Raw genomic sequence first — 72089 nt, 5'->3', positions numbered from 1 at the left:
AAAAACAAATATTTTTGAAACGTGACATACTGATCAATGTGTAAAGTAAAACAATGTGAATAAATCACAAATAGAAATGGGCAACAGGAATTAGCAGTAGGATATCATTCTCTGTGACTTTATTTGAGTTTTATTCACATTGTTTTGCTTTATTTATACACAGCATTAAATATACCCAGTTCTTATTTCAACAGCATAGTAAAGTTTAATAGAAGAAAGCTTTTAGAATAAAAAAAAAGGTTTTTTCTTTACACATGCAGAAATAGCTTTGAAACATGTGATTATTATCCTAGTGTCCCTGACAAATCTTTTCTAACCTTAAATTTGAGTTAAAATAATAACACAATGCTTTTAAATGTGGAATCTCTAAAAGTTTGGAATGAGTCTTGATCACTAAATTTTTACAATTCTTTAATAAAGAGCATTTTTTTTAAAAACTTTACAGTGTTAAAGGCCACCCATGCCAGAATGAAACACTGTATTGCTGATAAAGCATTTTATCATATTTGTTGAGAACAAAGGTAACAGTTTTAATTGAAAAATATTTTGGAGAGAAGAACATAAAATATTTCCATTTCATCTTTGCAGTGAAGAAATATTAAATGATACAATACAATCTTACTGATAAGTATTGTAAGCATTGTTCATATAACTTTATAAGGAACTGAAAAAACCCAAAATATGATCACATTAACCACATATCTATCATAAATAAATCTGCATTAATGAGATATCATTCTAACAGGCTGTTCAAGAAGTATGAAAATGGTCAATTAACTAAAAAAAATGCATATCAGTTTAAAATTTAAAAATATAACTAGGTGTATTTTCAAATTATGCATTCAATGATATCAAATAGGAATGCATCCCTCTATCCAAGACCACTTTTTCGAGGTGGTGCTGAATTTAGGGAAGGGAGTTGAATTTCATATTATTAGATAATGATTTGAAAATATCAAATACACCTACTTTTATTATGGATCTGATGTTTATTTCATGAGATATATTTATCAATTGACATCAAATTAGACAATTTGTATGCAGAATTTTTATGCAATTACTTTGTCATCAAATATTCAAAAACTAGTCATCCAAATTTAAATACCTTTTTCTCGAAAATCCAAATCTGTAATAAAAAAATTGGGGTTAGGATCTTGAAGTTATCACAGGGATATTAATGAATTAAGAATTTTATCAATGAATTCCATGCTGAAGATTACAAATTATAAGCCAATAAATTAGCCAAATGTCAAAAACGTTTGACAATCTTCGAAAGTCTTCACCAAATGTAAATCTTAAAAATTTTTTATAATAATATTTTTTTTTTTTACAATAGAGAACTATTTTGGGGTAGTTTGTTTCAAATTAAAACTTTTTGCACCCAATTATAACTGGTTATGAGGCGCATTTACCAAAAATTACTGCAATCGAATAAAAGTAAAGGATTTGTATGCAGATTTGTTTAGAAAAACTCATTTTGAGGACAGAGTTAAATATTTTTCTTTCCAGTAGAAAAAATCATTTGCCAATACTTTCACCAAAACAGAGTTTTATTTGCCAAATTTACAATTTTATTGCATTTGGCTAGGTGGCGTATGCTTAGTGCGGGACCTGCACAAGTGTAATTCTTAAAGACTTTTGATACAATATGTATTATTTTTACCATTTTCATACTTTTTGGACATGTATAGATACAGACAAATACAACACATATGGCAATACAAGAATATATTAACTTATTCTGTTGTTTATTCAAATAGAATATTAATATCATAAAAGATAATTAAAAAAAAGATTATAATAAACATAATTAATTATTACCCAATTAAATAAAATTATTAAAATGTTAACAAAAACAAAGCTTACGTTTTTCAGTCATTTCTTTCAGTTGCTTATTTAAATTGCCACCTATCTTTCTTAAACCAGCATAAGTCATGTCACATTCCTTATTCAATTCAGTAAGAAGCTTATAGTCATCTTGGGCAACTGAAAAAGTTACAGCAATAAAAACAAATCAAGTCTTATACTTAAATAAATGTTATTATATATTATAGTAATAGATTTCAAAACACAACAAAAAGGACTAAATATTTATTATTCCAAGAAAACCTTTATCTACACTATATTTAATTTTGTGTGCATTCAAATTTAAACATATATTTAGTCTCACTACATAACTATTTACTTGATGTAAATATTTTAAACTTATTAGAATATAAATCAGACAAATGTAAACTAATATGGATCTGATTGATATTATATCTTAAATATTCAAGCTCAGGGATAGGAGCAAATAAATACAAAGTGAGAAAGATAGTAGTTCAAAAAAATCAAGGCAACTAAAAAGAGTCGAATGCATACAATTAGTTTAGAAACATCACTTTAATTAACCATAATAACAATTTAAAAACTTGATTGTAAACTTTCGAAAAAAAATTCTAATGAAAAATAAATTTTCATATTTATACAAATCCACACTTTTAATACAATTTTTCAAACGATTTACCAGCTAATTCCGCTTCAATATATTCTGCACTTTTTTGAAACATATCAACAGCTAACTCATTTAAATTTTGCTCAACACCTGTAGGTGATTCTGTACTTTCCATTTCAGAGGTTTTTATACCTAGTTTATTTACAGATTTTATTTCTGTAAACAATAACAATAAACTTTCAGAAGGATATAGATTTTTTTTTTTTACTACAAAAGAGTTTTGAAAATATCGAATGTATTAGTTTCAGTTCACAGGATAAATCATCTGAAAACGCTACAAGGGTGTTGTCTTATGGCACATTGTATTAAATTCCTTTTTAACGCTTAACCTAACTTTCTATCATGGAATATGAAAACTTTTTTAACTTTAATTGTAATTGTTTCATTAAAATACCGCGAAATTTTTGTTTATAGTTAGCGAAATTTCTGTATTGAAAACAATTTTTTTTTGTGTTATGAAACAAAATAAAGTATGGAACGTATGCATCGAATTTATTGCTATCATTTTCGTTTAGTTAGCGAAATTGTTTGAACACGATTTTTTTATCTTATGAAGGAAATTAAAGTATGGAATGTAAACATCGAATTTATTGCTATCATTCAGTTGTTTCTCTGTTATGAATTTTCTGATACTTTTTTCATTTCTATTGAAGAAGATCTTTAGATTTCGATCATTAAAATTAAATAGTAGATACTGATGTGATCACCTTAAAGCTAGAAACAAAACATTAATGTGTGTTCATGTTTTAGTTTGAAATCTATTGTACATATTGTAATTTTATTTAACAGACATTAGAAAGTGCTTATAAAAGTAATGTGGATCCTACACATGAATGAGCACTACTAAAAAATTTTCTGCTCTTCTATGGAATTATATCCCTTTAAATTATACCATTAGAAAAATAACTTATTTTATGAAAAATATAAGTGGGCTTATCATTTTTGTTTAAGATGAATCCGGAAATAAACTACTAATGTTTTGTTTATTTTAAGAGCATGTATCGTAAACAGCTCCTACCTTGCTTTTTTAATTCCAAAATTTATATTAAAATTAACTACTTAATTTAATTTTCTAGTATTTGATAATTTGTTTCGCTTTTGATTTGATAAATTCAGCTTTAAATGTCAGAATGACATACAACTTTTTTTTCCCCTTGACAATGAGTAGGAAATATATATTTCTCTTAGAAATTATCTCTTCTGAAAATATATGTATCAATGTGATTTTTGTTTTTGCATTAATGTATGTTTTTTTTTAACTAATTGATTTAAAGAATGTATCTACAAAATTTTAGAATCTCCCCAGATGCAAAAATATTTACTTAATTATATTTACTAAAATATTAACTAAATTTGCTAGAAATATTTACTAAAATATCAGATTAAAATGATGTTTTCATTTTACAATATTGGGAGAATTGGAGGAGGTATAGGGAGACATTGTGTGCCTAACTAGTTTTTCAAATAAGTCTCACTTTTTGTCTGTTTTAACTCATTGTAAGTTACTTTTTTTTATTGCAAAATTTATTTCTGAGATTTTTTTCACACACTTGAAAATCTTTTGTTAGTTTAAAGGTGGTCTCTTGTTTGTTTTGTGTTTGGCATTATTTCTTTCTGTTGTTGACTTATTTGCCATGATATACTTAAGCCCCCTATTATGAATCTACATTAAAATTTATTTTGTTTCCATTTCACTGAATATTTTTATTTAATTAATCATAATTTCACTTGAATTATTGCAATAATTTTACTAATGATTTTCATTGAAATTGAAATACCTTACTTCAAAGTGGTTATAATTTAGTGAATCTTATGTATCTATAACACTTCTATATTCAAGATAAAATATTGAATATAAATAAAAAAACATTGCATTTCCCCGCTGAAATATTTTCCAGTACAAAACTGGTTATTGTATAATTTAATACTGATATAAATGATATATAAAATTTGTGCAATAAATATATTTAGATAATCTGTTTTCTAGCTATTTTTTGTTGATGCATTTCATATTAAGTAATAATTTTTTTATGAAAAAAGGTTTACTAACAGTCATATTTTTTATTATAACATTGAAAAATTAAACATTTCTTATCTTCAGTTTTTGTTTTCAGGAATTAAAAATGTGATATTTTAATTTTTTTTTTATGTAGATATTATACACTATCTACCAATAAATATTTGGACACCCTATGCAAATGACTATATCTGCGGTCCTGAGATACGTCACGTCTTCTGCTGGTATATATTTTGTAGGAAACAACATCGGCATTAGTCCCATGCTAGATGCCTACTGCACAATTTTGGATGACAATGTGCTAAGTTGTGGCAGTTTTACGCGGTGGACCCCTGTTACTTCCAGGATGACAATGCCAGCTGTCATGTTGCGAGAGTCACCAAGACTTGGTGTCATTTCAATTGAAATGGACTGGCCTGCCCAGACCTGAACCCTATCGAGAACCTCTGGGACGATTTGGATCGCCGAATTAAGGGGTGTACTACCCGTCCAAAATCGGTGAAGGAACTTACATGTCTTCTCCAAGCCGAGTGGAACAAAATACCACTAGCTGTCACACTAGGACTTGTGGAAAGTATGCCCCTGAGGGTTTACGCTGTACTTGCCTCTCGTGGAGGCTCTACCAACCATTGATCATGAATAAAGTTTGTTTTTCTTTTCAATCACACATGTCCAATTACTTATTGGTAGATAGTGTAGTGAACTTACTATTTATTTATTTATTATTATAATTTTTCAGCATGGAGGACAGTCTTTCTCTCAGCCCTCCTTTATCAGATGAATCCGATTGTGAGGAAGAAATATTATCTTTAAAAGATGTGCCATATTTTTCTTGCCAGGAATCGTCTTATTTAAAAAGTAAATTGTTCGGCCAGTTTATAACTTTAAGCTTAGACGAGCACGAGGAACGCGTTATTCTTCTATTTGGAAAATGTTATTCTTCTACTTCAGTTCTGTGGCATAACATACATTTGTTGTTTGATGACATTGTGAAAAATTGTTTCTACATTCGAGCTTTGACCGTAGAAAATGTAGATTGTCTGCAGTCTGGAGATTCTTTGTCTTTGATTCAAAATCTTAGAAAAGATATTTGTGGTGCATTTTCATTTTTATTTAAATCCCTACAAATAGTTTATTATGAATCAACATCATTTGATTCTAGTATCCTTCAACATTCCGAGGAACTTGCCAAAAAAGTAGAGTCTCTGACCACACTTATTTCGCAAGTAAAATCTCTGCTATTATCTGTTGGGCGAATTACCGGTGTACCTTTTATAATACAAGTGAAAGACTTTCACGAGAAGAATAAAATTGCTCTTTATCAGTATCATTATTTTCATATGATCCTGGATGTATGGTGGAGTTCAAGTGCTATTCTTTATTTAGTGTCTCTTTTACCTTTTGAGATAAATAAAAAGGAAATATTTTGCTGCAGCTTAGCTCAACTGGAACCATATTTACAAGTAATTTCATTGATTATTTCCGATTTAGTTTGTTTGGCTTTAAAACAGCATGAGAATATCAATTCTTTTTCTGATTACTCACCATTTAAATGCAGGTGCATTCAGGAACTTTGGATTATGTGTATTATGATGTTAGATGAAAAATCCAGTTCCACGAATGATTCATTTTGGAGTAATTATAACAGAATTATTCAAGATTTCTGTAAACGTTCTGGTGAACGAGAAGTGGTTCAAGAGTCAATTTATTCATTTCCTTTATTTGATATTGCAACAGAGCACCAAGATGTCATAATTCTATGTCTGTGGCTCACTTCGCATGTATCGAATCTTTATAAATATGATAAGTGGGGAAATCACAGCGATTCCGTTGTTCCCAAGAGTGGATATGTTGTTGTAAAAAATTTGATACATTTAATTATAACATCAAGTGAAAAAGAAAAAACTCTTAAAGAGGCTTTATTTTATTGTATTCAAATGGTTTCAAGTTGGGAACCAAGTTCTGATGTTATATTACCTCTTACTGATTATTTTATTAAGAAAATTAATGAAACTTTTCTTCCGAAGTCTGATATAAATTATCTTAGCTTTTTGCATAGTAGTTCTTTGGATTGGTATAAGAAAATACTTATGTACGCTGCATCAGATATTTCGTCAAATGAGTTAAGCAGCTATGATTTATTTTTGAAAATGTTATTTATCTTGTTGAGTAAAAGCTCAGATGGAAATATTTGGCGCTCTCTTAAAGGTAGAATATATAGTAAATTTATGTCTAAAAAGGTTAAAGAACTGACTGAAGTGGCCCTCCAAAATAGTTGCACTTTATTTTTAACGATTGTTAATGTCGGTAAAGAAGACATTATGAAGGATGTTACAAGCAAAATATGTGAAATAGTTTCAATAACAGAGGCAGTTGGTAATGATAAGAAACAAATTATTTCTTGGCGAGCCGTTTTTGTGTTGATGCAAGTTTATCAGGATAAAAGGCACTCTCTTAGCTTAATCATCAGTAAAATTTCCAAATATTTTATTGATGCCTGCTTAAGTTATCAAAACATTCATAACGACACAATGAAGAAAAATTCAATAATGAAATTATTAATGGTTTATATTGATAGCATGTCTGATATTTTTGAAAATTGTCAGAATTTAAGCTTGAATGAATCTGAACTTCTAAGTGTAGATTTTTCAACGTTATTGTTATCTTGTGGGGTAGCTGAGCTTAACTATATCCTTAATGCATTTTATAACATCTTAAAAAAAGTTCAGACTTCTGTGCCTATTGGTTTAGATAATAGCATTAAAATACAATATGTTAACTTCTTGAAATATTTTTTGGCTAATGTTAACCCCAGCATTGAAAAACTTTTAACAAGTAATACTCCTCCTCTGATAATAGCTGAAATATCAGCATTGCTTGCTCATTTAGGTTATAAATTTTCTACTTCTCTTGATTCATCGATACATGATTATAGTTCTATGATTGTAAATTTTTTGGAGAGAGATAATGCCAATGGTGAGATGGTTTGTCGTTTCTTATGTTTTATACTTGATGACGAACAACTTGTGAGTGCTTTAAAATCAAGTTATGATTTCAGTACAGTTGCTTTCCAGTCTTGGCTGAAATGTGTTTTATATGTAACACCACCATGTAATCAAATGGATTTACTAACACTAAAGGTTCTTTTGCAAAGAGAAATATTAGAATTGTTGCCCGATACAGAATGTTTGAATTTTGAAGATGGCAATTACGTTTATTTATGTATTGCATTTTTTCATGTAATGGGAAATCATTTTGATAATCTTAAAACTCTTCAAGATAAAAATACACTGAAACTAAAAATACAACAATATTTTAAATTGTTTGTCCCATCTGTTGTTAATAGAATTAAAAAACAGCATGATCTGTCAACACTTACCCATTTGTATAAAATAATATCCCATCTAGTAGAACACTGTTCTCAATTGTTACATTTAAGATTTAACTCTTCCAGCTTTTTGCCTCAACTTCTCGATCAAACTGTTTTTCCGCACTTGGTGTTTCCAAAAGATAAGACTGCACAGTCAATAATGTCTTGTTCTATTAAGGATTATCTGCCGAACTTTTTGAGGGGACTTTTCAAACTAAACTATGCAGATGACAAGTGTATTGAAAGAGAAATTAAAAATATCATTGTGACGTATGTAGGGTCATACTTGCTTCCGAATAATCCGATCGCAAACTTTTATCTAGATTATTGCATTAAAAGACCGGAGACGTTACCTTTTCTTTTAGATGTTTTGAAAATGAATATTTTAAATAAGCCTGGAACAAAAAATGGATTTTTAATCTGTATTGAAATGATTAAAATTGCACCTCTAAAGCAGAAAAAAGGAATTTCTGAGGTTCTATTAAAATGTTCTTTTGAAATATATATGAATCACACAGGCCCTTTCTCGGATTTTTTGTTCAAATTGAGTCGAGAAGTATTTGTTTATTTGAAAAATGAATTGACTGATAGTGAGACTAGAACTTTTTTGATGCCAGTATTAGAATGGTTCATTCAAGAAAAACTTCAATGGTCTGTGGTTAGGGGCTTTAGTATTCTGAATGATGTAATTTCTAACATTCCAGATTTGTTTGCTGAATTAGTGCCTTGTTTAACCAAAACTATCATCGAGCTTGAAAAAGCTAGGGGCTCAGGTACAGATATTTTGCTGCGTGAAAGTTTACAGAATTTTGTTAATAAGCGTAGTTTATAGTTTTTAAAATATTTTTTAAATATATATTACTAATTATTGTATAATGCATGCAACAAATTTGAAAATTTACAGAATTTTAGTAATAAGTGTATTTTGTAGTTTTTAAAATATTTTTTTAAATATATATTACCTCTCTATTAAATATATATTAATAAGTGATATTACTAATTATGATATGATGTATGCAACAATTTTTTTTTTTTTTTTAAATAAACTATTTAGCAAACTGGTGTGTGGGATAATGTATTTCCTCTAACCATAAGCAAAAAGCACATTTCTTTTTTTAAGCCATTAGTAGCTGACACTTTTCTTAACACAATTTACATATTTACTACATGTTCCATTTCCATTTTTTTTTTCTTAATTAGGTTTGGAACCAACTAGTTTCTACAGTCAAATAGGGCTACTGACTTATTTTTCTGATTTTTTTAGTAAAAGTAAATGAAGGTGTTAAAAAAAAACTTGTTAAAAACAAAAATAGGAACACAAAGCATGATAAGCCAATCAGGAGTAATTGGGAGACAACGTGAAAAACCCTGGAAATTTTATGTGTAAAAAATAGATATCACAAAACCAATTTATAAATGATACATATTTTATATTTAACATAATTTTTTGAACTAACATTATTAATTAAATTATTTACTAATGAAGAATATCACACTTTTATAGTAACTAATTCCAGGAAGAACTTACTTCTTACTAGAAGCACAATATTGAATTTTTAAATTGTGTAAGTATGAATCACAATGCATAATCTTTAGATTGTGTGAATATGAATAACATTAATCACATAAAAATACGAATATTGATGTTTGATTTTGCAACTGAATGAATTTGTATCGCAATATGTGAATGGAAATCGTGATGTACGATTTTTAAATATGGTGAATTTGAATCGCAACGCGTAACGATTAAATTAGGTAAATACAGAAGTTGATGGTTAATATTACAATTTAGTCGATGAGAACCTCGATATTAGTAGATTCCAAATGTATTCAAAATGGCGAAAATCTGCCAAACCAAAAGAATCAAATTGGGGGAGAATAGGTATGTAACGTCTTGTTAACGGGATTTAGCATAAGTTTTAATTTCGTCAAATTAGGAGTTTTTGATTTGTGAACCAATAATGTTGAGGTACTCGGAATTCTGCGATATTCACTAAAAAATCTCATACCTTGCATGTAGTTATTAGACCAGCCCTGGGTTGAAAAAAATAAATATAAGGACGGAAAAGGCATTAGAATATAGAAAAATTAGAACATTTTGACCTGAATTTGTAAGGTATCTGCTCACCTGGAAAGTCGTGAATTTCGGTATTGAACAGAATTTGTCATGAAATGTCATTTTAACTATTTTTTAAAAAAATCATGAAAAGTCATGGATTTAGGTCGCCAAAAAATCTTAATTTTTAAAATTAGAATTTACCCCCTCCCCCCAATTTCACAGTGTTCCGAATATCTGAATTTGTAAACAAATCCTCACTCACAGTCATATTTTATTAAAATATAAAATCAGGGTGCATTTTTAAAAAGTACTTATTTTTGTTTTTTAAAAGCCATTAAAGGTGCTTTGTTCATTGGGTGCTTTTAAAAAGTGCGACATTTTACCTTTTTTAAAATTAGTTTTTTTCTTTATGTTGATTTTCGCTTCGAATTATGTAAAAAGACACAGTTCACCTTGTTCTATTCAACGTTTTCATAATTAATTCAGCACCAATCTATTTTGGTGTATAGTCAGTCCGTAGCGTATGAAAACGCCATTCGTTTTACAAGATTCAAAATTTCAGGATTTTTGACAATTGTCAAAAACCATGTCATAAGTTTTTTTTTGACACAATGTTTAAAACAAGATAAAACCTTCGATTGTCAAAAACTTTCCAACCCTGTTTAATTGTGATAATTTTTTAAAGTGCTTAAAACTATTTTTTGAGCGCTTATTTTTTGTTGGTAATTTGGCTATGCACCCTGAAATTTTTTTTATTGTGTTCTTTCAAAAAATTTAAAAAAAAAAAACATTTCTAGAGCGATTATCTTTCAAACTTCTGTGATTTTAGAATTTTTGTTATTAATTTTTTTTATTTTATCAATTTAAAATTTAAGCTGAAGCAAGCCAGTCATTGGCGAATTTTTTTATTCCAAAATGAGAACAGAAAAATTAGGAGTAATTATTTTCTTTCTGATGAAAAAGAAAAGTATCTTTAGAATTCTGCAGGAAAAAAAAATTGTTGCTTATGTATTTTTTTCAGCTATTTTATTGCTTCAACTCTTTCTTTACTCTGTTTTTTAAATTTAATGCAGAGTATAAAATTTTACTAGAGTATATATAGTGAAGATGCAGAGTATAACAGTTTTGGCTATACCTATCATTTCAATGAATGTCATTATAATGCTTTTTTAAATTTATAGTTTTTTTCTCAGAGAAAATAGTAACTTTGTTAAGTCATGAAAAATTCTTGGAATTTGTCATGGAATTGAAAATCTAAAATGTAGATTGGAACAAGATTTAAGAAAATTGATAGCTTTTCTAGATTGTCTTATGAAGAATCTCAATGCAATTGTGATATAAATGCAATAAATTTTTTAGAAACCCTAGTTTAATTAAACAGGAAATTGTGTACAGAAAAAAAGTGCAATAATTGTTTTTTTGTTAAACATTCAATCAATTTTCTAGAGTGTTAGTATTAACAATATTTGTATCACAAAATGGCAGTAATTTACAAACACAATCTCTGTATTTTAAATTTTTCTCTCCAAAAATTAATAGAAGAGTGAAATTTCTTTAAAAAAACTCTTTTTGATAACACTGCTTTCAATTGCATAAAATTCTGGAAAGTTTCAAGAGATTTTCTTTTAAACATATTTCAATCCTAAATAATTTAAAATATGCTTTTCAAGCAAATTATGGGCTACTTATAAAAGTTGGTTTCTTTAATTAAACATTGAAACAGTATATATAAGAAGCATATAAATAAAGGAAAAACTTTCAATACAGATTACCTTCCTAAAATAAGTGATTATGCTATGATGCACAGTAAAGCTAAAAATTAGTCTGTTTTCAAATCATCATGATTTTAAACTGATAATCCATTATTTTGATTGAGTCATTAATAACTACCAATAGGAATTAAGCTATAAGAATGACATCAGGATATGCAAGTTAAGTTAAGAAAAGTTAATTTTGTAGTGTGAACTAGATTATATCAAAATATGAGAAGTTTGTTTTGATTTATATGGTTAAAGGCAAAATTCTTTTTAAGTAAGGAGCCACAGCATAAAATTTACACATTCTTTCTACTATTAAGAGAAATCCAGATGGAAATATTCCTAAATGAATTATGTACAATTTAGCTTTAAGAAAAAGAAAATTATTGAAGATAAGGAATAACAAGAATGATTTCTTTAATTAAAAACATCGCTACTGCATCATCATAAGTGGATTATTAACAACCCAGGGTGGGTTCTGGCCTTCTCCATGAGCTATTACTATCTACACCTACCTGATCTTGGCAGATTAGCCTTAAAGTTCACATCCACACAATCAATCTATCTTATCTCAAACTTTTTTTCTTTCAATTGTTTGTCCGAATGTTAGTGTTCGTAGTTTTACAAACTTTAAAATGTTTCTTTAACAAAACATTTTTAACATAGGTCCAAGAAAATAAATTTTCTGTCTTGATTAACTATGTGCAGGGATGAGATTAGCCAAAAGGTAAAAAAGCTGAATTTCCACGATAGTAAATTTTACGCAAGCGCAACCCTTTAACAACAAATTCCAGACAGTTTAAGGTAATAAATAATGTGTTGATATACAATTGTGTACTAATCTATTAGTATATAAATGATTACATTGATACTCAACATTTAGTGAAAATAAAAATTACCAATTGAAAAGCTGGAAATTATATTTTTCCTCAGTTCACATAAGAGACAATTTTTACTTGAAAAACTACCTGGTTTAGCAAATTAAAACTACTAAGAATATACATTAATATTTCATTTCTTTTAATAAATACTGTTATATGATTTATAGCAAATTTATATTGGAGAAAAAAACTTTAACAATGGACTGAATCATTATGTTCATATTATAGTCTAATCTAACTAGAGCCCTTTGAAACATATCAATAACAGTGAAGTAGAAATATATAGTAACTCCTTAACATACAAAAATTCCTATTTTAGTTTGAAAAATTACATGACAATCAGCAACTGTTTAGATAATTGTTTTTTACTTGATAAGAATTTTGCACTTTATAGCATAAATAACAGCAATTATAAATAAAATTTTGATGCTGAGTTAATTAACTCTTTTTCCAAAAAAAAAATTAAATCCCTTTTTAAGTGATTGCTTTTGTTTACTATATCTAGTCGTTAGTCCATCATCAAACATCTTGTGACAAATCCTATTTTCTCTTCTTTGCAAGCACAGAATGTAAGTTTTGAATATATTCCCTTCCAGTTTCTCTGATGTTGTAACACCTACATATACTAATAATTGTCGGTAGAAAAACAGTCACCTTTATAGTAACTAATTTTTAAAAAAAATTTACTTCTTACAAGAATCGCGATAGTTGATCTTAAAATTGCGTGAATATGAATAACAATTATGGATTTTGAAATCACATGAAAATGAAACTAGACATACGATTTTGAAAATGAGAAAATACAAACTAGGATATAGAATTTTTAAAATGCATAAATACAAATCACGATTCATAATTTTTAGATAGCGTTAATACGAATCATGATGTATAATTTTTAGAATGCATGAATGCGAATCCCAATGCCTTATTATAAAATCACGTATAAATACGAAAATCAATGTTTGATATTATAAACCACATGAGCAAATCAAGACATTGAATTTTAAACTTGCGTGAATATGAATCGCTACATAGGTTTTTAAAAAGGTGTAAATACGAATCACAATATTGGATTTTTAAATCTCGTAAATAAGAATCGCAATGTACAATACTCAAATCGTGGAATAAGAATCGCAACATACAATATTCAAATCGTGTGAATAAGAATCGCAACACGCAAATATGAAAAGCTATGTTTGATATTAAAATCGTGTGAATAAGAATCGAGATATTAGCAGATTCCAGGCTTGGGACCCCTAAAAGGCTTGTCAGAAGCAGCGTCGTTTGAACTACAAAACTTGGATCTATCTGGAGGGCGGGTAAAAAATTCAGAAAATCTTATCAGCTGCGAGTAAAAGGGGAGAAAATAGCTAAAATGAGAAAGGATTGGTAGCTATGTAGTTTGAATTTTCTGTTTCTCTTTGAAAATCGGTGAATTTTCTGAAAAAGCGGAATACTTAGAAAAATCTGAATTTTTGATAAAAAAGCTGAATTTAAGAGATAAAAGTGAAAAAAGCGGAAATTCGCTAAAAAGCGGAAAAATCTCATCCCTGTATGTGTGTATACATAAGAATACCTGCTTAATATTACAGAACTTGCGAATTTCACAAACTAAAACTCATGTAAAGAAGTCGCTATTATAAACAATATTTTTTTAGATTGTAGTGGTTGGAAAGAATCAGAAATATTAAGAGGCTAAGGCATTTGGAAAAAAAAGAACATTATCAAAACAAAAAATTAATTATTTCAAATGAATGTTTTTTTTTGTGAAGTAAATACATGTTATACCTATTTTAAATGTCAGAGTCTCAGTCCCAGCTTATTCCTATCTTTTTTTATCTACAACTTTTCTTGCACTAAAAAACTGGTTTCTCCCAAGTTATTCAATGGGAGAGAAGAGGGTAGCAGGAGAATTTCTCTCTAATTTTATTCAGCAACTCAACGCTTGGAGCGTTAAAATGCCATAACAATTATTGACTTGTTATAAAACATTCGTTTAGAATTTTTGATATTATGAAATTATTTGAAATTCTGAGTTCGATTATCACTCACAGAGTGATTATAAATATTAGAAAACCCCTAAATAATTCATTCTTTTAATAAGTAAATTCTATTAGGTACTACTGGCACATAATGTTAAATTGCAAATAACCACAAGAAATATGGAACAAATAGTTAAAACTTTATTATAAAATATGTTTCATATAAAGTATATAGAAATCACTGGTATACATTTAGCACACTAAGAAGTTCAAGAAAAATAATTTAAGTCTGATTAATTAAAATCAGCAGGCTCATGGCACAGCACTTTCTGGCATAGTTTTACATATAGCATAATGACAAATGAATTTTTAAAAGTAAAATATATAATACTTATTTTTAACAATAAATAAATCTATTCAGCAATAAAAATGAACAAGATTCAGGCTGTGCTTATTCTCAGTGATCTTTTGTTTAAAAGCAAAGAAGTTCCTTTTGAGACAACTTTTAATTTCCCACCAAAGCAACCAAGATTCTCTTGTAATCTCCTGAGGTATCACCCTGCAAAAATAAGAATCTATTCAGTAAAACCGATACAACTTGAGAAAAAATTTCATATTGCCACTTATATTAGAAATAAAATTTATAAGACTCATTAACAGAAGATATTTTAAGCAATTAGTTAAATTATTAATACAATGGCCAGTTTATTACACCAGTAAAATATTTAATTTTGTTAAAATTAGTAATTGCCGGGAGCGATAAAGCATCTGTGTGGTTTAGGAAATCTTTTAAAAAATCTCTTACAAGTAATCTTTATATATATATATATGAAATGTAGAGGAAACATGGAAAAAATTACCGAACAATGAAAAAGGGAAAAACAAAAATAATAAGAATCTGGAAAAAAATTAATAAAAATCTGAAAATTAAAAGATATAATCTTTTCATCAGCTCACAGATCTGCAAAAAGGAGTGCTTTCTAATATTGTATCAATATAGCCAAAGCAAAATATATTAATACAATAGTGTGAGGAGCACTAAAAAAAAAAAAAATTTTTTTTTACAACAAACAAAATAGAAAACATTAAGTAAAAATATCAAGCAAAAAAAAATAAAATGTAAAGAAAAAACAGAATAAAACATGAAACGAAATCTATAAAGCGAGTAGCGAATTCAAATGAACTTACATGTACGGGAAATTTTTCAAGAATGATTTAAAATATTTTCATAACAAGATTGCCAAATTGCAAAATAAATTGTTTTTCTTAATTTTCGTGATTTTTTTCTTTTTGTATTTAATTATTATGCTATATATACAGGGGTGATTGTGAGCCCAACTCAAAATCCTGAAACTTTCTAGAATAAAATCATTAATGACGCATTTCAAAAAATGAATGTCTTTATAAATTTAAATCATTGATATTTTCAAAACATGAAATTTGAAATAAATTACATGGAGCATAATTTAAATGAATAATTACGTATAAGTTGACTTGTATATCTAATCACATCTATACAAAGAATTTTTATACCTAAATGTGATTGATGATTCCTTGAAACTTCCGGATAGCAATTAGAGAAAAATCTGGAAATCCAGATTTTTTCCGGAGCTTATTTAACTCTGTATATATATTCCAATTTGGATTTTTGTGAACAATTTTGTTTTGTGACATGTGAATTGCCAATAGAAAAGTTTCACTGAGAAGAGATGACTCTTAAAGTAAAAAACTATTTATCTACTACAAAAACTATTTTTTTTATTTTTGAAATAAATTTCTAAATCTCAGGGGTGATTGTGAGCCCAAGTCAAAATTCCGGAAAATTTCTTGAGTTACAAAAAAAAATTTTAAATTCAAAAATTAGAAAAAAATTTAAACCAGGTTTTTTTTTAATTTTCTCAATATTTCTTAGTTTATTTAAAACATATTTAAAATTTTACACATACCTATACCATTCACACATACCTATGATAACCTGGAGAAGTAATTAAAATTTACAAATAGGTCTTTCTTTCTCGAGTTTATGATTAGAACAACTACTTACTGATAAAAAATGAATATTAATCATAAATGTAAGCTTATAAAGTATCTCTCTGTCTCTCCCTTACAAACAAATAAAATAAACTGTGTTTTTAAGTTCTACTTTTGAAAATTTGATTTCCGGAAACTTCTGTGATCAATGATTTTTTGAAACGTTTGAACCTTCGATCTCCGGAAACTTCCGGATCACTATTAGCGAAAAATCCGAAATCCGGAATTTTTACGGAGCACAATCAGCCCTGAAATCTACAATGAGTTGTTTTTAAATCAATTTTTCTTGGATATCAAAAATAAAAAATTTTATTTTAGTAACAACACAACTTATCACAACTAAAAAGCATAAATGAATATTTTATGTGTCACATAAAAGTGATTTAATGACATAATTAAAAATGATAAAATTTGTTTTTAATGAAAATACAATTAATTTCGTAGAGGCATTTGAAAGATACAAGATATTATAATGAAATCATGTTACACCCATCAATGAAGATATGAAAACTATACTTTTAAAAATTAATTGTGATTCTCATATATTCATTGTGGATAACAATTTTCAAGTACTGAAAGTTAAGCTAAGTTAAAAAACACAAAATATTTTATTGTCTTAATTATTTTCAGCAGATTTTCGCTAGTCAGCTGCAATTTTGTAAATCAAAATACAAATTAATAAAAAAAAAAAAAAAATTTACAATATGTATTTTTTAATCTTTGGGATGGTGGTCATATTAATCATTGAAAACAAACAAAAAAGTTTTCGAAAATGTATGCACTTCATTTTAAATATTTAACGCAAGTTTCTAAAAGTAAAATTTTTCCAATCAACAAGTTTTACTAAAAAAAAAAGTGTGCTTACAGTTATGGCATCAACCAAGGGTTTTCCATAATTTCTTTCATACTCTGCTTTGATTTGAACCATATCGATTTCACATCGAGAAACTACAACCCGAATCAGAGTGTCATCATCGGTACCCAAGCCCTAAATATGAAAGAAAAAACACTTAAAGTTTTGTTATCAATATATGATGGCAGCAAATGCAATGCAAAGAGATACGTACTACCTTCATTGCTTTGTAAAGTTTCTCAGCAAAGTAAAAAGGTCTGTTTTCAACACATTTGGCTAAAATGAAAAATAAAGTAATTACGACCGTATCATATAGTTTTACAAAATATAGATAACTTTTAATATAAAAAAATTAAGGATTCTATCTCTGCATGGTACAGCAACTTTACCCATACATATTAGTATGAAGACAGAGCACACACTTGTTTTATCCTTAAATTTTTTATAATTGAAATGTTATTTTTCGCTAAAAATTACTCAATTTAAGCCAACTTCCACAAAACTACGCAGCAACACAAAATTTCAAATCTATTTAGGGAACTATAAAAGCTCAGTTAAAAAAGAAAAAAAAATTTTTTTTTTTTATTATATATATAAAAAATATTCTTGTATTTCATAGAGCCAACTAATTAAGAAATAGAAAATGTTACCATTTCTTATTATTTTGAAATTTAAAATACTTTATTATTTTGTATTTTATAATGATTAAATTTTAAAAAAAGTGGATTTGAGAGGTATTCTATATAATTTTCATGTATAAGGATGCACTTTTCTCAACAAACCTATTCCAGTCTTTGGGTCTAGAGAAAAAGGTTAAATACTAAAAATAAAAAATAATGGGTGCTCGTTATGATTACTTAGGTACTGTGGTCAATGAAAAAATTCAATTACTTAACACGTTAAGTGCCACATCAATCATTGATGACTGAGATGCAGCCCAAACTTTCTGTTAAGGCTGTGTCGGTCACTGAAGACTTTTATTTATTACTAATAATTTATTTAAATCTGTTTGTAGTACGTAATTCACATTTCTATACCACAATAAGCAGCCCAAGAGACATGATGTGGATTTCTTTAAAAACACATGTGACGCTCATCACCTTAACATATTACATATAAAAAGTCCTGAAACAAAAATAGTCGAATGCAATTTTTTAAAGAATTGTGACAACATCAATTTCATTACTTATGAAAAATCAGATACGAAAGCAGTTGATTACAATTTTAGAAAAAATTGAGACTTAAAACGATTGATCATCTAAATTATAAACATATCTTTTTCGTAAAAAAAAAAAAAAAAAAAAAAAAAAAGTTTTTAGAATCATTGTTTGATTTGCTTCATAAAGTACTCTGTCATCAGTTTTATTTTTTAAGTTTGCTCTCTAGATCGATAAGCAGGTTTTTTGAGCCTCTGATGCTTACAAGCAAAATAATACCTCCTGTTACTTTGAAAAATGATAATTTGATAGAAACAGAAGAAATTTTAAAATTAAATATTTTGATGAGAATAATCATTTGCACACCAAAGAGATGTTTGATCTTGCTTGTAATAAAGAAATACTAAGCTGAACACTGAATGATTTTACTAAAAATATAACCATAACTTCTTATTGTTATTTAACTATCATTCACCATTATTTATCATTATTCCATTCAATTTTTTCTCCTTTCAAAATTCTGACAAATTTATTACAAAACATTGTGTCCACTGCTTTTATTGTAAAACCAAAATTTATTCTGATTCCTTTTTTTTATATAAAAGGATTGTCAGTATTTAATTGTTTTAAAGTAGAATAAATAAAATACTTTTGCTCGCGAAAATAACTTAATGAAATAAAATGCAAATAAATTTACAAAAGAAAATATAATTTAATAACTACCAAAGAAATTTAAACAAAATATAGAAAGGGCAGGAATATAATTAGACAGATAGAAAGAAAGACATTACTTCATGTTAAATACTAAAACTTAATAAGTAAAATTCTACACCCTTTATTTATTTTTTGAAGAAAAAAAATGACATCAATAAGTAGATATAAAAAATAAAAATATGATTATACATACCAATTGCTAACATTCCTTCTTTGACATCTCCAGACATTTCACCTTTAATGGCTTCAGTGACGGTGGTTCCTGTCAATTTTTGGTATTCATAAAAAGTATATGCCAATTGCTGGAAACTTTCAGATACAAGGATAGCATTGAAAACTGATTCATCTGTTCCCCACTGCAAAGCTCCAGCCTCATACAAAGCCTACAATCATTATTTTTAAATGGTTGTTACTATATCATAAATAATGAAAAAAATCAAACATAATACAAATAATTAACTGCATTTACAGAATCTATAAGGAACCAATGAATATAATTTTTAATTCAATTAAATAATATTACGAAAGAAAAAAAATGTAATGAGAAGAATTTGAAAAATAATAATTAAAATCTATTTTCTTACTTGAGCTGTTTGTTTAGCTCTTTCACCATCAGCAGGAGATTCAGATCTTGCACCCTAAATGAAATTTAAAAAAAATGAATCAAGAGAAAAAATTGTAGAGCTAAATTTAAAAATGTTAATATAGATTCAAATATTAACAAGTATGTCTGAAGAAATACTATAAAGCGACAAAGTTTAACAATGAATATACTCATAAGCATGTTGCATAAGGTATACTAGAAGTTAAACGCAAATCTATGGTATTACGAAATTGAAAGGAGTATATGCAAAAGTTTTCTATTAAATTGAAAAACAGATTTTAACTGTTGGGAGAATTAAAGCAAAACAGTATACAGCGGTTAATAAATGTTATAAATTATAATGCAGAAAAACATGGGGTTATTTCGAAAAGGTATACAATGAAATAGCAAATGAAGCATTGAATAAATAGAGAAGCAAAAACAATAATTGAAAACAGAATAAAATACAAATGGAAGTTGCAAAATCTGAAACCATATTTAATCTATATGGAAAGCATTGTTATACTGAGAGAAGAATTAAACCAAAACAGTGTACAGCAATTAAATGTTGTGAATTATAATGTAGAAAAAAATACAAGATTATTTCGATAAGATATATAATGAAATAATAAATAAAATGAAATAAACATAGCAATAAAAGAAGTAAACGCTAGTTAATAAGAGAAACAAAAACACTCTTTGAAAGCAGAGTAAAATACAAATGGAAGCTGCAAAATCTCAAACCATATTTGATCTGTATGGGCAGCATTGTTATGTTGGGCGAAGAACTAAACTGAAACAGTATACATCAATGAAATAAATATTGTTAATTATATTGTAGAAAAAATCGGGATTGTTTTGAAAATGTATACAATGAAATAGCAAATGAAATGTTGAGTAAATAGAGAAATAACAACAATAATTGAAAACAGAAAATACAAATGGAAGTTGCAAAATCTGAAACCATATTTAATCTGTATGGACAGCATTGTTATACTGGGAAAAGAATTAAACTAAAACAGTATACAGCAATTAAATGTTGTAAATTATAATGAAGAAAAAAACATGGGATTATTCCGATTAGGTATATAATGAAATAAAAAATAAAATGAAATAAACACAGCAATAAAAGAAGTAAATGCTAGTTAATAAGAGAAACAAAAAACAGTCTTAGAAAACAGAGTAAAATACAAATAGGAAGCTGCAAAATCTCAAACCATATTTGATCTGAATGGACAGCATTGTTATGTTGGGCAAAGAACTAAACTGAAAGAGTATACATCAATTAAATAAATGTTGTTAATTATAATGTAGAAAAAAAAACGGGATTGTTTTGAAAATGTATACAATGAAATAGCAAATGAAATGTTGAGTAAATAGAGAAATAATAACAATCATTGAAAACAGAATAAAATACAAATGGAAGTTGCAAAATCTGAAACCATATCTAATCTGTATGGACAGCATTGTTATACTGGGAAAAGAATTAAACTAAAACAGTATACAGCAATTAAATGTTGTAAATTATAATGAAGAAAAAAATATGGGATTATTCCGATAAGGTATATAATGAAATAATAAATAAAATGAAATAAACACAGCAATAAAAGAAGTAAACGCTAGTTAATAAGAGAAACAAAAACAGTCTTAGAAAACAGAGTAAAATACAAATAGGAAGCTGCAAAATCTCAAACCATATTTGATTTGTATGGACAGCATTGTTATGTTGGGCAAAGAACTAAACTGAAACAGTATACATCAATTAAATAAATGTTGTTAATTATAATGCGGGAAAAAAACATGAGATTGTTTTGAAAATGCATACAATAAAATAGCAAATGAAATGTTGAGTAAATAGAGAAATAAGAGAAACAATAACAATCATGGCAAACAGAATAAAATACAAATGGAAACTACAAAATCTGAAACATTATTTAATCCATATAGACAGCATTATTTTTATAAAATATATTGCTTTACAAAAATAGCATAGTAGTTACATTTTGCCAAAATTTATTCCTTAAACAGAAACAGCATCAAACTTACATTACAGGCAGAAACAAGCAGTCTTTCAAAATGACCAGAGGTGTCACTTTTAATATCATCTTCTAGTGATTTACCATATACTGCAAAATGAAAGAAAAACGTTAAAAATTTTGCTCATGATTATGAATGAACTTTATTATAGTAAAACCAAACTTTATAGAGATGAAAAACTTTTTTGACCTTAAAATGATATGATAAATCAGAAAACATGAACTAGTTGAATTGTGAAAAAATATGCAAACAGGAGTGATTATACAGTAGTTAGCTTAACTCATTAGCCTTTTGATTTTAAACGTAAACATGAAACAGTATAAAATGATGTAAATATTAGAATATCTTACAATTCAAAATTTTATGATTAAATTAAATAATAAATGATAATTTAAAAAAAAATTTCACAATGTATTTTTTAACCAATAATTTTCATGATGGCATCTTTCACCATGCATAACAAAATATATTTTCACATTAAATAAAATGTTAATGAGCATAGAGCAGAAAATGATAAACAAGTTAGCATAGCACTTAAGAGGTCCTACCTCTCCTAACTGAACTAAACAGTCGAAGGTGTTAGGTCGGGAAAATTCTTAATATGATTTTAATTCTCTTTATTTAATTTTTACACATAAACTGCTGATGGATATTTACACCATGAGACAGCATCTTTCGTTACATGTAAAATACAAGGCTGCCACCAATTCACAATTAGAGATATAAAGTGTGCAGTATTTTAGATTCGCTACTAATTTTTTCTGTAAAAATTATGCTAATACAATTCTGCACGATAGGTTATTAAATAGCATACAGTTGCCAGTTTTTAGATTTTTGACTAAAAATTTTGCTTTTATGCTATTAACGTTAATAGATTTTTTTAGCAACATCCAAATTATTTTCTATCAGTTTAATTTGTAATAAAATTCAATTTAAAATAGAATGAGAAACTTGTAGTTTTAAATTACCTACTCAAACAAATAGCATCATTTTATTGCTTTAAAGTTTTGAGGAAAACTTCATAGAAGTTTTACTACTTTTTATTCAAAGGTTTTGGGTGTCTAATCATACTATATCGACAAATGTTTGTTAGGTAGAAAAAAATATCTATAAAACACAAAAAAGAACCGCAATTCCAAGATGGCGAGGGTAGAGGTTCCTTAACGTACAAAAGATCACAACATCATACAAGAAGTTTAATAAAAATTTAATGATATTACGTAAAGCGCTTGTAAAATGAAACAAAAGGAAGAATTGCTTTTAAATACACAGATTTAAAAAAATAATTTATATTCAGTTGAGATGCTTCATTTTTATAAAGGATTTAAATGTCTTGATGCCTAAATAAAGTAAATTCAATTTGCTATCAAAAATATATATATTATTTGAAAACAACATCATTTATCATTCAAATCCATGACAAAAATAGATAGTAAAAAAAAAAAACTTGGGTTAACAGAACTATATCAAATAAAATAAAAATGTGTGCATTTTTAAGATTATGTTACATTTTGTATTTTTAAATTATGCATATAATTGTTCTAAGAACAAAATTCATTTTAACCTTTCAAGTCCCAAATAACAATATTTTGTTTTAAGTGCATTGAAATAAAGTATGAAATTTCTCAAAAAAGACTACTTGAAACAGTTTGTTTGAAGAAATTCTAAAATAACGTGATTTTTTTCAAATGGTAACTCATAGTAACTGAAACATTAGTGCTTAATACTAAAATACTTGTACTTATACAAAAATAGTGACAGAATTCAAAGAAGTAAATTAACAAATAATTAAACAAACTTGATACTTTACTCTTTAATACCATAGGAAAAAAATAGTAATCAAATTAGTGCTTGACACTAGCTTTCGTTAGTATGCATGTATAGGGGAAAAAAATATTTAAAAAAAATTTATATGGAATATTTTTTCAAAAATTAATCTTAAAATTGAACAGTGGCATTAATAAGTTGAATCTCTTAGGCAATTTTAAAAGGTGTAAAACTTACGACGGGTATAAGCTTCATTTATGCCCCATATTTCTTGATTAGTCCTTGTGCATAAAACTTCAATCAAAACATCTTCTCTAGTTCCAATTCCAGACATGGCTCTGTGCAATTCTTTGGCTAAGTAATCATTGAGAGGCATCATTAGTCCTAGTATAACAGTCTCAAAATTTCCACTCAATTCACTCTTCAAATCATCAATAAGATCCTAATAGATTATAAAAATAAATATTATAGTTATTATTTAACAAAGAGTAATGAAGAGTTCTAATTAAAACATGACTCGATGGTTAAACAGGGAAACCGCTCAGGAGCAACCACTCTCTGCTCCAGAGTAAAATGGTCGGTGTTGGTGGTCGGTCGTTCTTAGAGGTTACCTCAATCGACTTCAAAATTGTTATTAAAGGGACACGATTCTTTGCAAACGCTTCTACTTTTAGTCAGTGTCATTTTCTTGGTGCAGAAATGTCACTTCTAAATAGAGATGGTTTTCCTGGAGTTTTCATTGTATAATAAAATTAAATAGACAATAGAATATATATATTTATTAAAGATTTCACGAGATTAAATTCTAATCCTTAATCGTTAAAATTCTTCATAAATCTAAAACCCTACATATATTAGTCATTAGCACTTTTTTTTTACATATAAGTTACAGAATAAAGTAGGGAAGCACTTGAATAAAGCACAAAAGAAAATACATAAATGGACATACAATAGTTTCAGTTCTATAACAACATTCTTGTTTATAGAAATGAAACTGTTGCATGTCTATTTATGACATTGTATGTCTTATTATTTCATTTAGGCTTTATTCATGTTCTTTGCTTTCGTCTAAATAGCACAAAGTACACCCTATCCTTTGTTGGAAGTCAAAGAATGCACTATACTAGAAACTAGAGAGGAAGAATATTGAAATAAATAAATAATTAAAACATAATGTGTATTAATTTATAAATATATATAATACACAGCAACTTACTTTCCCATAAAGTTGTTTAAATGCAACAGCAATATAAACTCTTTGCGAGTTACTTCGATTCGCCAAAACATTGATAATAGCTTTTTCATCAGTGCCTATGAAGAATCGGGAAAAATATATTTAATTAACAAGTGCACGTGTTGCCCAGGATAATATTACATGAACTTTTTTCTCACTGACATGGGATATACAGTACAGAACCCGTTATCCGGAAAACCAAAAAACCGGAACGAAATTCGAAATTTTTTTTTGCAATTGAAAAAAATTTTTTTTTTCCTCACAAGATTTTGGGATTTTTCTTTCTCTTTTGAAAGATGTTTACCTTACCATCATTTTGGAAATAATCATTAGTGTATTACTTCATCGTTTTTTCTTCTTTTTAAGATTATTTCCAAAATTTGTTTTTTTTAGTTGGGTTTAACAATAAAAAAACGGCTTTTTGTAGATTTTCTGAAAACCGGAAAAATCAGTTATCGGAATAGCGATGGTCCTGATCGTTCCGGATAATCGGTTCCCTACTGTATAAGAATAATATTAAATACAGATTTATGTTTTAATTATTCAAACTGAAAATTACTATTGAATTATAAACCAACTTAAGGGGAAAAATATGCTTATTAAATTATTTTTACAAGTGAATAAAATTATAACTTAATATAGAATATAAAGATTCGGAATCCAACTTCATTGAATACATTTGAATGCGCACAGATGTAACTCCAAATACTTCAAAGATTTCATAACATTAAATGTTTCCTATCTTAATATTTTATTCAAATCAACATAACTTTTATTACAATATTTATAAATCAAAGCTTTTACAGAATACTTTTTTAAGGAATGTACTTTATTTTAAGAGCAGAGATGACACTTAGAAATATTAATTTAACTTTTAAACTATTAAATATTTAGTCTTTTTTGGAAGAGAAATATTTTTATTAGATTCCATTAGCAGTTTTGAGATGGTTTATGCAAACTACAAGGTTCTTTATTATTTAATATTCATAATTTCAAATTTTATAACACATTTGTGTTAAAGAAAAGTCTTTCTTTGAAAAATCATTTCTAAATTTTCACTAAAACATTTCTAGTTTCCATAAAATATTAATTTATTTAAATAAATAAATTCAACAACTTAATCTAAAAAATCTAATACTTTAAATAAATGCAATCTGCATTAGGACTCAATTCAATGAAAAATTTACGTAAATTAAAAGAAAATTGTTAAAATTTAGGTACATTTTTAAGTCATTTTATAATTTTTTTTTGCCTTTTAATTTCATTTTTTTAGCATCTTTCAAAAGAAACCAATCTCTGGTTTCTTTTGAAAAATCCTAAAAATATACTAACTATTCTAGTACATACTAATTATTTTAGTTAGCTATATTGTCTACACTAGTCACAAATATTGCATCTTACACAATGCTAATATATAACATTAACATCATTTATGCTAATTTCATGTCAACAATTGTATCAAACTGAATATGAATTATAACTTCAAATGTAAGTAGGATCAATCATATAACAAATTTAAACAACTATCACTGGAACTGTTAGTTATTATTACCAGAAATTATAAATGAAATAATAATAATAACATAGCACGAATTTATACTTAATTACCCCAAAAAAATCATACTATAATATTAAATCAGATTGTTATTATTAACAAATATAAGGTTGCAAAAAAACGACAAATTTATGTCATTGCAGGAAAATTTGAAGCATACAGTACCCAAAAGCAATATATCAAAAATCAACAGCTATAAATTTAATTTATGTTGATTTTTATTACACAGTTCCGAAGTAATATCAAGCACTATGCGTTCAAGATTGAAATAATAATCAAGGTTATATAAATATTTGATTACTGCTTAACAAATATAAGTCATAATAAATAAAATTTACTCATTTATAACTTTTTGAAACACATCAAGAACAGCTAGTATAAAATTTTATCACTTGTAATACAGTGTGAGCATAGTGGCAAAGATAATATATTAGCCTTGTACCCTGTTTATGGTGTACTTTAAAAAGTTGTAATGTATATATGCTATATCTTTTAAACCTTTTTATTTCATAATAATTATAAAAATACGAAGAACTTAATAAAGTAAGAATTTATACAATTATTAGAGTTCACACCAGCAATGAAAATTTAGAGACCATCCATCTATATAGTCATTTTAGATGTTCAAAAACTTAATATGTGAAAACAAACTTGAGAAAAAAATTGAACTTTACAATTACATAATTCATGTTATGGTACACATCAACAATTATAAATTGCCTTCCATAACATCCTAAAGCCAATTAGGTTTATAACCCTATAATGATTGAAGATTAATATTTATTAAAATTAAGTGAAAAAAATAGATTTAACATAGCTGATTCAAGATACTGAGATCAAATAAATAAATAAATGAAGAAAAAAAAAAGCAGAGGAAGTAAGAACTAATAAAATGTTATAATAAAAATTAATTATCTAAAAACCATTAAATTTTAAATAAAGTCAATTTTAAAAGAGCAATAAATATTACTTTATTAATAAACAATTATGCTGTCAGTACATGAATGCAAAGAACAGCACAAGATGAAAATTTGAAATTTCAAGATTTAAATTTAATATTATTAGTACCAGACACATACAGTTATTCCATTTAAATACCACACATTTGAACTCCACACTACACTTAGAACAAAAAAATTAGTACAACAATATCTATTTTTAAATTCACGAAGAAAAAAATTATTTTCCCCTACTATTTTGAAAATTAACATACTTCAAATCAACAAATTTATCCCCTATGCATAGGATTTTAGTGACATTTGGCAACAATTGTTGAAATAGTGATGCGAACCATAATAATTACAAATAAAAATATGAAATTAGTTACAAGGAAATCAAAAAGTGACAAATATTTATATTACCAAAGCCTTTCATGGCTTTCCTAAGTAATTCAGCATCCAGCTTTGGGTCAAAATTTTGATAGGGATGGACAGTTCCTTCACCAGTAATGTACTAAAACAAATCATGTAAGAAAAATTAAATCTCGTATCATGGGTAATTTCCTTTACAAACAAAGGCAACTAAACATTAGAAATAATTCATTTCCTAACAATAAAATAAAGGGATAATACTTGCTAAAGCTATACTCTAATTTTGGAGGAAAAAAAATTTAAAAATAGAAAACTTTTAATCATCAAAATAAAAAAAAAGAAGAAATTACTTAAAATTATTAATTTATATCAAAGAAAAATCTATTCTTTTAAATTTACGTAGGCTATCATAAAAGTTTTAAATGAAATATAAACTATGGGGATACTCTAGCAATATTTACTAGTTTTAGATAGCATCCTGATTAAAATAACTTTTGAGTAAATTAATTTAGAATAAAATTTTAAAATATTTGTTTATGAATCTAAGAATATTTAATTGAAAAACAACATTTTACCTAAGCTAACACATACATGATCCAAATTACATATAAAATGTTTGTTTCACCAAATATTCAAAGACTTTTATAATGAGAGCATATTTAAATTTACACTATCGTAAGTTCAGTTTAAATTAATTCAAACAAATTGGACTAAAATGCAAAATGTGCTGCAGTTTAGTACATTTATAGGGATTTAAAAGGAATTTTAGTATTCAATCGCCATGTATACTTTAGAAAAAAAAAAAGCCCTAGGATAATTTTGAATTATTACATAAAAAAATTTTTTTAATTTATATTTCCATAAATATTTATCAACCATTATAAAACATAAAGAAGTAATAATTCTTCACTAGTTAAACTTTTACTAGTTAAGTTAAAAAAAAACTAACTATAATTTTTTATATATGTTAAAAACTTTAGATTAATGTTTATAAAGGTCTACAAAAAGAGAAATGCTGCAATCATAGTTGTTGATTTTCAACAAACAATTATAACAAATTTAAGGAAAAAAATATGTATTACCGTACAGCAATTTTAAATACAAAACTTAATACAAACAATGAATTTATTTAAAAATTATCTCAATTTAGAAGAATTACTCTTTTGAAGACTCAATAAAAATAGAGCTGATAAAAAAAGCTTTTAACATTTAAAATTAATACACTAAGTCAGTTAGGAAAAAAAAACATTAAATTTTGCTTATGACACTAAGAAAAATCATATATCATGTAACTTAGTTGCATTTAAAGAGCTGGAAAAGAAAAACTGTTTGTTTACCGCAATTAGTACATCAAATATAGTTAAAATAAGTATAAAAAACATTTTCAAAATGTGTGTTATTGAAAATTTATTGGCGTTTTTAGTTACAAAAATGTGAAGATTGCTTACCTCAGCCATTTTTCCGTAGTTTCCAGGTGGATAACCAGCTGTTCTATTATTCTGAAGGAAAAGAGAAAGTTTTTAATTGAAGCAAGCATTGGTTTTGAGACAACACTTTTGGGTTCATTTGGTATTAATGAAGAAAAATATATTTAAAAATTTAAAGATTATATAATTTGTTAAACAAAAAGAACAAAAGTCATTGACAGAATATAAGTTGCAAATATGAAAGACACAATTAGGATCGAGTCTGTCAGTTCATTTGATAAAATCTATATCAAATAAAGCTCTTAAAATTAAAGCTTTCATGCAAAAAAAGTTACAAGTAATCTATAAAATATTACAAATGTTTTTTTTTAAAATTCTTTATTTTTACATTAATTTTAAATCAGGAAGAAAAGCTTGTAAAAAATAATATAAAACCCAACCAACATAATTACTTAGAACATTAAGTTAATTGTTCTGGAAAATTATTCAAAAAGTCAGGATAAAACTGGATTTTAATGAGAAATGATGGATTAAAAAATTCATTTTTTTCTATTTTTATTTAGCAAAGTTATCAAGAAGCAAAAAAATAACTGAGATATTGGTTTAATAAATTGATTAGTGAGAATAAAAATTATATGGACAATATTCAGTTTCAAATAAACATAAAAATAAATAAATAAAACATTAAATTAAGAATTGAATAAAATAAACAATTCTTACAGTAGGGTTTTCTTTAATTTTTTAAAACTTGAAAGCAGTACAAAGTAATATAATAATAAAAATATTAACAAGTATTGAACAATGAAGATTTTTAAAGTTAATCATTATTACATTATTCTGAGAAACATAATTTAGATAAACTTAAATGTTTAATTAGATAATAACTAATTAACTTACTTTTCACTGAATTGTTTTTTATTATCTTTTCAGCAAGTTTATGAAAATTATATAAATATAATAACTTATGCTTAGCAACATTAATTCAATAAAATACCTAAACATTTTTGCATTGATAATGATGCAAAAAATACAATAGTAGCATAATAAAAAGATTTTCATACTCAGAAAAATATTTAAAAAATCATTTTTTTGTGTAAATATTCGATAAAAAATATAAGTTTACAAGATATAGGAGAGGAAGCCAATACCTGACATCTGTATGCTTATATTATTTTGTAAAAATAATAATATTTTTTTTAATAATTATTTTTATTGATATTAGTAGCAAGTAAGTAACTGAAAATGATTTGTAAACTTGTTTAAAATAAATTTGAAATTTCTGGAAAAAAAAGTTTTTTCTTTTTAAATTTTATTTTCCCAAAATCTTTTAATAAGAGTGATTTGTTTATAATAATTATCTCATAATTATTTCTCGATTTAAATAAATGATTTTTTATTAATTATAAAATCATCAAGAGATTAAAATTATTGATGAATTTATTTGAAAACAGCCTTAACAAATAAATACATAAATAAAGAAAATACATAAAGATTTCATTTTTAATTGTTACATATAAACATCAGGGGAAAAAAAACAAAACAAACAAGGATATGAATTTCAATAAAAATATAAAGCATAGATTCAAAATTAAAGGACGAAAGATATTCTGTTCAAAATATATTAACAAGAAAACAATCACCAAAATAGAAGAAAACTTTTGTTTACTTTATACCTACTCAAAGATAATTTTCAAACTTAGCACATAACAGATTATAAACAATCCATATAGTCTAAGTAAAAAGCTTTAAATTATACTCATTCGTAAAGCAGAACAGATGCAATTTTCTAGTAAGAGAAAAGTAAATAGGTGATGTGTCTTTTTAAATAAAATGATTACATAAATTAAAACTACATGAATTGAGATGATCTGTTTAAAAATAAACTTACAAGTAACAAACGCCGCTACAGATGATCGAATTTAATAACTCTACCCACAAATCTGAAAGCGGTGACTAAAGTTAAACGGAACCTGGGATGTCAAGATGTTTGTGCAACCGGAAAGGCCGTTTTTTCCTTACCCGTGGATGAAATTCCCTATTTATTCATGGAAAGATAGGGATAATGGGGAAAAGTTTCAACTCATTACATTTATGGAATGCTTCAAATGATGTAGATGGGAGGGGTGAGGGGACTTTTTACGCCTCATTTACAACTTAACAATTTTCAAGGTTGAAGTAAATGAAAAGAAATTATTTCTTTCTTCTACCTTTTTAATTTACAACTTATATCTCGTATCATTTCTTTAATGTACGTGCAAATTGTGAAGTAGGGTGTTTCATTTTTTAGCAACTCAATTTTCATTATCTTTCCAAATAGAAGTGACACGAAGGTTGCATTGTATATTTTTAACCTACATTTATTTTAATAGGTAAAACTAATAAATTGCATTAAACAAAACACAACTGTAGGTTAAAAATATACAATGCTACAACATTTTGTTATTCAGCTAGCGTTCTTACGTTTAACTAAAAAAAAATTTTTTTTTTTTTAAATTAGGGAAAATTTAATCTGTAAAAATACTTCTTTTAAAAAATAAGTTATTAAAGTTACAAAGGTGTTACTTATAGGATGTAGAAAATCCATAATCGATTTACAAAGCAAGCAATATTTTTTCAAGATCCTGTTTGCTTTTGTTTTCTTCCTTTCTTTCTTTTTTTAGATAGAATATTCTTGCAGAGTAAAATAAATAATTAATACTCATAAATAATTAATACACATAAATCATTAATACCATACATATCATATGTTCCTCGAATTTGAAAAAAAAAATGCAACTTAAAAGATAACTTTCATACGGATTTGTATGAAATATTCTTATTTATCCTGAAATATCCTATTTTTTGTATACATATATCCGATAAAAAAATTAAAATGTAATCAAAATTTATTTGCGTTAAATATTTTCGCTTTTGTCTTTTAAAACCTGTTGCATGGCAGTTAATTATTTAAATTTATGTTCCTCTGTAAAGCATATGGTTCCAATAATTAGAAATAAATATAGAATGAAACTCAGTAGCTGATCCGTTTTATTAGGAAGTAAAAAAGGAAACAATAATATGTAAAGGTTTTCATTCGCCGAAATGATGAATAATATAATGAATGAATGAATGAATAATAAAATCTGCTAGAACATATGTATAATAATCGATGACAAGAGAAAAAGAAAAAAGAGTAGATGAAAAGGGAAAATTGGAGTTTCATTTTCCCTTTTTATCCTCGCCTAAACTACGTGTACATAAACTAGCCTTTGTCAACATCAAGAATAATTTTTCTCCGAAGCGTTCATTTGTGCGCTATTTTCAACTTCCATAACCCAAGAGAGCCGCGCGTTTTTCTTTTTTTTCTTTTTAATTCCCGCATATCGAAACAAGGAAGAAAAAAATAAAAAGAAGCAAACGGATGGATGGCGAACAGATGATAAACGCAACCGTGACACAGAAATTGGGAAATCGCGATTGAGTCAGTATATTGTTGTTTTAAATAGAATAGTAGCTTAAGGCTATATACGTCAGAATGTTAAAACTGAAACATGTGCTTTATGCAATCATTATATTTCCCACTATTGAAAACAATAGTTTTTTCTTTTTTTCTTGAAAATTTCCTTGAAACTTGAGAAATGTATAAAAAATGCGATTAGCATTGAACAGAAAACCTGATTTTTATCTTTTACTGCTAAGAAAACGTATGTTCTTAGAAATATTTTCAAGACTGATTAGGAGACACGGATTATTTTTCCTACAATTAAAACAAAAATATAAAATCAGATTAATTATCAAAAGAAAGAAAGAAAAAAATTTTTAACAAGAAATTTGGCGGGCAATAGTTAATAACACATTGGATTCTAAGCACAAGCAGATCGTGTAATTTTTGTGATTTATACCAAATAATTAATAAATTCAGTTTTTTTTCGTCAAATTATATTACCATAAAAAAGTCAACGTATTAAATTACCTGTAATTCAGAATGTTTTTTTAAAAAAAAATTATTCTCACTGCTTTTAAATGATTACTTAATTGTGATGTCTGTTATAGTTTAAACCTGTTAATGGGCAAAACTATCATAATGGGCCTGCTTAGGAACAGAAACTAAGTATTTTATTTTTTTAAAGGTCTTAATTGTACTTATTTTATTAAGCTAATTAATAAATTATTATTTTTTATGAGAATTTTTTGACTTGAGGAAAGATATTAAGTGTATTTTTTGGCGTAAGAAATAATATAGTCTTATATTATTGTAATTTATTAGAGTTGCATAGAAAAAGGGAATACGAATACACCCACCACAGATTCGTCTGGCCTCATTTGCACCGTTATTGACCAAATGCAGGCATTTTTTTGATAATTAATTATTGACTACAATATACAAATGACGAATTTTAATCATACGGCTATTGGATTTCCTTGTCCACAGGCTAACAGTGGAAGGATTTCAAGGCTTCCCCCACCATGTAAAAAAAAAAAAAAATCAAGTTAGTTACATCTAAAATTCTACGAAAGCTAGTTTGCCCTAATGCTTCACCTATGAGTTCCCTTGTCTTTTGGATTGGGTTGAAAATTCCAAGGATACGGAGTTTAATATTGACTCAGAATTGGGTTCTGCTCAACGCCGGTAAAAAAATAAAATAAAGTAAGGCTACAGGAGATTAGCAGTGAAATGATGATTTTTCGTCATACGGGCGGATATTTGAAAAGTAATTAAAATGTATTTCATAATATCGCTCATTTGGTGAAACAATGACGTAACTGATAATTTCTCTATTAAGACTGATTTTAACAATGACGTAACTGATAATTTCTCTATTTAGGTTGATTTTGCAGTTACGTCATTGTTTCACCAAATTAGCGATATTATGAATCCAACAGTCGAGACCAGTGATCGTGGTTTTGCTGATACAGAATATGGGAATGTATCAAGCAGTTTTGACCAAATTTATTATTAAAAATAAGTTTTTCCCCCTCATAAAATGCATCTATTACTATCGATAAATAACACTAGGTAACAAATTTTATGTTGCATTTAAACATATACTTGGTCTTGCCTGATTTGAGAGTGGAGATATCAAATTAGTTATGCTTTTAAAGCTAAACCATTTTTAATCTAGGGGCGTTACAGCACATCATCGAGATTAAAACTGCATAAAAAGCTAAACCCGGAAATGTCATCGTTCGCGGCTAAGGAAGCTTTCTTATTATGATCCGTTCAGAAGCACACGAAGAAATAATTCATAATCGGGAAGCACCCCAAGCGGCGTATGACAACATATCCGGGTATAGGTTCCTATGCAATTTTAATCCTGGTGATGCGACGTAACTCTTCTAGAAGTTAGTCGCAACTTTTATGTGATCTCTGTTATATATGACGTTTTTAATCTTGTACATTTCGACAAAAATAGACTAAAAATGACATTTAAAAATATATTGTAGTTCGGAGAAAGGAAACGATTGTAAATTTGAAATCAGCGACGTGAAAATATCAAAAATCCGTTAAAAAATCTCATGCAACAGAAAACGAGAAAAAACAGAAATTGTTTTCCAGTGTATTTTTTTTTTAATTACAAAAGTTGTACTTCAAACGAATTTTCCCTGAAAATAATTTATGGATTCTTATATTTTAATTACACATAAATGATTATAGTATTTTACCTAAACTAATTAAGTACATTTATTTTACCAAGTACATTTAAACATATACTTGGCCTTGCCAGATTCGAGAGTGGGGATTTCAAATTAGTTATGCTTTTAAAGCTAAACCATTTTTAATCTAGGGGCGTTACAGCACATCATCGAGATTAAAACTGCATAAAAAGCTAAACCCGGAAATGTCATCGTTCGCGGCTAAGGAAGTTTTCCTATTATGATCCGTTCAGAAGCACACGAAGAAATAATTCATAATCGGGAAGAGTCCCAAGCGGCGTATGATCACATATCCGGACACGGGTTCCTATGCAATTTTAATCCTAGTGATGCGACGTAACTCTTCTAGAAGTTAGTCGCAACTTTTATGTGATCTCTGTTATATATGACGTTTTTAATCTTGTACATTTCGACAAAAATAGACTAAAAATGACATTTAAAAATATATTGTAGTTCGGAGAAAGGAAACGATTGTAAATTTGAAATCAGCGACGTGAAAATATCAAAAATCCGTTAAAAAATCTCATGCAACAGAAAACGAGAAAAAACAGAAATTGTTTTCCAGTGTATTTTTTTTTTAATTACAAAAGTTGTACTTCAAACGAATTTTCCCTGAAAATAATTTATGGATTCTTATATTTTAATTACACATAAATGATTATAGTATTTTACCTAAACTAATTAAGATATTCATATAGATAAATTAGTTTGAAAAAGTATGTATATTTTTAATTTTTTTACGCTGAAGATTTTATAAGTTCCGAAAGAATTAAAAAAAAAAGTAAATAAATACAAAATAAATGTTTTTTTTCTTCTTCTTCTTAACTTAAAAGCAATTTTAGACAAATAGAAAAAGAGTGAGCTTGTTCGGAGTAATTTTAAGCATATACGTACATAAACGAAATGGTGTATTTTAGAGTAACAACAACCTAACCACAAAGTATTAAAAAAATAATTTTCAAATTCATTAAAATTATTTAGAAAATACTCCAATGATTCATTGGGATCCTCCCCTTCTGTGACCCGAAAAAAACCAGTTTTCTAGATGCAATGTTAACCAACCCTCTGATCTCTATCAAAATAAAGAAAACCTTCAAATGAATTATTTAATTACTTTTCATTCTATTCTAAGTTTTTATTCAATGGAGATTTTTTAGATTATTAATAAGGAGAAAACTGCGATTGTAAAATGAGATACAAAATAAGTAAATGAACTCATTACATTACAACATAAAACGAGTGAAATTAATTTCGAAACAGGTGTCTTTTGTAATGTAAAAATTCAGTCATACTTTCATTTGAAGCATAAGATCTCGATTACCAATGGCAAACAACACGTACTTCAATTCCTAAATGTAACATATTTATTATTAATAGTGAAATTAGTGTACCAATATAACAGTGAAGTAGTACGGGCCGTACCGATTGGGCAAAAAAGGCAAAAGACTGATTAATTAAAAAAACAATTTTTCTCTTAATAATTGTTATTTCATTAAGAAAAAAATTGTTATAAAAAATTTTCTTTTACGAAAAAAATAAATTTTTTTAGCAGTGTTAATAAGTCACTAATAAGCATAATTAGGAAGTATAAAGTAGCAGCACTGCCATATTCCAAGTGCAATACCACAATAAAGATTTCGTTTTTTATTCGAAAGAGTATCAATTTATTTAAATAATTTTTTCTTTTTGTTAATTCCGTTTTTTCTCCTAATTAACCAATTTCCGGCCTCATGTTTTATTTTATTTTTTTAATATAAACTGATATCAGAGGAACCCGCTAAGTTGTCCGAATTACCACCTTTCACGCCACCACTTTTGAATTAATTTTAGTACTGTATTTAATTTTAGTGAAGTATATTTAAGTACCGCGGTTAAGATGGGCTGACTCAGTGGAGTCTGATTTTCTCGCAATTAATGAAAAGAATTGGAGATCAAAGGTAAATCGGAAGTCGTCATGGAGAAATCTTCAGAGGAAGGCATTGGCTCACATTGGGCTGTCTGGCCAACTATGATGATGATGACATTTAAGTACTAAGAATATTATTACATTGCAAATAATGCAAAATTTTAAGCACAGGTTATCAGAGATCAGATATAAGATATGAACTAAAATACAGTTCGTAAAATAAAAATGTTTTTTTTTTTCGTTTTGTTTTTTGTTGATCTAATGATTAGATTTATATTTTGAAAAATAAAAAACGGAACACAATGAATAACTTTTGATTTAATCATCAGATCTTCACATACTAGGACTCAATTCTAAATGGTTTAAAGGGGTGACCTTAATTATGCTAATTAATTAGTGCAGATAATGTTTTAAGTTTCGAAATCAGATACAAAACGGGAGACTTTCTCTGAATAAATATACCTTTTTGTCAACGGATTCGGATTTTAATCCTAAAAATATGGAGGGTAACCGAAATCTGGAAAATATGATCCCAATAGCTAAGTCAGAAAAGCGGTCGAAAGTTTGAGACCTTTAATGATCGGAACTCCACGTTCTAGGACTCAATCTTAATGGTTCCTGTAGATTGGGGTGACCTCAAATATGGTAATTTATTAGTGCAGACTATATTTTAAGTTACGCAATCAGGTACTAAAAAGTACTTTCCCTGAAACATCTGAAAGTATTCGCATGTAATTTTCTCAACGTATTCGGATTATTATCATCAAAATATGGAGGGTAGCTGCAATCTAGAAAATATGGTCCTCAGAATTCATCAGGAGAGCGGTCTTAAGTTTGGATCCTTTAATGTTAATTTTACTTTTTGCGTATTTCGTCATATCTTAAGAACTTTTCAAGCGAATTTAAAAAAAATTGCACGAGAGTTTAAAATTCATTTATCCAAAGATAGTTAATTCTATGTAAAAAAATAACTTTAAGTAAATAGTTATCAATTTTAATTATCTTATTTAATAATAGTTAAAAAAATTTAAAATTTTAAGGCATATAATTTTTTACATCATTTTAAAGAATGTAATTTTACATGGCAAAATACACAATTTGAGCGAAATCAGTGGAATAGTTTATGAAAAATCGAATTTTAAAATTAAGACTTTTTATTAATTGTACGACTTTTTTAAAAATACGAAGTTATTCTAGGCGGTCCGTTATTTTTTGCATTTTATTCATTTATTTTTGAGCACGTACAAAACCTGTTTATCCAAAGATATTTTATGCAACAAATATTCATGATATAAATATTTTACACCTAATTTAATAATTATCGGGAAGATTTCAAATTGTATCTACATATGCTTTTCATGATTCAACATCATGTAATTTTAAAAGACGAAATCCAAAATTTGCAAAGCATCTTTCGAACAGTTTTCAATTTATATATTGAGAAAGAAAAGGTTCAGATTCCATCGAGGAAAAAAAAAAAAAGAAATATATATATTTAGAGAAAATAAGTTTTTGTTTCTGATGTTGTATCTTAACATAATGTCTGCACTAATTAAATAGCATATTTAAGGTCTTTATCTCTAATTTTAAGGTCTCTTATCAATTACAAGATAAGAAGTTATAAAAAGGTGCTCAGTTTTTATATTGTGCATAATAGAAGTGACAAGCATTATCTATCTAACGTGTTATAGTGCATCTAAGTTAGAAAAAATTATTAACATTCACCTCATAAGGGCAAAATATGTGAACAAACTTCGACTTTTGAGCAGTAGATTTTCATTTTCTGAAATATCAACAGATATGAGAAAAGCCAAACTTTCTGTATTAAAGCTTAAAAACTACATTTTTTAAAATTTCAAAATTGTTGCAACTAGGACTGGGCTATAAATCGATATATCGCGACATATCGATTTAACGCCTATATCGGCAAACCGATACAGCAACTTTCATTCCAAGCGATGCATCAGAAATCTGATTTAAGCCGTCGAGTGAAGAAGACGATATAACGATATAGCGATACACGCAAGGACTTTCTCTTACGTTCCGATGCCAACTCGCGCTGTGGAAGACGATATTGTTTCGTTATGTTGAGACGGCCTTGACTGATGAGCGGTAGAATCAGAATCACTTTTGAGACCTTATATCGTTATATCACATGTTCGTTTTCGCACCTTCGCGATTTGAAATCGTTTCTTGTAGATTATTTTCTATGGGATTAACTTCGTGATCGCCGTCGTAACCTTGTTCTGAACGCAATCTATTATTGAAAAGAATTTATAAAGAAAAGTTTCTTCATTAATTAGGTAAGTTTTTTATTTATTTTCTGACAAAACTTTTTTTATATTTTTAAATGTGAAAATTATCGGAAATCTAATTTAAGGCACCCATAAGGAATTAAATTAAAGTAAATAAATTTGTTAGGTTATTTTTTTACTTTCTTTTAATTTATTAAAAACCTTTCGGATAAAACTTCTAATAATTTAATGGGCTTCTATTACTGATCTTAAATTTATAAATCTTGAGTTTTTATTTTTAGAAATAAAGTTAAAACAAAACTTATTTTTTGGACATAAGTCAATAAACTTTATTTGTTCAAAAGAATTTGAAAAGTTTGCGAATTTTATTCATTTCTTTTTCTTTTTTTTTTTATCAATTACTACTTCGTTTTATTAGAGAGTAAAATCATTATTTTTTTTTAATTTTCGTTTTATATTATTAGTTAATTAGCTAAATATATTACCGAATATCACAATTCTTTTTTTATTTTTAAGAATTTAATTAAGAAACTTTGCCTTACTTTGTTTTTCGTTCATAACTCGGTCATTATTTAATTTAATTTAATTATTTATATGAAATAATAATAAAAATAGTGTTTAAGAAGCATTTTTTTTTCTTAAATTTATTTAGCTCTTTGTTTTAAGCATACAAATAATTTTTTAACGAACTTATTTTTTAAATTTTGTTCCTATGCTGTTAGGTAAATATATTGATAAATTTCACTTTTATTTATTTTTTTATTTTTAAACTAAGAAATCTTTTGTTATTTGCGTGATCATTTTTAGAAAATATAACAAAACTTGTGTTTACTTCTTCATTAAGAATTTGAACATTACGATCGAACTTAATAATTCTGTAATTATTTACGCATAATAGTACAAGCAAATATTGATTTGTTAAAAAAAGTTTCTTTTTTTTAAAAAAAAAAAATATATTTTTAACACTTTGTTTTAAGTGTATAATGAATTTCTTAACAAACTTTTTTTTTAATTTTTTAAATTTTCTTTCAATAATTTCAGCTAGATATCTTTATAAAATTCCCTTTTTATTTTTAAACTGAGAAATCTTTCAGAGAACGAAAATTTTAAGAAATTATTACAAATCTTATGTTTACTTTTTAGTTTAAAATTCGAACATTTTTAATTTTAAACTTCGACTTTTAGTCAATCTAACTTTTATTTTAATTAAAATATATTTTGAAATTTTAAAATCAGCTTTTGTTTAATAACAATATTTTTTTTCATTAAGGGTGTTTTAGGGGTTAACTTAAATTAAGACTGCTTATACCTTATAAACGATAAAGAAGTGCAAATATTTCATTCTGTATCTACACACATTTTTTCAATAAATATTTTAAGTAAGATTTGTACATCTTAGTCAATTTATTTAATATCTTTCTTTAGCAAAACATATATATTTTCAAATTTATAAATTGATTTAAATCAATATGCGTATGAAGTCTTGATAGAAATCTGACTTTCTGTGCCTTAAAGTAAATGAAATTCAAAAATACTATATCGCGATACATCGCTATATCGCGATGCGAAACTGACGATATATCACGATATATAATTTCTAATATCGCCCAGTCCTAGTTGCAACATATATAGATACACACTACTCTACAATAATGGAAAGAAAAAAAACATTTACAAAAACATTTTTGTTTTAAATTTCTTAAGAAATACGCAGAGGATTATTTTGCAACTTAAGACTCGTTTAGCTCATACGATTACTCGATTTTTCTTACTTTGCAATAAGGTTTAAAGCTTTCAGAAATTTAAAGGGCCTGCAATAAATTAAGAAAAAAAAACTAGCGTTTTTAAACACACTATGCAAGAAAATCAGGCAATAAGGCGAATCAGGCGATTACTTTAATTGTTATTTGCAACAACTGAGTAAAATTTCGAAATTATGGATTAAATAATTTTAGAAATGCGGACACCTTGATAAATTTTTAGACTTACGTTTTTTCTTCTTTTTTTTGTTGCTATAACTTTAAAAATTTTCAGTAAAATGAAACAAAATTTCCGGTGGATCAATTTAAAATTAAATACAAAAATTTTGTTTTAAAATTTGAAAAAAGTTCGCTTAAAACTACGCAAGATAGGAGAGCACGAAAAACATTAAAAAATTTTTTTTTCCATAATTTTGTAGTGAATCTTATTTGGCAATTAATGAAAAGTCTTATTTGAATATCGTAAAAACGTAAAAAGTTTCGAGCAATTTTCCATGCAGTTTTTTATATTTTTTAAAAATAAAGCTCAAAAGGATCAAGGGTTTTCCACAAATTATATATATATATATATTTTTTTAAAATTTTTTTATATATATATTTATATATATATTTATATATATATTTATATATATATTATATATATATTTATATAATATATTTATATAATATATTTATATAAATATATATATATTTATATAAACACATAATATACTACACACAGGAGTTGGACAAAATAATGACAAGACTTCTATACTAATACATTTGTTGATCTTTCTCAAGGAACACTAAGAGAATCAATTTATAACTTCAGAAATGTTTAGATCAGGCAAGTTCATATACACATCAATGAAGTTCAAAGCTTTTATAGGTTTGAGGGAATGACAATAAATTACAAACGGCAAATAATATTTTTGGTCACCTTATGCCAAAAACTGTAGCAATAGATTTGTTACTTGTGCAGTTATTTTGGTTCTTATGTGTAACAATTGCACAAAATTTCGTAATCTCAGCTAAAATATTTACGGAGATATGATATGAACATTTTTATAACAACAATTATTTCGTCTTGCGTTTTTTTTTTCTTTTTCTGCTATAATTTAAAAAAATCTTAATAAAATTAAACAAAATAATTGGAGCAATTTAAAATTAATTACAAAATTATTGCTTTAAAATGTGAGGAAAATTCTTTGAAAACTGCACAATATAAGTAATTAAAGTAGTTCTTCAATAATGTACATGGGTGGGGAAAAATAAATATTTTTTTTCATGATTTTGCAGTTAATCGTATCTGACAATTAATTAAAAAAGTTCGATTTCAATATCTTAAAAATTTATAAAATTTCAATGTTAAACTCAGCAGCCTTGTAATTTTAAACCCAATCTAGAAGACAATGGAACTCCTGGATGTATTAAGTGAAATTTGCTTTCAGGGATGACTTTTTGATAGAACTAACCCGCATCCGCGTCGTGTGGTGAGAAAAACCATGTGAACCTCTCAGTGTTGGATTGTCGGCAAGGGTATTCTGACTCATAATTCGTCTACCACTGAGAACATTTTTCGTCAGAGCCAGGAGTGGGATTTGTATCGACCAGCCATTGCAGGGATTTGAACACAAATCACTTCATTGGGAGGTGAGCGCTCTATCCCCTCAGCCACTATGACTAATTAAAAATTCTAATATTTTTTTCCCTAAATATCAAATTAAACATCAGAGTTTGCAATTTATGCATAGCCAGGATGTAGTTTAAAGTTTCAATACAAAAATATGTTTTAAATGCGGTGATCCCAATATTTTGAGAATAGTTTAATCAAGCCAGCTTATTTTTAAAAAATTGAATCTTTACACAACTATCCTTATATTGTGAAACTTTCAATAAATAGGATACAAGTATTTTTAGCAATTAAAGTATTTTTTAGCAATTAAAAATTTAATATAAGGTTTAAAAATGAAGAAGTTTTAACTACTGGGAAACTAACTGCTTAAAACTAATATTAATAAATATTGTTTCAAAAAGTCAAGAAATAATCAATGAACACTTCATGATACAAATAACTTCAGATATTTTTTAGGAGCAACCTGGTAAACCACCTTAGTCTTTTTATTTAAAAACAGTAAACATGGAGTTCTTTTTTTTATGATGGAACTAACCATTTTGAAATACAACTCAAAATTTTAATTTTCACCATATAATTGTTAAAGATGCTCTAGAAAAAGGCCCACAAAATATACTCATATTCAAGAATTTCTCTTATCATACAATAGGTATTTTTCATCATAGTTAATGTTTCATTATCATTAATATTTGTTTTTTAGAAAAAAATATGAAACGAAGTACCTCATTAAAATTATCTAAAAATACAAATTTGGTAACATAAGAAAAATTTGAGAAACTGTAAGGAAAAAAAAAATACATAAAAAATTGAAGAATAATTTAAAAAGTAGTGAATAAAAAAAAATCTTTAAAAAAATATGCTTATTTGAATTGTTAACCTCTTGAACTAAATATATGTGGTTTCTCATTAAGCCAAAAATTCATCATGATAGCTGTAATCCTTGGCTTTAAGTTTTTCTATGGGGAGGGTGGGGGGCACATTAAAAACCATTTAAATAGTCCTTTAATAGGTATCATATTTGAATTCAGTGGCTCAAAATCAATAAATAAAAGTTCTGACGCGTGTAATATAACAAGATTGTTATATTACATGCGTCAATAAACATTTCTAAGCAGTTACATAGTTTATAAAATTTACATGTATATAGTATAAAATTCACTAAAGTATAAAAAGGCCTAACAAGTGTTGCTATAAATTAATCCAACTTCCGAGTTTATGTTCTTAAATACATTCAGTGACGCATACAGCAAAAGCACTGAAAATTAACAGTTAAAATCTATTTTTTGCAGATCTTCTTAGCAACTGGCACAAGGAGCATGCAAAAAAAAAGGAGCATTTTTTTCAAAGAAAAAATATATTCACAATAAAGTTTTCAAAATACTTTATGTACTTACATTGTTAATAGATTGAGGATAGTTGTTTTGATGATTTGGATACGGAGAAGAGCCAGAATGGGAATATGGAGTTGGGCCAGTTGGATAAGGAGAATTAGTTGCTGCATTTGATGAGCCAGTAGGTGGATATGGTGAGCCAGTAGGTGGATATGGTGAGCCAGTAGGTGGATATGGGGAGCCAGTAGGTGGATATGGGGAGCCAGTAGGTGGATATGGGGAGCCAGTAGGTGGATATGGGGAGCCAGTGGGTGGATATGGGGAGCCAGTGGATGGATAAGGAGATCCAGAGGGAGGATAAGGAGATCCAGAGGGAGGATAAGAAGATCCAGATGAAGGATAAGGGGATCCGGTTGGAGGATAAGGAGATCCAGATGGAGGATAAGGAGACCCAGATGGAGGATGAGAACCAGGTGCAGGATTAGATGAAGGATAAGGATATGCAGCTCCTGGTGGTCTATTAGAAGGATTGGTAACAGGATCCATAGGCAAGTGAGGGTAAGCAGGATTCATAGTAGGAGCAGTGGGATTTATAGCACCTGGATATCCTCTAGGTATGCCAGGAGGAGGATTAAAATCAGGAGTGAAAGGATTCCAATTACTCATGATCTCCTAAAATAAAACATATATTCAGAGTAATAAATACATGTATTTGATGAATAGTTTAATAGTAAAAGGTACAAAATTTCCACTTTGAATAACAAATCTTATGTAAGTGTAGAATTTTTGTTTTTCTTTTTTGAGATTTATAGATTGATGACAAGTGAACATTTTATTATTGAGCATAGAAAGAGTTGTGATTTGCTTATTTTTTCTGAAAAAGAGAATGGGGTCTAGAATCAGACAAATATGTGAAAATATGTAGTTTGTGAATTACCACCTAAAAATAATTATTTTAAAACATTTATCAAATGAACAAGACAAAAAAAAAAAAGATTTTTTTTCTTCATGAAAGGGCTTAACTATTTAGAGTAAAAATGACAAAATTACATATTACGTTTGAACTGATAAATTACTTAAAACAAAATAATTAATTGTGATGATATTTTCAAGAATGTGCATTTATGAAACTTGATTCTTTTATCACAAGCTCAATTTTTAGTTTGCAGTTGAAATAGTTTAGCTCTTGATTTATATAGTAGACTGCTATTTAATCAAAACCAGGAAACTAAAAGTATGCCAGAAAATTAATATCTATTTATCATAGCACTACCTCAACATAAAACTAAATTAACAAACTAATATTAACCAAAGCCATAATTAAATCACTACTATCATATCATAGAGTAAAGTCAGAGTAATATTGAGAGTCAGTAAACCAACATTTAACATATTGTAAGCGGAAGGAGAAAAAATATTTAAAACATAACCATAGAGGTAGGAAATAATTATTATAAAAAAACTTGAACTTGCTTAAATTCCTTGCCAATGCCTTATATTTAATCAGATATATGAACATAGTTATTGTCTCTAGGGCAACGAAAATAAAATATGTAAATGTTTAAATTATTTCTGTAAACTTAGAGCTAATGATAGTCAAAGGTAACTGAATCATCAAAGTTTTATAAGGATGTTAATGTTTACTACAATAATGAGATATGATACATGAGTTATAAGATATAATTAATAACTAATAGACTAACTAATATCAGGCATGATATACCTGATTTGTAAATCGCACCTGATTAGCATTTACTGCACTAATCAGGTAAGATATATGGATCAGGCATGAATGTTTTTTAATTTTGGGGTGTGATTCTATGTGAACAGGACGGAATACGATAATACAACATTATAATAATAATAACAATAATAATAATAACAATAATAATAATAACAATAATAATAATAACAATAATAATAATAACAATAATAATAATATCAAACATTAATATATACAGTGCACTCTCACTTATGCACCGGTGTAAGGGGCCAAGACAAAAAAGTGCATAAGTGAAAAACTTCAAAATTCTAAAATGCAACGTAAATTGCAGTGACAATATGAATAAATATGTTTCTAAAGATTAAATGTTAATATTTATACTGTTTTAGTATTTACTATAATTATACAAAGAAAAAATTTAACATACCTTAACACAATTTATTTTCTAACAAAATAATCTTTTAATTCAAAACATTTAAAAAAAAAAAAAAAAAATTATTTAAAGGATTAAAAAAATAAAATGTTAGCCTAAAATTTCGGCGCATAATTGAAAAATTTATTTTTAGAGCAACGCATAAACAAAGAATGTTTATCATTATTTTCCCATCTAATGTACTGGGACTAATAAAAATCGTCGAATAAATGAAAAAGGTGCATAAAAGAGGTGGTGCATAAGTAAGAGGTCACTGTATACAGAAGAAGATCTCTGTAACACAAACCTTGAAACCTGAGATTTCGTACTTTACAAAATTTTGTGTAATATGGATCATTTCACTAATCTTAGAATTTTCCAACTAAGTATGGTAATATTAGTCTAGAATAGATCAATTTTAAGATGTTTTAAAAAAAGTTTTGGATACGAATACTAAAAACAAAATAAAAGTTACTATTTACAGATATTTTTTGCAGCATTAGAACTATTAACAAGCAAATTAATCAATTTTAGTTTGCTTAGCCTTTGAAATTTTAACCTCTTAGCAAATAATTAAACAAATAATGTAAAAAGTTAATAGTCCTTGCCTAGTCAAAGAAATTTTTTAATTACAAATTTCATTGTTTACACTCAAAAAGTAAGTGTGGTTTATGGGAAATTGAGGTTCATAGAATTGCATTATACTTATAGAACTTCTACTGTATTAGGTTTCATGTAACACAATATCAAACTTAATTTTTGATGTTTTAAAATTGTATAAAAATAGACTCACTATTTAAACTCATTTAAGGACTGTGAGAGAGTGGAATAATCTGAAATTCATAATTTTATGAAATTTCCCTAAGCAAAGTTTTCAAATTCAATTAATAAAACAGATTCCATCAAAAACACAAAACATAATTCAGTTCAATTAAAAAGAAACAACGAATTTATTGTTTAGTTCTCATATGGTGACTTTCAGTCATCTACTACTGCAAGAAAAATGTATGAAAGCATTATGTTTTAAAATAATTGGAAGACTACATTTAAAGTTGTAAAACTATATTAATCAAATTTTCTTTTAAAAAAAAGTTTTAGTTTTGAAAAACATTCTATAAATTGTATAATAAATATTTCCCCATTGTTCTTGATTGTTTCATCATTCATTATTCTTGATTTTTTTAAATAAAAAAATTTAGTTTTAAAAAACTTTTTTTAAAAGTTATGATAAATATTTCCGAACATGTCATAGATCTTGACTTTAAAATAAAAAGTGTTAGTTTAAAAAAAAAAGCTTTTTATCAATTTTCAGCTCAAATATTTCCATCACTGTTATTAATTTCTAAAATAAAAAGAGTTCGTTTAGAAAAAGTTTCGATAAATTTTATAACAAATATTTATTCACCTATCAGTGATAGCTAACATGATGATTGTCATTGATATTGCTAAACGTAGAACATGATACTTATTATAACAAGATCACATATGTTATCTGATAGAAATATAACTACATAAGAACTTTACCTACATTCGAAATAAATATCCCATATAATAAAATTAAAAAAAATTCTAATATTTCAACAATGTGTACGTAGAGAATAAGAGCAAAATAAAAATTTCAGTTTCGCAGTAAATGAATAATACTAATCTAATTTGTAAAATGCAAATCGATTATACTCACAGAAAAAGCAGCAAATAAAAAGAATCACATGAAACAAAATGTAGGAGTCATAAATTTTCTTCTTAATAGGAATCTATAATTTTACTGCTTAATGACTCAGTCTTGTTATTACATTCAAAATTGCAACCAAATAATAAAAATGCATACTATTTTTAGAGAACAGCCCAGACAAGTTTGTTTGAAAAGGACAATGATACAGCTGATTCTAAAGCGTTTAAACCGATTAAGCTTTTGTAGCCTATTACTTGTAATTTACGAACTTGTTTCAACTCATCGGTTCAGAACACAACTAATGGTTTTATTTTTTTGATAAAACTCACATAAAATGGAGGAAGTTGTCTGCTTTCTCGAAGTATGAATTTGAGTTTGCGCTTTGATCAAACTTACTATAATTCAAGGCAACTTTTTAGTCATACATAAAATACAACAGTAACTGATATTTTTAATAATCTTTTGCAATATATAGCATTTTTCTTCAATTTATTAATTAGATATTCTTTTTAAAAGTCAAAACATCTGTAAACATTTGTCTTTTTATTCAACAATAACTTCAACTTCTTCCTTAAAAAGCAGACGATATTTCTTGTTGCATTGTGGAACAAATTTTGAATTCAACCTTTTTAAAGAATTTAAGATTTAAATGATTACTCTAAAACATTTTTAAACGGACATCGTCAAATGGTTTTTAACTAGTTAGTTAAATTATTTTTGCTCTTTTTTTGACAGTTTCTTTAACATTTTGAGTGCATAAAGTGAAAATGGAAGAAAAGTCAATGGATCTAAATTCGAATGTTGCAAATATTCAGCTTTCTCCGCCTAAAGATATAAGGGACATTATTTTGAAGTTTGATGAAAGTGGCGTTAGTGGTGAGCCTTTTTCATTTAATAATTTTGTTGAAGATAAAACTAATGTTGAAAACAGAATTATGGATGTCAAGCAGACAAGGTTTCCATTAGAAGAAAACGAAAGAAAAAGTCACGATGAGAAAGATGATTTAAGTTTGATTGATTTATCAGAAATTGATTTTGAAATTTCAAAAGATATGTTTGATGATATAAAAATAAAGGAAGAAGATATAATTGGATTTGATGAAAAGGTTTCAAGTCAATTATCAAATGGAAGAGAAAAGAATATCAATTTTAAATTGCCTTTTTTTACTGAAAATGTTGACGATAACGGAGTAACTTCTGTGGATTGTGAGATAAAAAATGATGCTAAGGAGACTTTGAAAACGAACTTAGTTAACGAAAATCATCAGATGGAAATGGGTCTTGAAGACAGTTTAGAAATTCCTTTATGTGAAGAAAAGGAAATATATTCGAGCTCAAATAATGAAGTAAAAAGAATAATGACAGAATTGCAAGTAAACCATGATAGTAATGAAAATTTGAGAAGCAAAGATAATAATTGTGCTCCAAGTGTTTCTGAAAATTTTAACAAGCTAATTGTTGGAAACATAACAGATGAAGAAAAATTGAAGAATTCAATTTTAACGAAAGAAAATGTATCTACATTAGCTGTGATTGGAAGCGATATAGATATGATTTTAGATAGTAAAGTTCATTTAAATTCACAAGAGAATATTTTATTGCATACTCAATCTTATAAAAATATAAATGATACCATTGAATCCATCATTCAAGAGTCACTTCAACAAGATCTCGATTCAAAGGATTCCTCTAATCAAGAAGAAATAAATGGAAAACAAGAGGAAAAGAAAACTCCATATGGTATTTTTGAAGTCGTGGTACCTTTAATAGGCAAAAATGTTATGGAAACTGGAAATGATGTCCCTTTTACCCAAAGATATGATTTAGCTAGGAAACAAAATGAAATGAGAGCAAAATTTCAGAAAAATGATCCTGATTTTTCTATTCCAAATATGAGCTTTGAAGAGTGGCGTAAGAGGAGACAATCAAGAACCAAGGAAGAAATTGCAGCTGAAGAAAGAAAAAAAGTTGCCAATGCAATACAATTGGCTAGATCTTTTACAAAAATTGCAATCAGTATTTTATTAGAGTATGAAAAGGATGAGCCAAATCAGGCAGCAATGACAAAATTTTTCAGATATTTTGAATTTGCACCAGCCTCTCCATTATCCTTACTATATGCACCACATTTTGTGCATACAATGATGCTTTGTCGAGGAGATGATGATTTATCCCCCAATTTAAGAAGGGCAGCAAATGACTGTTATGATAAATGCCATGCATTATTTCCAATACCTGAGGGATATAACTTTGAAACAGTCTACACCTCAGAAGTGAAGAAATATATACCAGATGGTTTAGATAAATTAAGTGATTTTGTATTAGATTATGGAGATTATGATTCCTCTGATTTTGAGGATGATGCATCTGATAGTTCCAATGATTCTGATAGAGATTGGGAATAATTTTAATATTATGACTTAAGGTGCTACTAATATTAACTTAACGTTTCTTTTACCCAATTTAAATTTTTTTTAAAAAACTAAATTGTAATGGACATGGGTTTTTATACAACACTTATTTAACAGGAGTAGCAAATGAGTGCATGATAAATGCCATGCCTTATTTCCATTACCTGAGAAATATGATTTTAAAATAGTTTATATTTCAGAAATAAAGAAAAAGGTTTCAAATAAATCAGGTAATCTCTTGTTAGATTGTGGAAATTATATTTCATGTGATCTTAGGGGGCAGGGGAGAATGCACCTGATAGTTTCAAGGATTCAAATAAAGAATGGAAATAATTGCAATACCCTGAGATGCATTCAAATGCCACTATTTATTTAAACAATATATTTTTAACTAACTTACAATTAAACTATTTATAACTATAAAAATTTAAAGTACTTATGATATATATTTCAACAAAAGCAATTTTAAATAATTTGCTTAATTTAAGTTGTTTATTTTATATCTCTTTTTTCTTCTTTTCAAAAAAAATTTATATTGCATTTTGTTATTATTTTAGGTATATATTTTGCTTAATCTTTCCTTTTAACACTATAATGTCAAAACAGTATTATAATTTTTAAAATTTTTTGAGTTTTGTGTTTATTGTTGAGGAGTTATTTTGTTAGTCGATAAATTCTATATCTCAAGAGAAAACTTTTTATAAAGTGTAATTAGTTTAAAGGTTTATTCAGCATATAAGTGTCAAACTTATGCTAAGGGCTTAAGTCCTTCATAAGTATTTTTGTTCATAATCTGGATAAAAATTTTGGTATTTTTCTTTCAGATTTCTTTCATAATTTTCTATTTCAACTGCATATTATATCTATGACTTAATATTATTATGTTTCCACTTATTTTTATTCTTTGTTAGTTATTGATGTTCTAGTTTTTTTTTTTTTTTTTTTTTTTTTTTTTTGCAATAAATTGTAATATTTTTGTCTCTAATTTAATTAAAATTTAAATTTGTTTAGTAATACCCTAAGCATTTATTTAAAAGTATTAAATGAGCTGATGCATTTAAAGTATGTTTTTTACTTTTTTTATTCTACATAAAAGAAAGCAATATGAAAGTTCTTACTTACTCATTAATTGCTAATTTAAGCTGGTTCTTTTATATTCTTCTATCTATTTCAACTAAATTTTTGTCTTATTATTTTGTTACTTTATGTATTATTTGAAATAAAATATGTTTTGGTCTTAAATTAGATCTTTATTTTAAATTCTCTTGAATACTTACTTTAATGTGTTTGAGAAATTATAAGCAATGTAGTTCATATTGATATACTATTATTTATTGTTCGGTTCACTACAGAACTTTAATTTTTTTTTTACTAATGCAGAAAAAAATTTTTAAGCAATAATTTATTAACTTATCATTATTCTTCATTTAGCAACTTTAAGTCGGATTACTTGAGAAAATTGATAAGTAAGAAATATATTAAGTCATTATTTTATCAATATATTTTTTATCAGCTATTTAACTTTTTTTTTCTTTACTGACGAACATTATTTCTCTATGGTTTAAATCTAATTATTTAATATTTGTTAAAAATTACGCTTTTGCTCTTAGCATTAAAAAAAAAAAAAAAAAAAAAATCTGAGATGAGAAAAATTCTGCATTGCACATAGCTGGGTGTTTCTGTTACCCGGGCTTCACTTTTAAATTGTTGATTTCTAAATAAAAATCATTCACCCAAAAAATTCATGCTGTATTTTGGGCATTTGCATACCACTAAAATTTATCTGGTTTTCTTAGTTTTCAAATTTTAGTTTTTAAAAATCATTTAAAAAGGGCATTTTTTCTTAAATTTGGCTTAAGAAAAACTTTTATAATGATATATCACATTTGAAACATAGTTTTTCTGTAGTGATTGTTCTTAAGAGCATTCATAAATTATTTTTTTCGGTTAATGCAACTAAAGAAAAATTCATTAAAGTATAAATATACTTATTATAATAAGTACATTATTTCTCAAAAATATCTTCACATGTGTAATTTTGCTTCATTTCACATGTATGCATATAAGAAATTTCTGTGAACAATTTTAATGATCTAATTTTAGCTACTCATCATCACCATATATTTCACAAAAACAACAATTAGCAACATTTCTATATTAAATGATAAAAAAAAGAAAACTAAAAGGCTTAATATTTAATTTTAATTCTTTAAATTAGATATGTTATTCACATAAATAAAAAAATGAGCTCTGCAGTAATTATAATTTTCTATTTTCAGTATTTTTTGGTTACATCTTTATTAATTTTGGTTACCAAAACTAAAGAAATATTAGTAAAATATTATATTTAGATTTAAAAATACAACGTCACTTAGTTTATGAATCTAAGTAGATTCTTTATGGCACGTAATAAGCATAGTAATTATTAAAAATGAAGTATTTTATTTTATAAATGGGCGTTAAACTTTTGACCTATTGTGTTTACGACTTTCAAAATTCAGCCTTTTAATTTTGAACCTAACCCAGAAAATAGGATCAAACGTCGAATTAAATTAGCCTTCCTGAAGGACATTTTGATGAAACTAACCTGCATTTGAGTTACACGGAGAGGAAAACCACGAACGTTACTTCGACGTTAAGTGAATTCTAACTCATGATCAGGCTACAAGTGTGGATTTTAATGTTAGGACTGTGAGCAGAAAGAAGAAACCTCGCATGCCCTTGGTTGAAGTTTCTCGATTTTTCTAAAATGCCATTTTTTAAAAAAAAAAATTTCTATGAGCCATCCCACTTTTTCTGCGTTATACAGTAATGATTAGATTATCCTAATTTTGTGTTTGGGCGAAATATACTAATAGCTTATCTTGAGAAATGGATATGAACTTTCTTCTTTATCTTGAAGTGATAATTCCTTCCTAAATTAATTGGGTTTAAAATTCACACATTTTTGAAAAATAAGGATTTGGTGCTTGGAATAGAATTTTTGTGAAACCTCTTTCTGCTCCCAAGAAACATTTGACTGATCAAATTTTTTTCAATTCGAAACATGTTTACGACAACTATATTCACACGATCTTCTCCATTTTGAAATTTTTCTCTATTTAGTTAAAAATGCTTGATACTATAATTGAAGTTATAAACCAAAAAATTATCTTAAAGTCGTTTTAGAGAACATCGTCCCGCAGTGGACTGATAGTTAAGACACGGTTCCCAGCAGATCACCGAAGTCAAGCATCACTGGCTACGGTCAGTGTGCGGGTGGGTGACCACTTGAATCAGTCTGCGTAGGGACCGAGGGTGTGCGGTATTGGTCCTCGTTAAACAGTGCTACCGTAAAGTGCTCGACTTCGCGCGCAGGTCGTCGGGCTACCGAAGCGGGGGTGCCATCCCTTCCGCAGAGGATCAAAATTGTGATGGCATGTCTTCGGATCATCCTCCGGGATGTTTCCCAGACCGTCGCCAATAGCCCATTGTGCAACTGTAGTGCGACGTAAAGTAACAACAACAACTTTAGAGAACATCTTTTAATTTGTACAGCTCCATAAACTATCACGATTTTCATTCATTCAACATAGATCTTTGTTTTGGCACTTTTGGATTTCCTTTTTATAAGCTTTTTACTTATATAAAGGAAATAAAAATACTGTACTTGATAAAAAGAAAAAAGCCATTTCAATACGGTTTATAATAATTTCCTTATGTTATGCCATTTAATAATTTTGGGAAGGCAGTGTTGTATACTACGCACGGTTGGCTTTTATTTCAGGACACTGGAAAAGATTAGAAGAAAGTGGGCATAATGGAAGAAACTGGATGAGATGGAAGAAATTAAAAGGGACCGAAACAATTATTTAACAATAAGTATTAAAAAAATTAATTAATTTAAATATAGTGTCAGATCGTTAAAAGTTTTTTACTCCTACTTTAAAAAAAAAGAAAAAACTATTTTCATATTATTTTAGTTTCGTTAGTGATCGGCAAATCTCCTCGAATACCGAATGGAAATAGAATATGCTGTAAATCGAGTCCCCTCATTAAAATAATTCCATTTTTTTTTTTTTTTTAAATTGAAAAGAATAATATTTGAGAAATTCATCCTTGTGTCAAAACGATCTAGAATGGTTAAATCGATACTTGAAATGATACTTACGCAGATTTTTTTTTTCATTGCTATTTATTAAAGTTAAATAAAGCTGTAATTTTCAATAATTTGATTTGTGTTGAGAGAAAATGAAATTTCGTAAATAAACCGAATGACCAGACAAAATTTGCCGAATTGTAAAAATTTTTGGGAGGTCACAGTGACCTCCCATCCTAGCGCTATGCTATATTTACTTCATGAAATATCTTGTAACGTTACAGTTGCTCAAACAAATTTATATGAGCATGGCGTGGATTTGATCAAAGATCTACTGCTAAAGATCTATCTAACTATAAAGAACGAGATCTAAATACTATTTAATCTTTTGCAGTGAGAAGATCACAATACCCGCTGATAACAAAATCTACATATGGTGGTCTGAAATTTTTTCACACAGTTTTTCTTTCGAAACTGATAATTGTTCTGTCGCTTAACAAAAACCGATACATTATAGACTTGATAAACTATTTTTATTATTTATTCTATAAAAATTTGCCTCTAGGTAAGATGTGTTTAATTATGACAATATTCATAAACCGGTTATTTTCGAAATTTTTATTTCTAAATTTTAGTTTGCAATAATGCAACTGGTATACTTTTAATCAATTCTCGTATTGCGATAGAAGAGAAGTATGGGAAAAAATAATCAATGGAAATTAAGGTCAAATTATATATTTTAATATATTATAATATGATATTTTTAACAATTAAATTTTACAAATAAATATATTTTTTTAAGTTACTAAAAATACAGGTTTTACTTTGCAAATTTATGAAATGAATTTTTATAAAATTCTGCTACCATTGTAGGAAAAATCTTTAATTCAACTCAAATTTATGGCATATTTTATAAGATTGATACTCGCAGCGTAAAACATTCAATGTTTTCTTTTTTGTGTATATTCATTTGAGTTAAATTTTTTTTTTTTTAAAAAAACCTGAACTTAGAAGTTGCTACAAGAATACGAAACTTTTGCAGTTGTTTCTGAAAAAAATTATACCTCGTGAAAAATTTAAAAGTAAATAGAAATTGGAGAAATAATATAAAACATGGAGTGCAGTTTCTTTCTTCATTTTTTTCTCTCTTTTTTGCTGCATGATTTTTTTAATAATAAATTTTTAAATGAATTCCTCTTCTAATTCTGATTATTACGATTTCTGTTTGATAGATTATACTTTTTGTTTTAAAATTAAATGTTTCTTTTTGAAAATTGTTCTAAACACCACAATTTAGTAATCATTTGATCAGCCTTCATACATTTTCGTTTGCAATTTCTTTTCCTATACTTAATATCGTTTGAGCAGTTACATTTATCTCAACGTGAAATTATTCATATAACATTTTAGAATTTTAACCTTGGTGAAAATCGGCGAATTCGACGGAAATTGCGATTTTTATTTTATTATCAAGTTTTAAGATTTTTATTTATTAGCTTTTTAAAATTTTTATCTCCGAATTTTGGAAATAAAGCTACGTATGCTTTTTTTTAATTTTTTTTTTATTGTATCGTATTTCGAATTTTTTTTCCAGACGAAACTGAAATCAGAAGAAACTAAAACGTTCTTTTGTTTTGCTTTGAATATTTGAAGTCAAATAAAATTCATTTTCAGAAATTAATTTACGAATGATTAATTTTCTTGCTGTCAGAACTTTCTTACGTTTCAGAATTTGCTTCCAATTTAAATGCTCTTTCTGAAGAATGTTAATTTTGTTATTTTTATCAAGATAATAATAATAAAATTAAAAGAAAAAAAATCAATATTAAACAACGCATTTAGTTCTATTGTGTTGTTTTCTTTGAGAAATTTTCTCAAGATTTTAGTTCAAAATATAAGAAATCACATTATTGATATAGAAAAACATATTTTATAATTTATACATAACAATTGGCTGTAGAGCCAATAGCGTGACATGATAAATGTGCAGTTTTTAAGCTCAAATTTGCCTTTATTTTGAAAAATATTTCATAAATTTATAATTTTAGGATCCTGCTTACCAATCATAAAAATAAAATTGTAATTAATCCTTTAAAAAAAAATTATTGAAACCAGTCGGAAACTTGAACAAAAAGTTGGTCTTAATTCATTCGAAAATAATCTTTTAACTTACGAAAAATTACAATTTTTAAAACAGACGATTCTAAATGGCACACTTTAGCTTGATCTTTCTTCCGAATTTTATCTCTATGCGTTAAATTAATTTACACTTTCAATTAGTTATTTGCAATCTAAATATAGCTTCATTAAAATTTATTTCTCTGAATTATCAGGAACACGTGCTTCGTTTGGATAAGGTTATAATCTAAATTAAGTAATATGTCTTTGAAATGTTCCTTACAAAGGAAATGATTGCTTATTTATCAATGCGTGCGTAGGATTGTTTGTTTAGAACTGGATGAGATAAATGTAGGTTACTTGTAATATTTCCGTCTTATGAAAATCGTTGATATAGTTTATCGCCTGAGACTGCATAAACTTCTAATTTGTTTACGATTAGTTAGTAAAATTTAAGAAAAAAACTATGTACTTTAAAAAATTAGTAATAGTTTTTTTTATCACCATTAAGAAATAAAACTTTATTCTAAACAATTTAACTTCAAAAGAAAAAGTTTATTCTGTAAGAATCAATGAATTAATATTAAATTTATTAAAAAGTTTTAGAGTTTTCTAAAAATGTCATTGTGTTGTTTTAGTTTTATGCTTAAACTGTATTAAGAACATCGATTGAAAGTGCTTTTTTATTATTTAATTTTTTTTTAAATTTAAAATTATAAAATAACTTGTGTTTTGATTATTCCTTTCAAATGTTCATGATTTCAAAGACATTTTGTTTATTTATTATATTTTATTCTTCAAAACATGTATATGTTTGTTTTTATTTGTTATACAATCAATAAACCTCCTTAGATGTATGCATTATAAAAAAAAAAATTTCGAAATGGTTTAGTGTATTTTTTTTTCCATCTTTAACACGCATTTGCTTTTAAATCTAATTTTATGTTAAAAAAATACTCGATAGCCCATGGTTCTATTTCCATATTTTTTCCCTTTTTTAGAACACGATGGTGCTATTTGAAAGTAATAACGTAATCTTGCATCCGGCATAGTCATGCTTTTCCTGTTAGTTAAAAAGAATTTAATCACTATGAACTCATTGGATTTAGCGATAGAGTTTTTTTTTTCAAGAATAGAAAAATAGAGATTAAGGGTTAGCTTTAAAAAAAAAGAAGATTTTTTTTAAAATTATATTTACAAAATTATTATTAAAATTTTTAAAATGGTAAAATAATTTTCATTATTAAAATAATGGTTTTAATTACATAGTTTTGAAGACCTGAATACATTTGCTTCAATGCTGAATCAGTTTTCATTTAAAAAGTTTTAGGAAAAGTAAATAAAATTCATTTAATATTATGAAGATAAAATGTTTTAGATTTTTATTACTATACTTTTTCTTCTACGTGTGTTTTGTGATTTTATCATTAAAGAAATATTCCTCTAAAAAATATTTGATCATTTTTTTCCTTGAGAGAGAGTTAAATTGATAAGTAGCATATTGTTTGATTGCTTTATCATATTTAATTCCCCTTAACTCCTCTATCGCTTATTATATTTAATTTCCCTTCAACAATAAAATGAGCATTAAAGAAATATTCTTCTAAAAATATTTGATCATTTTTTTCCTTAAGAGAGAGTTAAATTGATAAGTAGCATATTGTTTGATTGCTTATTCTATTTAATTCCCCTCAACATCAAAAATCCAATCGAGTTTAAACACTAAATCAAAAATGACTTCCTGCCAAGAAATTAACGATTACTTAAATGCAGAAAAAGTTTGGGGATAAATTATGTATGTCTACAGTTACTTTTTATACTTGAAATGCATTTTTTTAAAAAAGAAACCTGGGTTTTTGTAAATGATTGGTTGGAAACATAAAACGATAAGTATTGTCAAAAGTGTTCCATTCGAGATAAACTTCTTTAAGTGATAACGATACATACGGGCAGCCTCCATTAATTATTGTTTTTCTCCCTTTTTTCTTTCTTTTTTAGAATGAAAATAACAGGATCATTTATCTTTATCATTTTTCTTACTGCGGGATTTGAACTGAGTTTTTCCTCACCTGTGAATGATGTAAGTTAAAAATTTTACGATAATGCGAAATTTTAAATTTTTTTTCTTCTTCTTTTTATCCGCTGTGGGATTAATCGTTTTTCGGTTATCTGGTTGTTGGACGAAATCTTACTACGCGCGGAATACTGAATTAAGTATTTTATTTTCAAAAATACTATATAGATTTTAAGCATGGGGAATTCTATCCCATTTTTTGATCTCGCCCCAATAATTTTTTCTAAAATTTTTGACAAAATTCTATGACATTTGATTTCCCCTTTTTTTGACGTTAGTTACAAATTGACAATTGTTCAAATTCTATCCCACAAAATTTGACTAATTCTATGATCTTCCGTATTCTTTCGTGATTTTATTATTACCCTTATTTTTTACTTATTTATTTATTTATTTTTGCAAAAGTCAAATATTGATAGATTTTGTCCAATAATTTTTGACCAATTATACTATCTTTATATATTTATTTATTTGCCTATTTCTTACTATGTCAATCAGATTATTAATTATAAAGTCAATTATTCAGATTCTGTTTTGTAATTTTGGATCAATTCTACGATTTTTATTTTTTATTTTTTGAACTTTTTTCTTATTTGCAAAAGCTAATTATTATCAAATAAGATGCCATTTTTTAAAACTCAATTAAGCATAAATGGTTAAATTTTTTCTTCTAATTTTGCAATTTTTCTGAGGGATTCGCCTGTTTACATTTGTCGCGCCACACAATTTAGGAATTTCATTTACAGTTGATGATCTATAGAACGTAATTCAATAAACCTTACTTTTCTATAAGCCACATTAATTTTGCTTGTCAGAGAAAAAATGAAAATTGCAACTTCTTTAAACAAAGTAAGGAATATGAACTTTTTACATAATTTGCCAAAAGATTGCCATTTCAGAAGTTAAGCAAAACCTTAAATTTGTACTTCTGTTCCAGTGCTCGAGAAAATTAATTTCTTTTTCTCAAACTAATAAATATGCACATTTTTGGGTTTTTAATTATTTGTATCTAAAAATAATTTAAAAACAGACTAATATTGCTGCCATGTTTAGCATATAAGGTTAAAGAAGATGAAATAATCTATATAACAAACTCTGTTAACTCAAAGCCTTGGATTTCAAGGTTAGCGTTGTATAAATTTTCTATTGTATTTAATTTAATAAAAGTTTTTTCTTTTTTTTAAAATTAATTTTATTTAACCTCATTTTAATGCCGAAAAGGCTTGGATAAACTTGATTGATTTTGTTTCTTATGTAGAAATAACATATACTAATATTTCAGATTAGTAGAAAAGGCAAACTTTTTGAATGCACTAAGCATGACGATTGTGAGCAAGGACAATGTTGCACTTTTCAAAGTCGGCAGACTCTGAAAGGAACTACTAACATAATTTGTAAGTAAAAAAAAAGTAGTTAACTACATTTAATGTATTCATATAAAAGTCGGAAAAGATGCGTTAGAACCTCGAATATCCGAACCTTTTTAATTAAAATACCTTAGTTAACCGAAATCGATTTTTTAAAAATTTTTTTTCTTCCAATTTCAATACCATTTTCTCGTATTCCAGTTACATAGGAGGCCTAAATAATGAAATAGTACTTCGGTTTTATTAAAGAAATCTGAAAGCTGTTGTTTTCGTTGTTTTATTTTAACTAATGTAATTTATTTAAGCCCTCATAGAGCTTTTATATGTGCTAAAGGGAGGAGTGTTATGTTATCTGTCCAATAATATAGATAAAAGGAATAATCGTATAGGCTCAAAAGCACTCATTTAGCTTTTATTTGTGTTAAGAGGAAGAGCGTTATGTTATCGGTCTAATAATAATAATATCGATAAAAGGAATCCTCATATAGGCTTAAAAGCACTCATATAGCTTTTAGTTGTGCTGAAAGGAAGCGTGTTATGTTATTTGCCCAACAATAATAATAGTATACTACTATTACTTTTAATATTACTACTACTAATAATAATATACTATACAAACAATAATAATAATAATGTAGCCGTTGGAATAAAATCTAGAGAAATTCATTACAAAGTAATGTAAATTAATAAAATCTACTTGAAAATCAATTAAATTAGCCAAAAAGTTAGAATTAGTCCGGTCTGGTACAAATGTTTTTATGTTTTTAAATTTAATTTTTTTTTCTTTTTTTTTTTTTTTTTAACAAAGGAGTATCGCTACAGGAAATAATATTGGAAGCGTGTATCCTTATATCTAGTTCACAAAAGACATTTTATAAATATTCAAATTAAAAGTGAATTTAAATAGTGTATATCACTGTTATTAAAATTAAAAAAAGATGATTTTCAGAGTTCATTACTAGAAAAAAAGGAAAAAAGAAAACTTCAAATTTTCTCAATAATTGAAATATTTTTGATCATGATAAGTAGGATAAGGTGGTTCGATCCCAACAACTTCGATTAATGGAAGTTTTATTGTATTTTCATTATTAAAATAGTCATTAGTTATATTTTAATTCATGCTCTGAATTAATTTTCTTAAAAAATTACATTTTAAAGTACTTTTCGTGATTAGTTGATTTATATGTATGATCTGGTTTATATATTTCCAATTTTCAAAACTCAAACAAAATCAATTCGATAATTTGGTTAGGAAATTTTGAACTAAATAAAGAAATTATGCGGAATTCGTAAGGTAAAAAGTCAGACTTAAAAAAATTTTTTTTTACTATTGAAACTATACATTTATGTAAATAAAAAAAAAATTAACTTTTTTCTTCTTCTTTATGACGGGATGTTGTAAAAAAAAATTTGTCTTTTAAAATTGAAGATGTATGGATATTCTCCTGAAAATTTCATTTTTCAATTATGTGCAAATAATTCTGAATTCATAAAAAATATTTAAATAACTTTATTTTTTGCGTGATACATACTTGCAATCATATAATTATATTACTTCAAAATTTAAAAAGAGGCTGAAGCCAAACTTTCAGTATTAAAACATAAAAACCGCATTTTTTTTAATTTATCAAAGTTCAAAGATGTTGCAATAGCCCAATTCATTTTATTGATGAAAACTAACTCTTATAATAATTACATCTTATTAAACAAACAAACTAGAGTAGTTATTTTCAAAATTTACCTCTCAAACTGTTTTTATCCTGCTCTGTAATTGCAAAATCAAACTTCAAAAAAGTTTTTGCTAGGAATGCAACTCCGAAAAAGGATTGCGGTGAATCGCACATGATTAAAGAAAAAGATTTTGTTCTTTTCCTAAACAAAAACTCTACGTAAATGATGGTGCCATCTATGTGATACAAACGAAGCTATTAAAGTGTTTCGAAATCTTTAGTTTATTTATTGTATGTTTTACGTGAGGGTCAATGACCGATATTTAAATGCGTTCTATATTTTAAATAATTTTTAAAAATAAGGTAATCAATGTTTATAAAACTGTTGTACTAAATTGCTAAATTTAAAGTTTGTTTAAATAGAAAAATATCCCCATTATGTTTGAGTAAAAGTCATTTAAAATAAAAATTCACTCATAAATTATTTTATTTTTATGAATAAATTTAGTACCCGTGAGTTTCTTTGTTTTAAACAAAGAGACCCGAAGGTTTTCAAACCTGCAACACAATTTTTCCTGCTAACCTGCAGGAAAGCCAGGTTTTACATTTTAAACATCAATGGGTCTATAAATGTTCAACATTTGTAGGAGTCAGTAGGCCGAAAATGATTTTATTTTAATTTTTTTAAAAAAAAGAAAGACCTGAAGTGTTTATCTTTATGTTTGAAAAAGTGACACTTCGATAAGGTAGTTAGAAAGAACTGTTTTGGATCAATTAGTAGTTTCCATTTTGTTGATTTTGCACTAAAATTTCTATTGGTAAAGGCTATAAAAATAATAGTTGAAAGCTATGTTTTTTTTTTTTTTTTTTTTTTTTTTTTTGTCTATTTTGAAATATGAGAAACGTTAGTAAGGGGCCGTTCAAAAAGTACGTACATCCCGAAGGGGGGGGGGAGGGGATTTGCTATTATGTACGGTTTCGTACGATGGGGAGGGGGGGGGGAGGTATTATACAAAGTACGTACTTTATAAACATACACCAAATTTAAATTTGACTTTATCCTACACACTCCTTAAGTAAATATTTAATTTTATTTAAAACATAATTATTTTAATTTTTATGAAAAAGGGGGGTAGACTAATAAAATGTACGTACTCTAAGGGGGGGGGGAGTAAGACCTTATGTACGGTAATGTACGAAGGGGGGGGGAGGGGTTTAAAATTTCTCCATTTTTGTGTACGTACTTTTTGAACGGCCCCTAATAGCAACTGTTTTGGTTGTTAACTTTTCTTTAGAATACATTATTTTCAGTATGTACGATAGAAGAAATTTGAAACTTTTCTTATAAATGTTAATTTTTTTAAAGTGGAATTTTGAAAAGTTAGTTAGAAAAATCCATTTTGGATTAATTAGTAGTTTTCACTCTGTTGATTTTGCATTACAATCGGTGAAGATTATAGAAATAACTGAAAATTAACGCATTTTTCCTTCTGCGAATTTCGAATTATGAGAAATGTTAGTTGTAGCAGATAACACGAATGTTAACTTTGCTTTAGAATACATTATTTTCAGTTGGCACGCTTGAAGAATTTTTTTTTTTAAATTTTAATTTTTTTGGAAATTAAATATTGAAAACTTAGTTTGAAAAAGATGTTTTGGATGAATCTGTAGTTTCCCATTTGGCTGATTTTGTACCAAAATTTATAAATGGTTGAAGGCAAACACATTTTATTTTGATAAATTCCGAAATATGATATTTGCTATACTTCGAGCCACAAACATAAATGTTAACTTTTCTTTAGAATACGTAACTTCTTTTTAGTTTAAGTGATGATAAACTTCAGTAAACTTAAGTAACTTCTAACTTTAAGTGAAATAAAAAAATTTTTTCTTTCTTTTCTAAATTTTATTTCAAATAAAAGTGGAATTTTAAGCAATATTAATTTGAAAAAGTATTTAGGTTTAATTCATGATTTGCATTTAGTTGATTTTGTATGAAAACGTTTTTTCGATATTTTTCTCTCTCTTTTTTATTTTTTTACTATAGTTGTTGACAGCACATTTATGTTTATCAGTTTTGACACATGCAATATATTTCGAAACTGATAAACAAAGGATATTACGATTGGGTTAATTAGCAGTTTTAATTTAGTTCGTATAGTATCAAACCTTTTATATTTGCTTTGTTTACTTTTTATAACAAAGAAAAGTTAGAATGCAGAAACACTTTTTTTTAATCGATCCAAGAGTTTGAGAAAAAATTATTATATCAACAAACAGAAATGTTGTCTTTAATTTTTTATTTAACTTGTATAAGGAAATCCAAAATTATTATTTTTCAAAAAATAACATGTTTTAAAAAATAACATGTAAGAAAATGTTTCAGGTAATAGCTTGCGTTTAATTTTTATATAAAATTTTTTACCTCTAAGTAGCTATTCTATTTATTTCTAAAAAGTCGCTTGAAATAGAATTTTTTCTAAAATATAAAGAACGTAATTAATTATGGCAAGTTATCTTAACTTTTAATTAAAATAAATTTATTCATAAGCCAGATAGCTAAAATATGTGTAAACGTTTTTTTTATTAAAAAAAGAGGACATTTTGAAAGGTAAATTTGAGTAATGTGTTTAAAATAACGCAGTAGTGTTTAATAATATTATTTCTAAAAAATTTAATTATCATTATTTCCAGTATAAAAACATTATTTTCAGAGTTTTCATGAAAAAAAAACTAAATATTTATATTTTTGACATTTGAATTCTTTGCATAAGGGAAATATATATTTTTAATTTTAGTATGTTTTTCTTTTGACACATTATTCATATTTATAATTTATCGTTGTATTGAAAGAAAAAAAATTACTTGTATTTGTGCTCTTAAAAATTATATTACACGAGTAAATGGAATGATATTTTTTTGCAGGAATTAAAAACGTGATAAAAGTCTTACCTGTTTATTTCTTAATCATATTAAAAACAAAACTATTATTTATTTACGAAGCTTAAAGGCACGAAATTTTATTAAAAAAATGCAATCGATGATGAATATTTTTTTTTTTATTTGAATTGCAAACATTGAAAAATAAATAACTCTCCGTAATCTTTACTTATACTAATAACTTAATAAAATACTTTCCTGAAAAAAAATGAAAATTAGAAAGTTTTTTTATTAAATTGTTTGGTTCTCTCATTAATTATAAATTTCAGTTTTCTACTAAAGGAATATTTAAGCATCGTAAGGGCCTAGACGTTTTAAATTCCACTTTTGAAAATTAAAGTGTGTACAACAATAGAAAGCATTTTATGATAAGCTACATTTTTTGTTGGTGTGGAATATTTTTAGTTTTCTGAATTTCCATATGAGAAATTTATGTATTTGTTTTTTTTGGGAAAGTAAAGATAATTTATTTATTTATTAAGATAAATGATGTTAGATATGCGGCCGAAAAAGTGATAAATACATATTAGAATTACAGTTAATATTTGATTTTTTTTCAGGAATAAAATAAATTTCCGTCGTTTCTTCTATGTGTCTGGTTTATTTTTTTTAGGCGTAGAATTTTTTTAAATAATTTTTTCTCTTCAGAAAAGAAGAAGTACAGGAAAGAAGTTGAAAATAAAAATTAAATAGGAAAGATAATTTGAGAGATATTAAATCGTACATTTTCTTAATAAAGTGAAAAGAAACAATGAATAATATGTATCTATTTTTTAACGTAGTTTAAACTGAATAATAATGAAGTAGCATATTTATTCTCAATTATCAGTACTTCAATTCAGAAATTTTTTTTTCTTATCAAGGAATAACATTAAATTAATTAAACATAAGCAACTAATTAATAAATGCAAGAGAGATTCTCTCGTTTAAAAACTGCTGTTTAAAGAGAACATTGAGACATCGTTTTAACAATCGTACTTTTAAATACTTTTTTTGAATTGTATTTAATCATTTAATCAGGGGGTGAACTAATTTTTTAATAATGGATGTCTCAGCAGTTACAACGCTCGCTTGTTAATGAAGGATACAGGTTCGAATCCCAGCTGCGTTAAACCATCACGCGTTCTGCTCCCGGTTTCATCGTTCGCAGTGCTAACGAAAAATGTACCCTGTAGCAGGTGGATCACGGGTTTCTTAGGAGGTTTTCCTTTTCTTCTATCACTAATGCAAGTCTGTTTCCCTGAAAAAGCCCTTCCCCAGTGCGCGTTTGTTCCAAAAGTTCCCTTGTTTTTTGGGTTGTTTACAAAATTTCAAGGTTACGGAGTTAAACATTGACATAGCTGAAAATTCTACATAGATCAGTTGTACAATACTGGCTATAAAATTAGTTTTTGCTCGGTATGCATTTATCATTTATGTGTTCTAGTTTCAAACTTCTGATAGTTCAAATCATTTAAATAAATATCTTACATACAGTGTGTTAAATAAGAAAAACGTACCACCCTGACTAACTTTTGATCTAATGATCGAATCTAAGAATAATCAAATTTAAGAAGAAAAAAAGCACGATTTCTTTAAAATTCGATTTCTTAGGAACTATTCGTCGTAATTAGCATAAATTTTGTAATTTGCCATGCAAAAGAACATTCTTTAAAATGATGTAAAAAAATTGTATACATTACAGTTCAAATCTTTTAAACTGTAATTAAATAAAAAAAAAATGCATTAAATATTTTTTAAAAGTTCTGTTTTGCATGGAATTATCTTTGGAGAAACGTTTTTTTTTTATTATTGTGTGCAAAAATTTTTCATTTCTCTTAAAAAGTTCTTGGGGTTTGATGAAATGAGTAAACTTAACATTAAGGGGTCGAAACTTTGGACCAGTCGTCTGACCAAACTATTGGGACCATATTTCCAAGATTGCGGCTAACACCTATATTTTGAGGGTCAGAAATACGAATCAGTAGTATAAGAAAATGTAACATTATTCAGAAAAAGTACGTTTTTGTGTCTGATTTCGTAACTTTAAATGTCGTCTGCACTTATCAATTAACATATTTGAGGTCACACCCTTGAACAATTAAGTTTTAGTCCTAAAATATGAAGATTCAATTATTAGATCAAGAGTTATTTAGTGTGGTCCGTTTAATTTTTGAGCACTACAAACAATGTCAATGAGAAGTGCAGCATTGTGCTCAAAATCAGTCGTTTTTAAAATTACATCATTACATTTTTTTTTTAATTTTAAAATTGAATAAAAATATTTTCAGTTTCATGTAACTATTCATATGATATAATATTAGTTTCATACAATATAATTATTTTAGAGTAATTTCCTTTAGAAGATTGAAATTCGGCAATAATAAATTAAAATTTTTAAGCAGAATTAATTCGTTAGAATAAGTTTAGTTTTTAACTCTATATGCTATTCCGAAGTGATTGTAACAAACCATAATTTTTGTATAAGTTTATTACAACAATAGCAATTTAATAAAACAATATATAACATGTATAACAATAATATCAATAGCGTATTTTAGGGGTTTCATATTGGTTCCTTCAATGGTTACCAACCAACTTTGCTTCATCAACTTGAACAATAGCATTTTTTAATTTAACTGTTACTAATTTTGAAGTTTGCAATTTATGTTAATTTTTTTAACATCTGTTGCAAATAATTTTAATTAAAAATCGCAATTAAACTTTTTTTCAAAATCACAATTAACCTTTCTTAAAAAAAAAATCACTATTAGCCTTTTTTTTAAAAAATCACAATTAGCCTTTTTTTTTTAAAAAAAAAAAAAAAAAAAAAAAAAATCACAATTAACCTTTTTTTTTAAAAAAAAATCGCAATTAACCTTTTTTTTAAAAATCACAATTAACCTTTTTTTTTCAAAAAATCACAATTAGCCTTTTTTTTAAAAATCACAATCAGCCTTTTTTAAAAAAAATCAGAATTAGCCTTTTTTTTTTTAAAAAAAATCAAAATTAACCTTTTTTAAAAAAAAATCACAATTAACCTTTTTTTTAAAAAAAAAAAATCACAATTAACCTTTTTTTAAAAAAAATCACAATTAACCTTTTTTTAGACGTGGTACCGATTTGAAACACATTCTTGAGCAAATAAATATATTCCCAAACTTGATTTCACTGTACTATGGTTCAACGTGAGGAGTAACATTGTTTAATTTAACATCGTATTAAAGATGCAGCAAATTTGAAAAATATTGTGATCTAAGGAATTGATATTATTATTAAATTGAAATCGATTTTTCTGAGTATGGTATAAAAAAAGAATGGGGAGTACGGCAAATCAAAAAGTATTTAGATTAACGTTTAGCACTTTTGAAAATTATAACAGTTATTTTTGAAATACATTTAAACGAATTTTTGTTAATTTATTTCAGGGAAATGCAAACCATTAGGAGATGTAAACAGACTATGTCATAGCTTAGGGAATGTGCACTGCCCTTGTCGTCAGGGTCTGAAGTGTAAGCCTAAGTCAGTTTGGTTTTTTGGTGCTGGAGTTTGTGAACAAAAGTGACATTTATTGATAAAAAATTTACACAATTTAAAATTGGATTTTTAAATTGTGTGATTGTTGATTGCGAACATATTTTATTAATTATTGTATATGAGTAAAGTTGTGCCAGAGCAAAATAAATGCATTTTACCCGAAAAGTGTAAGCAATATTTATTTTGTAGGCTATTATTTGATTACACTGGGGCAGTGTTTCCCAAACTTATGACTTTTGTGTACCCTTTCCAAATTTTTCGTAACGCTGTGTACCACTAATAAAAAAAATTAATATATTTTTCAAGAAATATGTTTATTTTTAATATAAAGAAATTGCACGAAAGTTAAAAATCACTACTGGCAGTTAAAAATCACTGATTACTAACTGTTAACTCTACAAAAAATGGCCCCGCAGTTGACTGATTGTTAAGACACGGTTCCCAGCAGATCACCGAAGTCAAACATCACTGGCTGCGGTCTGTGTGCGGGTGGGTGACCACTTGGATCAGTCTGCATAGGAACCGAGGGTGTGCGGTATTGGTCTCGTTAAACTGCTCTACAGTAAAGTGCTCGACTTCGCGTGCAGGTCGTCGGACTACCGAAGCGGGGGTGCTATACCCTCTACTGAGGATCAAAATTGTGATGGCATGTCTTCGGATCATCCTCAGGGATGTTTCCCAAACCGTCGCCAATAGCCCATTGTGCAGCTCTAGTGCGACGTAAATGAACAAATCAATCAATCTCTACAAAAAATGGCCAATAGAAAAATACATAATCGTAAATTTCCATGGCTAGCTTTGTTTTTAAATAAAATTTTTTGAAATTTTCGTTTGTTGCAAGATATTTCGCATAAGAACGCGAACCCCCGCTAAACTGTTCCTGTACCCCAGGGGGTACGCGTACCACACTTTGGGAAACACTGCACTGGGGAATAATTTATGGATTTTTTAACGGATCTTGGACATGTTCTCGTCGCTGATTTCGAATCTGCAATGGGTTCACGCTCCAAGCAACAGTTTTTTTTAAATGAGATTTTTAGTCTATTTTTTTGCCATCATACGGCACTAGGGGCGCTTCTCTGTTATGAACTTTTTCTTCGTGTGCTTCTGCACAGGTCAAAAGAGGGAAGCGTACTCTAGTCGCGTTCGATGACATTTCCAGACATGATTCCTGTGCAATTTTAATCATGATGATATTTTTTTTTATTCCCTTTGTAATTTGTCGCAATATCTAAGCGATTGTAATCCTTGTCATATACAACGTTTTTAAGGTTATGCATTTCGGATAAAAAAATAGACTAAAAATCTCATTAAAAAAAATATTGAGGAGCAAAACTAATTTTATAGATTTGAAATCCCTACAATTGATATCCAGATCAAGTGTTTGCCAAGATGCAAAAAAGGAAAAAAAAAAGTTTTTAGTGTAAGTATCAAAACAGTAATATTATTTGAGGAGTGGTGGCTCAGAGGATAGAGCGTTCGCCCTTCAATGAGGTGAATCGGGTTCGAATTACAGCAATGGCAAGTTGATACGAATTCCGCACCCAGTTTGCACTGACCACAGTGCCGGCGTAAAATATCCTCAGTGGTGGATGGATCATGGGTTAGAGTTCCCTTCCGTCAGGTAAACCGTAGGAGGTTTTCCTTTCCATGTAACGCAAACGAGGGGTAGTTCCACCAAGAAAATTCTCCACGAAAGCAAATTCTCCCAATACTTGATCCAGGAGTTCCCTTGTCTTCTGATTTGGATTCAAAATTAGAAGGATACGAAGTTGAACATTCAAATCGTAGAACCAAAATTGGGTAGGCTGTTCAATTACAGTTATAAAATAAAATAGTATTATTTGATTTCAGCAATTTTTACTAAATTATTGATGAACTATTGATGGAAAGGAAGGGGTTACTATTTTTAAAAGTGTGATAATTATTCCAGATGATATTTTTTTTTGCAGTGTTTACTGCTTTTAGTGGCTTTCAGTGGCATAAGAGAGTGGTCGGTCGACGGAGGCACCGACCCCAACATCCTGTCAAAGGGGACTTCAAATTGACCACTTAGTACACTTACACTGTAACTTAAAATTTGATCGGAGATTAATAGTATTATTTTTTTTATTAGGTAACTAAGATTTTTATTAGGTTAATACTTGACTTTAGCGAAATATTTTATTAAAAATAATATATGAAAAATAATTAAGTATCTTCCTTAATTAAATTTTTATAAAAATAATAAAAATTTAATAATTAAGTTTCAGGTGAATAAAAATTATAAATATTTTTTTTACGTTTAAAGAAATTGAGAATAGTTTTTTTAGTTATAATTAGTGTTCTTCAAAGGTATAATTTACATAAAATTGAATTTAAAACTTGAATTTAAGTTTTTATGAAATTAAATTTAATTTTATGTTTCGTCCCATCGATTTTCAGGGGCGTATATTCGGGCAATTTACCTCGGACACTTCTGCTCGCCACTAGTTGCTTTTTTATACATTTCGTGATTCGTAAAATAAAGTTTCGAAGTAATTCACAATATTTTGGCTGTATTTCTAATCTAATTTGTTTTTGCATAGACCTCAATTTTTATTTTCAGAGCATTTAAGGACTTTATATCTTTTTCAATACTCTACATTTTGATAGAAAAGTTCAATATTTTACTATAAATCAGTATTTTGAATTATAATATCATGTTTGCATGACAAAAGAATTCTAACTCTTTTAAAATAACCCAATTGAGTACATTTTAATTCATAATTTAGTAATCTTAAGGATATAGTTTTAATTAAAGCACGTTTATTCAAAATTCTTTTGAATCTTAAAACGAAGAAAGATTGTAATACTTGCGAAAAATATTCTAAAAGATTTCTGAATTAATGATGCAATTTTTTTACTGAAAAGAAAAATTACTTAAAAAATGTTATTAAAATGAGGAAATCAATGTGTAATATCTTAATGTTTGATTAATTCATTAAAAAAATTAAGATCAAAGTAAAGAAAACTCTGGTGAAAAAAGTTGTTCAATAAAAAAGGAATTTTAGGAGGCTTTCATCTGACTAATGGCTTTGGTGGGTTTTCATCAAAAGAACTAATTTTCTGCCACAAATATTTGCTTTGAAACTCCATGTCATTTCATAAATATTTGTGGCAAAAATTTTTTTTTCTTATTTTTTCAGGTATCCTAAATTAATTTAATTAGCTATTGAGGTTGAAGGTCTAATATTTTTAAACAATGTTGTGAGTTATTTTAAAAATTATATTTCCTGCATAAATCGCTAAACACTATCGCTGTAAATTTTACTTACATCTGAAAAAAATTATATAAATTTAAATACCAAGAATAATTTTCTTTTAAAAAATGTAACTGTAATTTAAAAGCTGAAAATTTAATTCATATTTTATTTCCAAAACTGTACTTTGTACACAATCTGCTTAAAATTTAAATGTTTTGAAAATATTTCTTTTATATTGTTAAAGACTATCACTGTAAATTTTACTTATATCTGAAATTTTTTTTTTATAAATTTAAACGCCAAGACTAATTTTTTTTATAAAATGTAATTGTAATTTAAAAACTACAAATTTAATTTATATTTTATTTCCAAAATTGTACTTTGTACACAATCCGCTCAGAATTTAAATGTTATGAAAATATTTTTCTTAGCTAAACAAAATTCGAGTTGTATTTTTGCATTCCTTTTTTTTGGAAAAGTATTTATATTGTTTTAAATATTTAGAATGCTTCAATTTTGTTAAACACAAATAATTTGAAAAAAAAAATAATATTTCGGTAGCTTATTAAATTAAAATATTAAAATCTTGTAGGCTTAAAGCAGAATGAGTACATAGAAGATTTGTAGTCATGCTTAGGAAAATCTTAATAATGTTTCAAAAGGCTAGCGAAATAATAATAAACGTTAGGGGTTATTTAAAACTATGCAATTTTTAAACTGGATGATAGTTTTTCATTCACGCATAAGAAACTTCGAATCTAATATATGTATGTTTAGTAAATTTATTGTTTGCTTTCTTCTTTTTTTTTAAAAAATTAAGTAGTTATGATTTTATCAAAAATCAATACAGTAAAAAACAATAGTTAAGTTCAAATAGACAAACACCATTTGATTATTTATTTCAGGATTCCTAAGATTTTGCATTTTGTGCGTGTTTTATTAAGGGGTAGGGCAGCATAATGATTATACGACATTTTCAAATTGATCATAATAGCGTGTTTTAAAGGAGTTCTACAAAGTTCTGGATCACATTACGGTGTAAATTACCGGTACTTTGGATGCATAATCCATAAAATCTATTTTGCCATAAAATCCATTTTTTTACCGTAAAATATTATACTATAATCTTTACAGTAATATTTAAGTAGAGTAATT

At 26.9% G+C, this 72089-nt stretch overlaps 3 protein-coding genes and 1 long non-coding RNA gene across 16 annotated transcripts in view; 2 read left to right on the top strand and 2 right to left on the bottom strand.

Annotated features, from left to right (window-relative positions):
• Blos2 (biogenesis of lysosome-related organelles complex 1 subunit 2) overlaps window positions 1-2788 on the bottom strand; it is a 9113-nt gene extending 6325 nt beyond the window's left edge. Inside the window, exons 1-3 of one of the 2 annotated variants that reach the window (XM_087157765.1) lie at window positions 2507-2772; window positions 1867-1986; window positions 1106-1126 (exon numbers count right to left, since the gene is read on the bottom strand). In XM_087157765.1, coding sequence (XP_087013891.1) covers window positions 1106-1126; window positions 1867-1986; window positions 2507-2609 — 244 coding nt within the window. In that variant the 5' untranslated portion in view covers window positions 2610-2772. Of the gene's footprint in view, window positions 1-1105; window positions 1127-1866; window positions 1987-2506 lie in introns of both variants that reach the window. The other variant, XM_087157766.1, reaches the window with a different exon arrangement.
• An 88-nt stretch (window positions 2789-2876) lies between these two features.
• Window positions 2877-8942, top strand: LOC107440760 (protein MMS22-like). Of its 5 annotated transcripts, none has more exons than XM_043047978.3 (2): window positions 2877-3068; window positions 5251-8942. In XM_043047978.3, the coding sequence occupies exon 2, from the start codon at window positions 5252-5254 to the stop codon at window positions 8711-8713; it is 3462 nt and encodes a 1153-aa protein (XP_042903912.2). In that variant the 5' UTR covers window positions 2877-3068; window position 5251; the 3' UTR covers window positions 8714-8942. The 5 variants fall into 5 exon arrangements, with proteins under 5 accessions (XP_042903912.2, XP_015909268.2, XP_042903913.2 ...); XM_016053782.4 differs by having other exon boundaries at window positions 2879-2973; XM_043047979.3 differs by having other exon boundaries at window positions 2882-2964.
• Window positions 8943-14741: 5799 nt separating this feature from the next.
• On the bottom strand, window positions 14742-61514 carry LOC107440758 (annexin A4). 8 transcript variants are annotated; one of them, XM_016053778.4, is made up of 12 exons: window positions 61326-61514; window positions 43793-44401; window positions 29250-29300; window positions 27853-27943; window positions 24919-25013; window positions 23940-24144; window positions 21945-22024; window positions 19900-19953; window positions 19509-19698; window positions 17659-17720; window positions 17457-17579; window positions 14742-15119 (listed from the first exon to the last, which is right to left on the bottom strand). In XM_016053778.4, the coding sequence occupies exons 2-12, from the start codon at window positions 44393-44395 to the stop codon at window positions 15066-15068; spliced, it is 1608 nt and encodes a 535-aa protein (XP_015909264.3). In that variant the 5' UTR covers window positions 44396-44401; window positions 61326-61514; the 3' UTR covers window positions 14742-15065. The 8 variants fall into 8 exon arrangements, with proteins under 8 accessions (XP_015909264.3, XP_071033947.2, XP_015909265.3 ...); XM_071177846.2 differs by having other exon boundaries at window positions 17662-17720; XM_016053779.4 differs by lacking the exon at window positions 61326-61514 and adding an exon at window positions 47546-47872 and having other exon boundaries at window positions 17662-17720.
• LOC107440759 (uncharacterized) lies at window positions 54491-67875 on the top strand. The gene is made up of 4 exons (XR_015431451.1): window positions 54491-54590; window positions 58142-58223; window positions 59500-59611; window positions 67602-67875. It is a non-coding gene; the product is annotated as an uncharacterized LOC107440759 (long non-coding RNA).
• Window positions 67876-72089: the final 4214 nt, after the last annotated feature.

This window comes from Parasteatoda tepidariorum, chromosome 2 (genome assembly GCF_982258835.1).
Source record: "Parasteatoda tepidariorum strain Cologne lab strain chromosome 2, Ptep-v5.0, whole genome shotgun sequence".
Classification (NCBI taxonomy): domain Eukaryota; kingdom Metazoa; phylum Arthropoda; class Arachnida; order Araneae; family Theridiidae; genus Parasteatoda; species Parasteatoda tepidariorum.
The sequence above is the reverse complement of the archived record's forward strand: the minus strand, read 5'-3'. Positions and strand labels throughout refer to the sequence as shown.

Bases quoted from the DNA above. Each gene is read 5' to 3' on its own strand.
- LOC107440758 (XM_016053778.4), bottom strand. From the start codon at position 44,395: ATGAGTAATTGGAATCCTTTCACTCCTGATTTTAATCCTCCTCCTGGC. The intron at 19,954-21,944 runs GTAAGTTTGATG...AATTTCATTTAG, and splicing joins TGCTTGTTTCTGCCTGTAAT to GGTGCAAGATCTGAATCTCC. The intron at 19,699-19,899 runs GTAAGAAAATAG...TAATGATTGTAG, and splicing joins GAGCTAAACAAACAGCTCAA to GCTTTGTATGAGGCTGGAGC.
- LOC107440760 (XM_043047978.3), top strand. From the start codon at position 5,252: ATGGAGGACAGTCTTTCTCTCAGCCCTCCTTTATCAGATGAATCCGAT.